Source organism: Lucilia sericata, unplaced genomic scaffold, assembly GCF_015586225.1.
Source record: "Lucilia sericata isolate MDLA Ls3-8-SP2 unplaced genomic scaffold, ASM1558622v1 Contig000695F_arrow, whole genome shotgun sequence".
NCBI classification, from domain to species: Eukaryota; Metazoa; Arthropoda; class Insecta; order Diptera; family Calliphoridae; genus Lucilia; species Lucilia sericata.
The window spans coordinates 9,142-81,230 of NW_023994698.1; the positions used below are offsets into that span (position 1 = coordinate 9,142).

At 33.7% G+C, this 72,089-nt stretch overlaps 1 protein-coding gene and 1 pseudogene across 1 annotated transcript; one reads left to right on the top strand and one right to left on the bottom strand.

The window, feature by feature from the left end:
• The first annotated feature begins 10,444 nt into the window (after positions 1 to 10,444).
• Positions 10,445 to 48,510, top strand: LOC119607436 (protoheme IX farnesyltransferase, mitochondrial). Its single transcript, XM_037961325.1, has 4 exons — positions 10,445 to 10,699; positions 10,753 to 10,987; positions 18,787 to 19,473; positions 48,165 to 48,510. The coding sequence occupies exons 1-4, from the start codon at positions 10,625 to 10,627 to the stop codon at positions 48,416 to 48,418; spliced, it is 1,251 nt and encodes a 416-aa protein (XP_037817253.1). The 5' UTR covers positions 10,445 to 10,624; the 3' UTR covers positions 48,419 to 48,510.
• An 11,541-nt stretch (positions 48,511 to 60,051) lies between these two features.
• LOC119607439 lies at positions 60,052 to 60,586 on the bottom strand (annotated as a pseudogene).
• Positions 60,587 to 72,089: the final 11,503 nt, after the last annotated feature.

Here is a 72,089-nt window from a genome sequence, read left to right on the forward strand (position 1 = left end):
TTGCACATGTCGATGCGCAAGGATTGGTTTGGCAAAATAAGAGATTCAGATGTAAAGGAATTATTTGTCGCAAATAAACAAAAGCTCAATGTTGAAGGAGTTGGCGATATTTCAATTGTTATTGAAGATAAAAATGGTAATAAAGTGAACATCATAATCCATGATGTGTTATACATTCCAGACTTGACAGTAAATCTTCTATCATTAAGTAAAATGATGAAGAGAGGTTTGTCTGTCAAATTTGTTTGGTACAGGGTACTCGAAAAATGGACAATTGCAAAAGATGGGTTAATTGTTGCAACAGCGTACCTTCAAGAGAACGTGTTTAAGTTAAATATTGTAAAACAAATGTGTATGATGGCAACGCAGGGTGATATTAAGTTGTGGCATGCACGCATGGGTCATCTCAACTACAGTGACTTGGCAAAAACAAGAGATTTAGTAAATGGAATGCAATTTCAACAAAAAACAAGTAAGAAAGTATAGTCGGGCGTGACCGACCATATGATACCCTACACCAGTTATGAATATTAAATGTGATTTATTTTTCATAATAAAGCATTTATTTTCAATATTACCTTGTTCCGATACATTTAAGCAATTTATGGATGAAAAACTAATTTTCTGAAAAAGGCTTTATATGGGAAGCTAGGGGAAATATGGACCAAACTCGATAAAGTTTTGTGAATGTATTTATATTTATATAACATTTATTTAATATTTATTTGATTTTGGGCATTCAAGTAATTTTCTGAAGGGGACTTTGCATGGGAGCTAGGTTCAAATGATCTTTATGAAATTTGGCGAGGTCATCAAGACTTGTAAAACTTAGTTGTGCCGCTTTTTATCGATATACAGGTATATTTAACATAATTATGAGCTCAGAATCCCTTTTCGGGGGGTTCTGTTGTATGGGGGCTAGGTGAAATAATGGACCGATTTTAACCATTTTCAATAGGCTTCGTCCTTTGGTGTGTGTGCCAAATTTCATCCAATTATCTTGAAAATTGCGACCTGTACCTTGCGCACAAGGTTTACATGGACAGCCAGCCGGCCAGACGGACGGACATAGCTTAATCGACTCGGAAAACGATTCTAAGCCGATTGGTATACTTTATCAGCACAAACCCAATATACCCTCCCTACTAAAGTGGTGTAGGGTATAAATACTGATAGTTGCATAACATGTCTGAAAGGTAAAATGGCGAAAAACCCGTATCGTGCTTACGAAACTCGCTCTAAGGATTAGCTACAACTCATCCACTCTGACATTTGCGGTCCTATGGAGGAAACTTCAATAGGAGGAGCTAAGTATTTTCTTTCTTTTGTTGACGATTTTTCTCGTAAAGTTTTTATTTATATTTTACAGAACAAAACGTATGTACCAGCATTTTTTGAACAATTTAAGGCCAGAGTAGAGAACGGAATTGGTCGGAAGATAAAATGCTTGCGTACAGATAACGGCACCGAATATTGTAACATTCAACATCAAACGACTGTGCCATACAACCCGGAACAGAACGGCGTTGCTGAGCGAATGAATCGCACCATAGTCGAGTGTGCACGATTCATGTTAATAAATGCTGGTTTGCCAAAGAAATTTTGGGCTGAAGCCGTTACCAATGCCACATATGTCATCAATAGATCCGTTTGTTCTGCTATAAATAAAAACATACCCGAAGAAGTTTGGTCGGGACTGAAACCTGATTTAAGTCACCTACGTGTATTTGGTTCACGTGCTATTGCTCACATACCAGATGAGAAACGTAAAAAGTGGGACCCTAAGTCGCAAGATTTAATATTTGTCGGCTATTGTGAGGATACAAAGGGTTATCGGCTATTGAACCCCAATGGCTGACGAGTAATTAAAAGCCGTGATGTGTCATTTTTTTGAAAATGATTTCCTCCACAACTGTAAAAATCAAAAAAGTGAGCAATTACTAAACGTAGATTTAGGGAGACTAGTTACAACAACGTTACTAATAATCCCAGTGAAGATTATTTTGATGCCGATGATGATGATTTTTCTGATGGTCAACCGGATGATGATGTTTCCCCAGATTACGTACCAGATGATACTCTTGAAGAAAATGTTCCACAATTCACAGAAAATAATGAAGTCCGTCGTTCCGAGCGGCTCCGTAAACCAGTCAATATGACAGACTTTCATACTTATACAGTGCAGGCAAATGTAAGTGATGATCCGATAACAGTACAGGACGCCCTAAATCGAAGTGATGCTAGCCAATAAAGAGAAACGCTGAGCGATCTGTGGATTAAAGCAGGCAAGTCGTGAGTAGATAACTAGACCAGACTTTAAATGAAATTAATTTACAACGCTCAAAGCTTGAACCATGTATCTATTTTCACGTTGCCGAAACCCAAATGTTTTTTATCGCAGTGTATGTTAATTTTCTCAAATAACAACGAATTGAAATCCAAAGTTAAAAGTGAGCTACAGAACCGGTTTTTAATGAAGGATTTGGGGGGGGGGGGGGGGCTAGTAGCTGTGTTGGTATTCGAATTTCAAGAAATCGTGAGAGAGGAGAAATATTTATTGACCAATCTACATATACAGCAGAAATTTTAAGAAAATTTAACATGGCATATTGCAATCCCATATCAACACCCTTCGATGTCAACACAAAGTTAAAAAATCCTTCAATTACTAGAGATTTCAAGAAGCTTGAAAATACACCATACCAAGAGGCAGTTTTGGAAGTTTACTTTTTTTGGTACAGGGTACTCGACCCGATATAGCTTATGCCGTTAATTACCTCAGCAAATTCAACAACAACTTCGACAATTCACATTGGATGGCATTAAAACGAGTTTTTAGTTATCTCAAAGGCACAATCGATTTGGGAGTTAAGTACTCAAACCGTGCTGATTTAAAAATGTTTGGTTTTTGCGATGCCGACAACGCTAGTGATCCAACAGATAGGCGATTTGGCTCAGGCTATGTTTTTCTACAAAAAGGCGCAATAAGTTGGTGTAGTAAACGGCAATCAACTGTGGCCCTATCTACAACCGAAGCCGAGTTTATGGCTATGTCCATAGCCGTCCAAGAGGCAGAATGGTTACGTTAACTCCACAGTAATTTGTGGAATGATACGCAAAACAACAAAATATAGAAAGTCCGAAGAAATGGCTGCTGATTTCCTGACTAAACCTGTAACCAAAGAAAAACACCTAAAATGCGCCAGGATGTTGGGCATTTCCAAAGTTTAGCCAGCTTTTAGTGGAGGTGTTGGAGTGAGAAAATCTGGCATCACAGTTTTTACTTTTTATAATGCATTTTTGTGCAACTCTTATTGTAACTTTTAATACATTCCTTTTATTGGTATCTTCTACTTCCTTTTTTGAACTCTTACTTAAATAAAACTTGTGCTTCATATCTATAAACATATTGTTCCGAAATCAGTGTTTTAATTCAGCATCCCAACACATGCCCGTCCGTCTGTTGAAAGCACGATAGAGTCCGAACAGTATGAGCTAGAGGGTTGAAATTTTCCACAAATATTTTCTATAGGTAAAATATTTCTATAGGTAGCGATGAAAATCGACATAAATAAGTTTCATATGAGCCAAAATCTCCCTACTAAATTTTATTAGGATTGACCCTACCACCCATGTAAAGTCCCCTTCAGAAAAAGGCTATAGTCTTCATTACTGTCTTAAAAATTAGAATACAGCGATAAAATTCGACACACTTAATTTTCATGCGAGTCAAAATCTCTCTACCAAATTTTATATGGATCGGTCAATAATTGACCCCACCCCCTTATAAGGTCCCCTTCAGAAAATGACATTAACCCTCATTACTATGAAATTTTACATATGTAAGTCTCTTACGAGCGAAAACCTCTCTACCAAATTTTATGCGGAGCGGTCCATAAATGAACCTATCGCCCATATAAGGTCCCCTTCAGAAATTGACTTTAACGTTAATTACTGTCTTAAAACTACGAGTATAGCGATGAAATTCGACACACATAAGTTCCATGTGAGCCAAAATCTATCAAATTTTATGTTGATCGGTCAATAATTCACCCTACCTCTCATATAAGGTCCTCCTCAGTAAATCTGATGAGTAATATCACCCTGATGTTTATAGGGCAACATTCCTTTTACGGCATACGGTTTGATGGTCAGTATATAAGATTCGGCACAGCCGAATATTTCAATCTTACTTGTTTTATAATGAGCTTAAAAAATTATGTCTTGAAATCATAGGAAAATATTCAGCTTTGTTTGAAAGAAAATTGTTAAGAAATATGTATATAATCCAGAGACAGTAATTGTTATTATTTTATTTAAAAAAGTTAAAATTAAACATTTTATTTGGTTTGTATTTCATTTCTCAGAAAATACAAATTGCTTTTGATTTGTATTTTGTATATTTTCCGTAAAAATTACTGAGAACTTTTTCAAATAAAAATCAATAATAAACAAGTAAGAGTGCTATATTCGGCTGTGCCGAATCTTATATACCCTTCACCATAGTGTATTTAAAAAATATCAATTTTATAAAATTTTAATTTAAATATTTCATTTTCCCGACTATATCATTATTATCGCAATAGCAAAACATAATGAACAACAACAACGCTAAACGAAATAAAGTTTATTTAAAGCCGCATGGCCACACGTCCACATTTGATCAAAACTTGTTTATGTGTTAGTAATTTATTCCAGCAATCATTGAGGAAGAAGAAGCATAAATTTCATTTTTATTTAGATTTTGCGACGGCATCGTTTTTTTACCGCATGCTGATAAAAAGTGCATGAAAAAATTTTATGCGTTGTGTCAACACTGAAAATTTTTATCATTAATATAAATGTCATTTTTTTATTTTTTGAAATTATTTTCTTATTAATAAAAAATTGTTTTATTGAAAAACATTCGAGATAATATGTCCAAAAACAATTAATTGTTGCATAGCTATTGCACTGGCTCAAATATATAAAAAAAAGAAGCAAAAAGACGTAAAGCGTCTGTGGATGAAAGAGTAGTACAAGAAAAGGAATGTATTTTCGCACAAAAATTTGCTCAATGAGCTCAAATTGAGTTCTCCAAATGATTTTCGAAATTATTTACGCATGGATGGAGATACATACGAGGAAATTTTAAGTTTGGTTGCCCCGAAAATTCAAATTCGAGTATGAAGTTTAGGCGCAGATTTAATCTCCCTAAACAAATCACTGTCATATAAGATGATCTTCAACAATTCCTTAGAGGCAAGTAAAGAAGCCCTCAGGTGCGGGGGCAGTTCATTCGCCAAAACATACAGAATTTGAATAGGTGTCGAAGGGCTGAAACCAAGGCAACGACGTAGATTATTATTCTGTAAGGTCCTAATCCTATTATCAATATACTGAGGAGAATGGGCCGTAACAGAGCGAGCATATTCAATCTTGCCCCTTACAAAGCTCCTATAAAAATTTAAGACCACATCAGGTCTGAGACCTGCTTTCACACTAGTCATTTTTTTCAGAAGATTGACCGCCGACAAAGATTCGCGAGTAACACGGTCATAGTGCTCATTCAATGATAGGGTATTCTTAATTGTCATACCAAGGAACTTAAAGGATTTCACCATTTCAATAGGTGTACCATCAATAGCCAGCTTGACAATTTTCGTGGGAGTAACTCCAAAATACATAGTCTTAGTCTTCGAACTATTAAACGTCAAGTTAAGAGAATTACAATGACTACCAAAAGAGGTAAGTTTACGGCCAAGACACAGGGTATACAGAGGCGTCACGAGCAAAAAACTATTTCCCTCTCTTTCGCACAAAACGAATTCAATAATTTTTTTAGCTGTATTTTATATACCTCTTCTCACCAAACAATTTCAAAATCAAACAAAAGCTGATTTTAGACTTTTTTAAATGTCAAAAGTGACACCTCTGTATACTTTGTGGCCAAGATTCGAAACTGCAGAGTCAAAAAATTCATCATATGAAACAATTAAAAAGTCATCAGCATACTGAAAAACAAATGTGTTAGGGTCCTCAATCGAACAGTGGCCAACACAACATTGTAACCCCTTGATTTCAACAAGGATACACGGAAGATGAAAATTAACATTCTCCATGTATGACTTGAACATTAAGTTAATAATCTTCACAAAAACAGATATTAAAGCTATGGGCCTAAAATTGCGAAAGTCATCCAGTGGTTTGTCCCTTTTGGGTATAGGTACAATCTTGACCTTCCTCCATTCTGGGTGTATATGGCAATTCACAAAGTGTTCATTCAGAACACACAATTTCTGTTGAAAATCAAAAGTATTTTGATTTTCATCAAAACAGTGCGTGTGAGTTTTTTTTCACTAACACAATCAAAAAAAATCGTATGTGTGTAAATTTGTTTAAGAGTTGCCATCACCCTTAATAAACACACAAAAAACAAAATACACAAGGCAGGCAAACCAACAGACATCCAAACATACGAAACGAAATACACTAAAAACAAAAACAAAATACACAACGCAATGAAACCAACAAACATCCAAACATACGAAACTGAATACACTAAGGGCCAATCTTTAGGTGAAAGATTAGCGATTAAATTAAAATTAATCCTCGAAAGATGTATGGAGGTGGTTTAATCTTAAGCAAAAAATGCAAAAGTGTAAACAGCTGATGCAAAAAAATTAATAAAATTTTTATAAATATAAACATTAAAATGTTCCATTTATTGATTAGTATAAATTATGGACACTTCAAAATACATTTTTTTGTTTTTAATTTAAGTTTTCATTAATTTTCATATTAAATTTACCATTGTCTTCTTCTTTTTTATAAAATATGCATTGTTTTGATAACAAACAGTGAAATTTTCTGTTGTTTTGTATGGCAACACTGCGAAGTTTAATCTTGAACTCAAAAACATCAAAGGGGATTAACATAAGATTAAATATATTTTTAGATTAACTAATCTGATTATTAATTGGCATTTGATTACCATCTCAAAAACCCGCTCTAAGAAACAAAAACAACATACACAAGGCAATGAAACACACAGCCATCCAAACACTAAGAAACAAAAACAACATACACAAGGCAATGAAACACACACTGTGTGTCACACAGCCATCCAACGAAATACTCAAAAAACAAAAACAAAATACACGACGCAATGAATAAGCAGTGTTGTTGTTGCTTATTTTTTATGATGGAATTTTTGAAGATTTGGATCCTGAAGATATCTGGGGTCTTCAGAAAACTGATTTTAACAGGCAGACAGACATGGCTTAATCGACTCCGCTATCTATAAGGATTCAGAATATATATACTTTATAGGGTCGGAAAATTATATTTTGGAAATTACAAACGGAATGACAAACGTATATACATATATACCCTTCTCACGAAGGTGAAGGGTATAAAAACACAAATAATTTTTAAACCATAACCACAAATAAAAATCAGGCAATGATTTTTATTTTTTGAAATTAGTTATAAAATTCATTATGCGATATTTACCTTTAAAACACATTAAAAATGATCGGGTTTAAACAGAGATTAATAGAAAATTGGTAAAATTTCTTTACAGAAATTAGATTCGAAAATTAGAAAATTAAAATTCTTTAGGTGATTTTATTCTTTGTTTAGAAAAATAAAAATCATTGATAGATTTATATTTTTTGTTTGAATAAATAAAAATTACTGAGTGAGTATTATTAAAAAAAAAAAAAACAGATAAATAAATTTTTATTGAAACAAAAAAATAATTTTTATGTTCAATTTTTATTATTAAAAATCAAGAAAAAAAATTATTGAAGAAATCGATTAAAAAAGGTCTGGGAAATATTTTGGTACATTCAAAACATTTCTAGGACAATTCTTTCGTACTGATTTTTTTAAACAAAAATTTCATAGATAATAATTATTTTCTGTCTCTGATATAATCACATAAAATCAATTGTGTATTTTTGTAAAGATTATGAATTAAATTTACAATTCATATTCTTTTAATGGCGTAATATGCCACTTTATTTTTTCGTTCTTATTGCGAACTTTGCTTATAAGGAAGGAATTTTACTGGTCCCGCGGAGTTCGTTATAAGCGAGTTTGACTGTAAATACTTAATATAAGAAAGCCATTCATATCTTCCTAAAAAAGTTACTTTTATAAACTTAATTCAGTTATTGTTTAATAAATAACTCTCAAAAAGACAATAAAGACCCGTGATCACTTATATTTTCCATACAAATCGACTTTTATTTAGAAAACTATCTATACCCAGTGTGCTTCGCTACCCTCTCTAACTCTAACTGCTCTAACAGTTTCCCTGATATACGAATTTTTATATTAAATTTATATGGTGTATTTTAAACGAATTTTTGTACTTAAGTCATATGGAGGAGACAGGTCCCCCTAATAAATGTCCGCCCATTTTTCACATAAATGTTCAAATAGATGTTAAAATTCTTTGTACAACATTTAAAGATTCTAGCTAAAATAGTTTCATAGAAAAACGAATTTTTGAATTTAATTTATATGGGAAGTATCACGCCCTTAAAATCTAATCCGCCAATTTATTACCCAAATGTTCACATGGATGTCACAGTAGTTTGTGCAAAATTTTAATTTTAGCTCTAATAGTTTCTCCGATATACGAATTTTTGTGTTCAATCCGTCCCCTTATGAAAGTCCGCAGTTTTCCAGATAAATGAATTTTAGTATTTAATTCATAATGCATCTATATCAATAAAAAATGGTATGTCCAGGACCATCATGTATAAATAGTTAATTTTTTATTGGTTTAAATGCCAACTTTTTACTAATTTCCTGATTGTCTGAAATTGTAAATCTCCATTTTATATACATAATATATTTATAACATTTCCTAACTTTTGTTTAACAATCTTAGTTCTGTTTTCAACGTTTAGAATTATCTATCCAAAATTTTTAAAAATGTGAATCACAATAAAAAGTAAAAAAAAAACATACAATTTTGTACTAAAAATTAAAATTTTTTGAAACCGGTTAACCGAAACATAAAACCTGGATAACCCGGTTAACGGAAAACCAAAAAACCGTTTTTAGGTTAACCGGGTAACCGGTTTATAAACTCCAATTTTGTCCTAAACATTCATGTTGATACTAAAATGTCTCCGAAAGAAATGAGGACTCTAGCTGTAATATTTTCTCAGATATATTTTGTATATGGACCCACTATAGCTAATCTAATTCGTATGTGTTCATATGTATGTCAAAGTTTTGCATACAAAATTTGAGGACTATAGCTCTTGCAGTTTCTGAGATATGCGACTTTCAATACTTATTTTGTATGTGGGCGTGGCACGCCGCCCACTTAAAATATTAAAGTAAAAAGTAGCCTATTGTTCCTTTGAGACATACAGGAAGAGACTGTGAAAAACGGTTCAGCCGTTTAGCTGTCTATAAAGTCCAAACAAACATACAAACACACATTCATTCAAAAGAAGTCCAAACAAACACACATTCATTTATATATATATATGTATATATATATATATATATATATATATATATATATATATATATATATATATATATATATAGATATAAAATTTAAATTTATTGTAAAATCGGGATAACAATAAAAATATGTGATGATTAGAAAATATATGTCAAAGTTTTCCATACAAAATTTGAGGACTGTAGCTCTTGCAGTTTCTGAGATATGCGACTTTTAATACTTATTTTGTATGTGGGCGTGGCACGTCGCCCACTTAAAATATTAAAGTAAAGTAAAAAGTAGCCTATTGTTCCTTTGAGCCATACAGGAAGAGACTGTGAAAATCGGTTCAGCTGTCTATAAAGTCCAAACAAACATACAAACACACATTCATTTTTATATATATAGATATAAAATTTAAATTTATTGTAAAATCGGGATAACAATAAAAATCTGTGATCACTTAAATTTTCCATCAAAATGTATCTATTTATGTATATAAATATCGATATTAAATCTCATTAGGGTGTCCCGAATCTTATGTACGCAGACCTCCTAAGCATGGGAAAAATAAAACTAATGTATTGAAAAGTTTCTTAAAATTTTTAAAAATTACTCAAAATTTCGCAATATTTTATCACTATAAGCTAATTGTGGCTTTTATATTACATTTTGATGAAATAAATAAATAAATAATTTTGCTGGTAAAAATTATAGTTTTAAACACGCCATAAACTTTAATATTACAACAGATTAATAAAATGAAATTATTCCAACCTATATTTTAAACAGTTAACATTTTTTACTGGGGTGCAGAGTGAGTACTCCAGCATTGTGAACATAGGTTAAACATGTCAATTTTCGTTAACATATCTGAGCTAAAACAAATTATAGTAAGGTTATTAGAAAATTAGGCAACATGAGGACACTTTTGCTCTCCACTGTATATCAACTGCAAATACTGTATACAATGGCAGTACTGGTTTCAATGTTTGAGCTAAAAGAAATCTGGCTGCCTGTTTTATATGTCATTAGTTCTTCAAATGTGGCACCACTGTTCCCACGTTATTTACCATCGGAATATAATTAGTGCTACTAAACAATTTTAAATTAAAGAATGATATAATTATTTAATATTTGTTCACTTATATTAATAAAATAATTGAAATTATGTTTAAATTAGTTCTCAACAGATCAACACAAAATGTTTATTTTTTAAACAACATTTATAAGCAGTCAGTGCGCGTAAGAGAATGTTTTGTTTATAATTATGTAAACATTCTAATCAATTCATATAGAACTTTGCAGGTGGTGTTGAAAAAGTTAATAAAGACGTTAGCTCTTATTCCAAAGATACGACAAACTCCAAAAATATTAATGTCACTAAAGATGGAGAAATTAAATCTTCCACAGAGGATGGAGCAACCATAAACAGTCTTGAAGTAACACGACATGTTTGGCAGCCTAGTCCAAGTTTAGAAAAGGGAAAGCTCCTCAGTAATTACAAGAAGTTATCAAAATTCAGATTAACATGTGAGTATATAAGTTAAAAATCCATATTTGCAAGAACTTTTGACTTAATGTCCGAAATTTTAACAAATACATTTATACAACTACATTTGGTCCAAAATCAACATTTTTTATTTCAATCTAAATTTCATGATTGATTTGTAGTTTATTTATCCACTTAGAACCTAAGTATTCTTGAAAACTTTATTCTAATAAATTTTTATATATGGGTCATTTCGTGTCAAGTGATACAAATTTTCAGCTCTATCGGTCCAGAGGGGGTCAAAGTTGGATATTTTGTTCATATAGGGTTTTATTCAAATGAGTTAACTTTTCACGTATTGGTTCTAGCAAAAATTGTCCAAAGGAGTTCAGATAGCTATTCCATAATTGTTTCATTTTTTATATATTTTTTTTTTAGTTTTTTATTTTTTTAAAATGAGCCTTTATTTATTAGTATTACTAATACTTTTAATACTTATTAGCTAATCATCAAGTAAATTTTCAGCTCTATAAAAATACAGTTGTATTGTTTTAAACAAAGTCTACACATTCTTTTCTAAAAACATATTAATTTCTTTCTTTTTTTATATTTGTTGGCATATGGTTTAAGTCTTTTATATAAATTAAATAAGTGCGGAGTTGAGTTATTTGATGATCGCAGTCTAAAGTCATCTGCATTTCTCAGACTATGTATATGGTTGTAGATCACCTACATAATTTTATTGTTCGCACAGATAGGCTGGTGCTTTTTTGTATAAATAATATAGTATTTAACCTTAGTCTTTTGTGCTCAAAAGAAAGCTTATACAATTTCCTTTAACGACTTTATAGTCTCAGAATGGCATGCGAGAGGGATATCTATCAAAAAACTTTTTAACTCAAGAATAAGATATTTTGAATATGTGTCACTTAATTTTCCCCTATTTTTTCCAGTCCTTCGTATACAGTATACAATAATGCTACCAATAAAAACTTATTATTTTGGACAAGAAGAAATTTTAGATCCGATGATTAGAGTTAGTTATTGGCATTGTCACCTTCTGTATGTTACTGTTTGTTGTTTAAATTAGTGAATACTAGAACAAATATTATTAATTTCACATTTTAAGTGATCGCAATATAATATGAATGCTATATCTTGTTTGAAACGACAACGGTCCGAGTTATTGTAATGAAATAATTACTTTCAAAGTTATACGCCCCTAGTCTGTATTTCGATTACGTTTACGCATTCAGTTACGCTACGATCGAAAAAATGTATTCCAACAAAAAACTGAATCGTAAGAAAAAGAAGAAGCAATTCCATTTCGTTTCAATGCTTTACGATTGAGTGTATTCTGCATTACGATCAAAGCTTCGTTTTTTCAAGTTGTTTTTTATGTGGCGGAGAGTCGAATCGAAATACAGACTACCAAAGTTGCCAAAAGGAAAAAATTTCGACTCGAATTGAAATGCAGAATAGGGGTGACAATATCGTATTCTAATGTATCACAAAGAACAAACAATAGCCGATCCCAAACTATGGGACTTTAAATAACAAAATATCCATGGAAAAAGTCCATTTACATATAAATAATATTTCAATTAACAAAAATTTCAAGTTTCATGTTATCATATTAAAAAGTAATTATAAAATATAAACAGATAAATTTTGTTAATATCATTAAACCAAAAACGTATTTAAATAATCTGTATACAAACATTGTTTCGGCGTCAATCCGATATGGTTCAGTGTAAATGCACAAAAAGAATAAAACTTAAAGAATTATTAGTTTTATAAAAGGAGAAGATTTGTCTTCCTTTATTTATATATTACCTTAAGCATGTATGCACAACAAGAAGTGCTCTTTAAGGCTTCTATATGACGAGAGGTAAACAACTACTACTTTCTAAGTATGGAGGCTAACAAAGTTTAAATACAGTTAGCGGTTTACTCGTTGAAATAATAATAGTTTTCCATCAAAGATGTAAACTAAAGTAGTAAATCATTAGGATTTACACTTAGAGGAAAAATACCGCAAATAATCGATTTGTACTTAAACATTGCCGGCCCCCTTGCAACACTTAAGGTGTTGTAACTAAATAAATGACGAGTCATGAAGGACTCTCGTGGACTGTTTTTTCCAAATTAAAATGAGCCATGATCAGACTCCAGTTTTTTCTACTTGGGTCATTATGGACCCGTTTGAGCCATGATGAGACTCTGGTTGAGCCATGATGAGACTCTGGTTGAGCCATTAAGAGACTCTGGTTGAGCCATGATGAGACTCCGGTTGAATCACTTAGGACTCTTGCTATATTAAAAATAATTTAGGAAAAGGTTAGTAAAGTAAATTGATATATAGTGATCATTTAGGAATTCGAAACAACAAGTCTGCCATACAAAGCGATCAATAGTAAAATTATTTAAAAATTCTTCTTTCCATCTTTTACGATTCTATTAATACAGCGTTAGGGATAGACGTAAATCTCGAATTATCTATATTTAAATATTACCTCGTAAAAGGTTATAGTAAGTGTTTGCACGTAGTGCCTTGTCGTAGACGAAATGAAAAATAATGATTTACAAATATTTTAATTAGTAGCGGTTCTATTACAGATTGATAAACTAACTAGTTCCTACATCATTTGGGTTCATTACGATTCCATGTTGGAATGTAGCTATTTTTAGTTGGCCTATATCTTTCCTTCGTAGTAGATGAAATAATACTATTTACAGGACCGGTTAATATCCAACCAAATACTGTATTTTGAGCCAATAATGATCCGAGTACTTTTTTCCTAATTCCGGGTAAAATAAGCTGGGGGTATACATCAGCTCCTAATAATAATACCACGGGTCTGTTCCCGAAGGGATTCGAATCTGCCAAATGATGATTTGGCAATTTGTCGGCATTAACCGAAACCGAAGGCAGATTTCCTGAAATGCTTGGCAAAACAGATGCCGAAGTGTTTAATAAAAATGATGAATCAGTACTAGAACCTATTATCAAATTACAAGTCTTCGTCGAAATGGCCGAAAATTCCTCATTTACGCCCGAAAACTTCGCTGCTTCGGAAATGGTTGGAATTTTGAATCTTTTCCTCAACTTTTCAGAAATAATAGTACATTCTGAAGCAGGGTCAATTAAAGCTCTAACTTGATATCTACAACCATTGTGTATCAAGTCGACAGTTGCTGTACCCAATAGAACAGAATGATTTCGACGAGTATGGAATACTTGTTGTTCAGTAATGGTTCCTGTCGTAGTAGGTCTTCCAGCTGTTGTACCTGACAAAGTGGGCAGATGGTCATTAGGAGTTGGATTAGTGGGTCGTAGAACCACACTAGAATTGTCATCTAATGAAGTAGGAGGTACATTGCTAGTCAGTGTACCCAAAGGAGTAGAATAATTTTGACTAGTATGAAATACTTGTCGTTCAACTATAGTGCCTGACGTAGTCGGTCTTTCTACCAATGCAGTTGACGTGTTAGTAGGTCGTTGGTCATTAGGAGTGTGATTGTATGGTCGTAAAACCAAAGAAGAGTTGTCATCTAATGACTCAGTAAGTGCATTTCTAGAGTTTTGCGAAGCTGAAGAATCCCGATGTAGTGAAGTATGGTGCCGCTTATTACAAATAGAACAACGATGTTCACTTAAACAATCATTAACTTCATGTGAGTTAGCTAGACAATTTATGCAGCAATGAAATTTTTTAACCGTTCTAAATCTCTCAGTAATAGACATTCTATCAAACTGACGGCAAAAACGAAGTAAATGACCCGGTTTTTTACATAAAACACAAGCATTCGTAGGACTTGTATTCAAAACATGTGTCTTTTCCTTGCGTTCAATGCCTTCCTTATCAGTATTGGAACTCTTAAGATCGCGTATGCAATCTAACGTTTGGATTCTTTCGGTCAAAAACATGTCCAAATCTTTCCATAAAGATAAGGCAGTTTTGTCCTTAACACTTTGTTCCCATAGTGTCACTGTCTGAGAGGGCAGTCTTTGTATGCAAGTAAAAACGATAATTGGATCCCAATTTTGAGTGGGAATCTCATATATCGACCTTTTCAAAGAGGAACTAGTCTCTTCTGTTATTGTCTCTAAACCAAACAAACACTTTAACTGATTATTAACTAGCATTCGAGGATTTTCGTATGTATCTTTTAAACTTTTCCACGCTATATCAAACCCAGCATTAGTCAACGGACATTTAGATACAATTTCTCTCGCTTCGTTATCTGTTCTTTTCACTAAATAACATAATCGTTCGATATTACTCAGCCGACTGTTATTAATATATAAAGCAGTGAAAAGATCCCTAAATGTAGGCCATGAGAGATAATCGCCGTTGAAGATGTCCGTATCACATGGCGGAAGAGGTAGATTATGACTAACATTATCAAAATTTGAATCATTGTTTGGATGATGGGAAACTTTAGGCTTAGTCTTTGCTTCCAATTCATCAATCTTAATTTTTATCGACTTTGAACATCGCGCATAAACATTAAGGGTACTCTGGAATTTACTTTCAGCCACTTGAATATCTTCTGGCTCAGCGTCTTCAGAAGGTTCAAGATCGTCTAAACACTTATCGAAAGTAATTTTCACCTTTTCCCAACACATCTTCAATTCACTTTCCAAAACTTCGAAGTAGTACACGTGATGTTCTTCCTCGCGTATATTATTAAAGTTTGCCTCAAATTTTATAACGGCGTCTGAGGCACGAGTGAAACGTTCGAGGGCTGTCAAAGGCATTTTTCACAATTTTAAGATTGGATTTATTTTGGTAAAATACTATAAAAATAGGAAGCAGCTTTCAAAAATCACAAAAAATCGAAATTGTATTGTTACTTTCCAAACAAATTATTAAAAGTCAAATCGACCGACCGTAGGGTAACTAACAATAAATTAGTAAAAGGAGGAAGAAGAAGAATTTTATCTTTCACAACACAATTACTAATATTAAATTTGTGTGAACAAACCTTGCATTAAATGCAGTCACGAATTATTTTGATCACTATTTATTTCACTCAAAAATTAACACCAAAATAATTTTCTTTAAATAGTGAAAAGTTAATTTTTTATTAATTTGCCGAAAAACAAATGCAATTTTTAATTATCAATTATGGCTGTTGTCCAATGTAAACAAACGCAGCCTTGATTATAAAAGTACCGATCACTATCTGTCAACAGGTACTGTATAAAATATAATCGCGCAAGGATGTATTAAATAGGGATTAAAATTAATTCACAATAAATTATTATAAATTATTAATTCCCTTTTTTTGACAATAGACACTTGTTGTTTTCTTTGCTTTTTTCTTTATAAAACACACACACGTATATACATACTATGTATTTATGTATGTTTATATACTTTTTTCCTTTTGACACAATCACTTTAATATCAATTTACTAACCTTATTTAAATTAAGGCTTAAAGAAATCTCCAACAAAATTCCTTGGCAAGGAGTCTTCCTTTCATACGTTGGAGTATGTCCTTCTTAGTGTTTTATCCTCGATTCGAAAAGAGCATGTAATTATTCGGTTCGAAGCGACCAATGTTTCGGCGTCAATCCGATATGGTTCAGTGTAAATGCACAAAAAGAATAAAACACAAAGAATTATTAGTTTTATAAAAGGAGAAGATTTGTCTTCCTTTATTTATATATTACCTTAAGCATGTATGCACAACAAGAAGTGCTCTTTAAGGCTTCTATATGACGAGAGGTAAACAACTACTACTTTCTAAGTATGGAGGCTAACAAAGTTTAAATACAGTTAGCGGTTTACTCGTTGAAATAATAATAGTTTTCCATCAAAGATGTAAACTAAAGTAGTAAATCATTAGGATTTACACTTAGAGGAAAAATACCGCAAATAATCGATTTGTACTTAAACAAACATACTTACTTTTATTATGTAAATTTTGCACCTAATTAACTTCACCATAAATGAGAACTCAATATTAATGTTAATACTTATTGAGACTTTTTTTTAATACAATGAAAGTATTTTAACCGTCTTGTCTATACCCGAGCAAAATTACGTACATCAATACCCAACATACCCTGGTATGTCATACAATTTATATGGCTATTTCATCTTTTTATACATTTCTATATATAATTCAGATTATTATTAAAACTAATTTAATAATATGTCTGTATATATAAATTAAATAGTTTTTTATCATAAACCATTAAATTTTAGCATTTTTTTTAAGTTTTCTTATTGCTTTCCTATTAACAAAAATATCATAGGCAAAAAACCTAAAGAAAAACGCCTTCATAACGTATAATGTACATTATGCAGAATTTTACTTTGTAAAATTTTTACTTCAAGAAGCTATTACTCAGTGACCGGGAAAGATAGTTGAACAAAACTTTTTATATATTATTTATTAAGGTGTATAAAATCGATTAGCATTAAAGAAATTGTTTTTGCTTTCATAAGTAGGGAACTTTTTTGCAAAAAAGATTGCTAAGTCATGGTCAAAAATTAAAATTTTAAAATTTAAACTTAAATATTTTTGTTTATATGAGAATAAAATTATTATAATCAACATAATTTTACTTTACTAAGTCATATGCAATAAAAAAATTATTTCATAAAAATCGGCCCATATTTGTTAATGTTACAGGGTCCACAAATATATCACAATTCAAATTTATGAATAAAGACACAAGACTCTGTATTTGAAACTAAATTTGTTGTTTAGTTAAATTTTTTTCATAAGATACAAGAATATATATAATTCTAATAATAAAACATAAAATTTAAAATGAAACTTAATTTTTGTCCGATAACTGACATATATGTAATTTGTATACGAGGTAAAAATAGAAAATCGGACATAAATCGGTTTAATATAAATATATCTAACAAATTTTTGGAAAATGTATAGAAAACATTACTCTGAAAGCATAGTCCATAGCCGATACGATATATAGATCTCGAGATATATCACTTCAAAAATGAAAAACATACCCGGGTATGTGGTTAAACAAAAAACATATGTACACTTAAACAGTAATGTATTATTCTAATTTACAATAATGAGTTTAAGCACCATGCTTTTACAATAATTTAAGTGTTAAAACTATAAATTAAAATTAATGTAATAATATGCATTTGCTCCCGAAGCTAAAATTTTTAAAGACCAAATTAAAATGCCCTCAAACTCGCTTATAACGAACTTTGTTATAACGAATTCTCGGTTGTTACGAACAATTTTTCAAGTTCCGATATTTTGGTAACTATTTTCATACAAAAAATCATCTCTTATAACGAACTCAGTTATTACGAATCTTTGGATAAAACGAACTACTTTTTTGTAAAGAAATATATTAACATATAACATCAATAGTGTTTTTTTTTTGTAAAGAATATTAAATAAATTATATTTAATTTTCTTTTAATTTCGTAAAATGCCACTTTAATTTCGACATCCATTAAAAAAAAAACTGAAATTAAAGAATGGGCTAACAACCAAAACATATGGGCAATTCCATACGATTGTATGTGACGTTCCTACGCTTTCAGAGTGGTATAGATTTTGTAAAAATAGGAGTACACTTTTGTCATTCTGTTCAATTTAGAGAATACTATATTTGCAAAAGGAATAATATATTTGCATTTGGAACCTTGTTTCCAAAAATATGGATTAAAATATGGCGATATCATACGTGACTAAAAACAGAAGTGTATTTGTTTTAATTTGTTACACCATGGGACATATTTTTCATTCGTAATCGATAATTTTTAAATAAAAAAAAATAAATTTTACAATGAACATTTTTCAATATACCTATTAATTTTACATTTCAGCACTTGTGGTAATAACAGCAATGGGCGGATATGCCATGGCTCCGGCGCCATTTGATCCAGCATCGTTTTTGTTATGTTCTTTAGGTACTGGTCTTGTTTCAGCAGCGGCAAATTCTATTAATCAATACCATGAAGTTCCATTCGATTCGCAAATGTCAAGAACGAAAAGTCGGGTGCTTGTGACAGGACAATTGACACCGTTACATGCGGTAGGATTTGCTGTGGTTTCAGCCGCTTCTGGACTAAGTATGTTGTACTTTGGAGTAAATGGCCTTACAGCAGCCTTAGGACTTGGCAATCTTTTCCTATATACATCAATTTACACCCCAATGAAACGAATGTCAATACTGAACACATGGGTGGGATCTGCTGTCGGTGCTATTCCTCCATTAATGGGTTGGGCAGGTTGTTGTGGTAGTCTGGATGCGGGAGCTTGGATATTAGCTGGTTTGTTATATGCATGGCAGTTCCCTCATTTTAATGCGCTATCTTGGAACTTAAGACCAGACTATTCGCGTGCTGGATACCGTATGATGGCTGTAACAAACCCGGGCTTATGCAGACGAACAGCTTTAAGATATACATTTATTATCGGTGCCCTTTCTTGTATTGCCCCAGTGTTAGATGTAACTAATTATTGGTTTGCTCTGGAAACGTTACCTTTAAATGGATACTTTTGTTATTTAGGTGAGTTTTTCTGTCTAAATTATGTATATATGTTTAATTTCCTAATAAACAAGAAAGATTCCTGTATTCGGCTGTACCGAATATTATATATCCTTCTTCATGATGTGTTAAAATATCTGTCAGTATAAATTTTATTACAAAAAATAAAAAAATACCAGTTAAACGCAAAATTCCCACTTAATCCGGGCTCTACATACTTAATTACATGTTTCTAGCTTTAATATTATAGTAAATTCAAAAAAGGCCTTTTGAAGAACGAAAATGTTCAAAAAGTTCTCTTTTATAAGTTCTCACTTAATCTGGGCTCTACATACTTAATTTCATGTATCTAGGTTTAATATTATAGAAAATTTATAAAGTACCCTTTTGAAGAACAAAAAAGTACCAAATTGTCCCATTTTATAGGTTCTTACTTAATCCGGGCTCTGCATGCTTAATTTCATGTTTCTAGATTCAATTGATAGAAAATTCAAAAAGGAATTTTTGAAGAACGAAAAAGTACCAAAAAGTCTTATTTTTTGCTCCCCCGAATTAATTGCCACTTTAGGTGCCATCGAACCCACTGTGCAACGTAACGTGTTGTTCTTTCTTTGCTTTGTTTTTTTTAAACAAGGAAGTACAATAACAAAATTTCCGTTTGTTTATGTGTGTTGTTGTTGCTTGTTTATTATTTCTGTCTCAACATGCATGAAAAATCGCAATTTTAAATTTTCAGAGGTTGTCTCGGACTCCAAGACAACCGTTATTTATGAACAGATTTTACTGATTTAAATTGGAAACTTCACGAAAGCATATCTGACAGAATTATTAAAGATTTGCATCCCGTAGATACCTGGGGCCTTCAGAAAATTGTTTTTAACAAACATACAGATAGACAGACGGACATAGCTTAATCGACACCCCATCTTTAAGGACACCTTCTCACGAAAATGAAGGGTATAAAAATAATTGCCAAAAGATACAGTTAATCCTTTCGCTACAAGTTTTAATTGGCTGGTTCAAAAAATCTAATTTTTTGAATTTGTGCTACTATTACCGTAGAAACAATAAGCCAGCAAAAAAGACGTGCAAAAAAGTAGTAAATACATGGGTTCAACTGATAATTAACTGGTTCATATTTAGGTGAAACAAGCATGATTTTAACATTAGTATGTACATATATTCGTATTAACAATTTTGTTAAACAAATTTTAAAGTTTTAAGAAAATCTCCATTAAAAGTGAGGAAAGATATGTAGAAAAGTCACTACAAATAACATATTCGAACTACATCAAACTTTGATGAAGAACCCATGAAATTTATATAAGCAAGACGTTGAAAGAATGTGGTTTGGCATCCAAATATCGAATTTTTACTGCTTCTAAAAATAAGATTAGACGTAGTTCAAAGTTGTCAAAATTGAACAACATCCCTCCAATGACACGCTAATGTAAAATTCATAGATTTTTCACCAAAATTGGAAGTATGTTATTTGTGGTGAAAATTCTATTTTTTTTCCTCATCCAAATATCGAATTTTTACTGCTTCTAAAAATGAGATTAGACGTATGTAGTTCAAAGTAGTCAAAATTGCACAACATCCCTCCAATGACACGCTAATGTAAAATTAATAGATTTTTCACCAAAATTGGAAGTACTTCAAGTATGTTATTTGAGGTGAAGATTCTACTTTTTTTTGCTGGGATATGGACAAAATATTTGATGCCTTTTGCGAGAAAATGGTGGGTGATAGAGAAAAACTGGTTTCAGCAGCTAAAAATACATTAATTGTAGTCGAATTGGTTTCATAATCATATATCGAAATCATCGAAATTATTAAAAAAAATTAAATTTGAGAGTCCTTTATTTTTCTATGCATTTTTTTATTTCAGCAACGTCTGTACCGTATCAGCATCTGAATACAAATGACAATGTTTTTTTTATACACCAAAAACATTACCTGAACATTAATTTGTATCCATATGGATCAGTGGTGCTCAAACACATACTCCCATAGACCACCATAGTTTTATTTGTGTTGGAAAAGCAGCAGAGATCAGAATTCGTTTCAAAATAAAATGACTACAAACAATAGAGTATATGCTAACTGTCAAGTATTTAGTATGCATTTTGACAGCCAGCGTATATCAAAGTCTATATATAAAAAACTATCAACTGTTCTCTATCATTCTCTTCTCAGCTTTCTCAAAATTTTGTTGTTGTATTTCTGTGTGTTTTTTAAAAAAGTTGCGCACAGACCTTGCTTTGACAAGTGCTGATCAGCAACTGATTTGATTTTGTTTTTCAAGTTGAGAGCAAACCAACTGATATTGCTCATAAGAGGAAGAAGAAATAAACTAGTGTATGTGTATCAACTTAGCGTCAGCAGAATTTTCTTACCCTATCACGCGTGCTATGAAATCTCAATATTGAACTCCTCTGATATGGATACATGCAATTTTTAAAGAATTCCTACGATTTTCTGAATTTTTAAAATTAACAACTTTTAATGGAAAGGATTAAAAAGAAAATACTAAACCCTCCACCATTATCAGTGGTGATAGAAAGTATATCGTCACCTGAAACGCAAACGGCCCTAACTAACCAAAAATTCAAAATCGATTTTATTGTTGATTATAATGTATTGCATCAAAACATATGTATTGCATCAAAACATATGTCCACACAAAAAATTGGACTCCTCCGACCAAAATTAGCGATTTCATTGACATATGAATTTTCTCCGTTATTGCATCCATAATTACTGGGGCACTAGACGTATATTTAGCAGTCAAATCTGCATTTTCGTTGCCAGGGATGCCAATGTGGCTTGGGAGCCAATAAATTTTTACCTTATTCTCGTTTCCTATAAGTAACTCGCGTATTTTGATGGTAATGTTCCATTTGTTGTTGAAAGTGCTTAAAATAGCTTTCATCACCGACAGGCTGTCAGTGGAAATAATACATTTCATTTTTTCAGCTAAGACGAGACGGATCGCCTGGTATATGGCACAAGCTTCCGCCATAAAAACAGATGAGTAGTCTTGAAGAGTTTTTAAGATGAGGTTCCTACCGTCTTCGCCTACAACGGCATATGCCGGAAGGGTGTCTTGCTATTTGGTGCCATCGGTATGTAAAAAGTGCCATCCTTTGGATTTTAGTTTATCTTTCTGTTCTGCTGAGGAAGGTAATATCGGAAGTTTCACTCTTTTTGAGTTTGGACAGAGAAAGATCAATACTGGAGTAATTGAATATCCAAGGCGCCTTCTTAATAACTTTTTTTGACATTTTATGTTGCAAGTTTAACTCTTCTGTCAGAGCAAAGGACTTTGCAATCGCTGAAATTATTCTCTTTGGCTTTTTACTATTAATAATAGAGGTGATGTCCTTGTCAATGACAGAATTGGTACTGTTTAGAAGTTTTGGTAAATACCTTGCTTTGACCTCATAAATTCTGTCTTCTATACTGGGGAGACTCGTTTCAGCAAGCATATTGCTAATCGGCGTGGTTCTGAAGGCATATACACATGCCCGGACAGCACGGTGGTAAGTTGGTTTTATTATATTTAAACTAGTTTTGCAGGAATTGCCGTAAAGAATGAGACCGTAGTCTATTTTTGATAAAACGAGAGTTTTAGTTAAGTATGACAAAGTGTTGATATGCACGAAGCTCTTATGTGATAAATAGCGAATAATGTTTACCCTAGGCAACAGAGAGTTTTTAAGTTGAAGCAGGTGTTCTTTCCAACTGTAGTTGTGTGAAGAAATATAACGCCTAAGGCTTTTAGCTTATTTACATTTTGTATATTCGTACCATCAGGTTGTATTGAGTAGTTATTAGAATCACAATTGTGCTTACGGCATATATGAAATTTCTTTGTTTTATCTAAAGAGATTTTTGCCCCGGAATATTTGGTCCAGTTGTTTATTTTTTGGAGGAGGCCTGTTAAAATATCAGTTGTCTCACTATTGTCATTCTTCTTACAAAAAATATATAAATCATAAAGACAATGATCTAAAATCTGGTGAACATACATAATTTTACTGATTTCGTTAAAAGCAATCTGAAATAGGACTACCGACAGCGGTGATCCTTGTGGTATACCGTTACTTAGAGGAAATGATTTTGATAAAGTTCCATTAACTCTGACTTTAAACCGTCTATTTGCCAAGAAAGATTTTATAAAGTTGAATATTTTAGGACCAATCGGCCAAGACTTTAAAACGTTTAAAATAACATGTGACCCAATTCTATGAAATGTTTTTTCAAAATCAATTGAAAGAGCAGTGACATGGTTTTTTGCAGAAAGGGCATTGGTGATGTAGTAGTCCATATGCAGCAGTGCATCATCGCACCCCTTATTGGCTTTAAAAGCAACTTGCTCCTTAGCGATTAGTTTTTTTGTTTCCATAAACCAAGACATTCTTGCAGCAATAAAGGAACCAACCGTTGCAGGATTTTTATTTTTTGGTATGGGAACTACTACTGCCAGCTTCCAGGTGTGTGGCAATACGCCACTGTTAAAAATAGTGTTGTAGGCTTCTAGTAGTTTTAATTTCGATGTATGCTTAAGGTGTTTAATCATTTGATATGAAATGCGATCTAAGCCTGGCGTAGTGCCCTTTACTTTACTTAGGCAGTTGTTTAGTTCTGACAAACAAATTGGAACTTCATGCTGACTGGCAATCCTATATTGTGTGCTATTTATGACTATTAAGTTGACTGAGTTCTTGGCCGAGTTAAATAAAGGTGGAAAGTTTTCATCTGAACTATACTTGGCCCATTCCTCACCCAAATGGTTAGCGATTTTGTTTGGATCAGGGATTGACTCATGCTGTGTGTTAATGGTCTTGATAACGTTAGTAGATGATTCTCGTGTAATTCTGTTGATTTTATTCCAAACTGTTGAGATGGGCGTGTCCCTATTTATATCCTCAGTGAAACGTTTAAAGCTTACAATTTTTGCTTTCCTTAATTAAATAAAACCGCGTTTTGCTTTTTATATGCAATTAAATTCTCTTGATGAGGAGCGGATTTAAACTTTTGCCATGCCTTCATCTTAAGGTGCCTATAATCAGCAAGAGCATCATTCCACCATGGGACTGGCGACCTAGCTGGTCTATAATTATATGTGAGTTGTGGTATGTGACAATTGGCGGCAGAAAGAATGCATTTAGTCACTGTTGCGGCAAATTGGTTGCTGGATTGTGTTATTTGACGAGATGCGATCTCTTTATCTGCAGAATTTGAGAAGTTGTACCAGTCAGCTTTATGTAGTAAAAATTTCTTAGCTTTGACAGGCCTGAAGATTTCTTCTGACAATTTTAGAATTAATTTAATAGGGAAGTGATCGCTGCCATGTAAGTCATTAAGTACATCCCAGGATGCAAAGGGGAGCGAGCAAAGCGAGAGATCAATATGGGAGTAAGTATTATGGGTGGAGAAGTGGGTTGGGCTACCATCATTAAATTCCATTAAGATCCCTCTATTGTTATTATTTGTCGAGCCCCAGATCGTGTTCCAGCTGCTAAAGTCGCCAAAAATCAGCAATGGCGTGGTAATAGATGATATGATGTTGGAGATTTCATTTATAGAGATATGCTGGCATGGTGGTATATAAAATGAGAGCACTGTTAACGTTTAACTTAGATTGACTTCTATTGCAACTACTTGGTATACTGAGGTTATGTTGATTTGTCTATGAGGTATGCACAGTGGTATAGGAAAAAAAAAAGAGGGAAATAATTCGGTAACTTCTAAACGGTTAATCCGATTTTAATGAAATTTGGTATGCACAAAGAGGAGGTGTTGTCGAGTTTAGGTTTTGAATTTGGACCTTATAGGCCAACCAGGGGCCCGGCGGGGGGTCCTCAAATTAGGACACCTCGGCTATGTTAAATTTTTAAAACGATCCTATTTCTTCATTTGAGTTCCGATTTAAAAATTAAAATTTTAAAATTTTTACCGTTCTTACTTTAGTTTTTTGATAATAGCGGGTCCAAATATTCCCGATTTTCGCCATTTCTTTTTTTATTCGCTTAACAACAAGTTTATATATCAAGCAGTGAAAGAATTATGTAAAAATCATGACTGAGTCCAAAGTTATAGGCATTTTAATTTAAAAAATTAAAAAAAGGCGATTTTTTGCCATTTTTTTGGGAAAAAAGTATCTTTTTCTTTTTAAGTTATCTAAAAAGTTTCTAAGAAGATGTATATAGAATTTATACTTTTTGAAAAGTTTTATATGACCCAATATGTTCTTAATCATTTTGTAACGGGTTTCGATAACCCCGCCCCTGGTATGGATATAATAGGCAAAAAACCAAAAAATCCCATTTTTGGGATTTTTTAAAACTTTTTTGGGAATTCCGGGATTTCTAATAAGAAAATTCGAACTTTTTATTTAATTTTAGATTTTGAGTAAAAAAATCTACCTAACTGTAAAATTTCATCAAAAAATATTCATAAATAAAATTTTTATTGCAATTTGAAAAATTTGTATCTTCGCAAAAACTGAATAAAAAACATTTTTTAATTTTTTTAAAAAAAGTATTCCGCGAATTTTTTAATTTTCAAAAATTATATACAGTTTTGAAAAATAGACAAAATTACCTTTCCATTGATATATAACATGCCTACCTAATGTTTTTTAAGTGACAAATTAATTAGGGAAAACTCAACATCTTTTAGAAAATTTACCTAGCACTATTATTTTCATCCATAACGTTAACTCTTAAATTTGTTACATATATTAAAAAATTTTCAGGTATTATTTTTTAAACTGTAATGATTTTTACCCCTATAGGTCACTTTAATAGGTAGCTTATTAAAGTGACCTATTGAGGAAAAATTCATTACATAAGGATACGTTAGACATATTAGGTAGAATATCATAACCCTTTAAAAAATAATTTAATTTAAGTACCTGTAATTAATATATAAGTCAGGTTTATATCTGTTTGTAATTATTTGTAATTTTCTAACCATGGCGATCGTACTAAAAAAAAATGATTTGTGCTCCATTTTATTTGAACACTCTTCAGCTCCTTTTCAAGATAAAGTGAACTTCTTATTGAAATATATTGAAACTGCACATAAAAATAAAGTGGATAAAACTGATATATGTAAAATTGAAAATTTTATAAAATCAGTTGATATAAAACTGAAGAGTGTTCGGTATTCCATTGCTAAATTTCGATCGAAATTTTCTGATTGGCTGGATGAATGTGTAGAAGTTGCTATTTGCGTATCAACTGTTGGTGCTCCCTGTAAGCAGTATGAGGATTTGAGCTCAAAATCTAAGAGGAAAAGGTTATCAACTTCACTAGAAACCTTATCTAACGAAGAAGTTTCGGACACTTTTAAAGCAATGTTAAGAAAAGAAAAACAGCCTTTGGATGCCATAGTAGGTAGGTAGGTAGGTTGATAGGAGGATGTATACTACATCAAATCCGAAGAAATACACCTAGGCCACTATCGGGCCTGTTGTGCGCTCCAATTCAAGAAAAAAAAAAAAAAAAAAAAAAAAAAAAAATTGTTCACTGAATGTATTATTTTTCCATGTTCAGAAACTCAGTTTCCTGGACGTAATTCCTAAGAATCTTCCAATCGGTGTTGGTTAAGAATGTTATTTCTGGAATAACATCACTTCCAAGATACTTGGATCTAACTTCGACGAATGCCTGACAATGGCAAAGAAAGTGCTCCAGAGTTTCACTGTCCTCTCCACATGCTCTACATTCGTCTGAATTCGCACGTCCAATTTTGTATAGATGTGCTCGTAATCCTGTGTGTCCACTGAGAATACGTACCATCATACTAACCTCAGACTTGCTCATTTTGAGAAGATTTCTCGTCTTGCTCTCATCAGGGTCACCCCATAGAATCTTTGTGGTTCTACCCACCGTTTCATTATTCCAAGAGGCCTTATGGGATTCTCTCATCCATATTTTTAATTCAGCTTTTGTTGCGTCGAATGGTTTTGCGTTTGTCAGGTTAACTACATCGAGCTCCCTTCCCTTTAAAGCTATTACATTCGCCCTTTCGTTGCCGGCTACTCCCGAGTGGCCTGGTACCCATATGATGTGAACCTTACCTCTGGGAGAGTATTCAGTTAAAGCTTTCTTACAATCCAATACGGTCTTAGATTTAATTCTATCACCTGATATCGCACAAATTGCCTTCTGGCTGTCGGTAAATATATTAAGCCCTGTGGGCGCCATATTTATTCTAATCCAATTTACACATTCCGTTATTGCTCGTACTTCTGCCTGGAAGCTTGTGTTATGATTAGGTAAACGGTGGTATATTTCTGTTTCTGGGTCTTCAATATAGAACCCCAGACCCACTTTGTCCCCTAATTTAGAGCCATCCGTGTAGCAACGGATTCCTACTGGTATTTGCTCTAATGTTCCGCTTGACCAAGACATTCTATCTGGGATTAGCGTTTCAAAGTTTCCGACATATTCAGTGTCTGGTATGCGATCAGGCACGTCCGATGAATGTGTATAACCTTCCAATGTGTCCAGTATACATTGATGACGTGTCCTATAACCGTTTTTGGCCAGTTCGCCTAAAGTAAAGAGCCGTTCGGCTGTAAGCGCCGCCTCATATCTTATATATGTTTCAATGGGTGGAATATCTAGCAACGTTTCCAGAGCCTTGGTTGAAGTAGTACACATGGCACCACTTATACCCAAGCAGCATGTACGCTGAACTCCCTGTAGTAGTTTGATATTACACTTTTTGTCCAAAGCAGTCCACCAGATTATTGAAGCATAAGCTAGAATTGGTCTAATTACACTTTTATAAAGCCAATTTGTCATAGTAGGACTAAGACCCCATTTCATGCCTATGGTTCTCCTACATATCGCCCAGCACCGATGTGCCTTGTTGATCCTATCCTCTATGTGGTGTCTCCATTTTAATTTCCGGTCAAGTATTACACCTAAGTACTTAACTTTGTCTGTCACCGGTATCTTCTTGCCCAAGAAGCAAGGTTCAGTATATGTAGAAATTTTTGTCTTTCTTGTGAAAAGACAGATTTCCGTCTTCGCCGGGTTAACATTGAGGCCTCTCGGTTGAGCCCAGCTCAAGGCCGTATTCAGAGCCTCCTCAGCTCTTCTACACAAGTAATTTGGATCCTTTCCCTTTAAAAGTATTACGACATCGTCTGCATAGCAGACAGGTCTAAGTCCTTTCTCGGTTAGGGTCCTTAGGAGGCTATTAATCGTGGTGACCCAGAGTAAAGGTGACAAAATGCCACCCTGTGGTATACCGCGAAATACCTTTTTCCTGATAGTTATATCGTACATCTCGCAGCTTATCCATCTGTTCCTTAGCATGTAGTTGATCCAGTTACGGAGCACCCGGTCAACATAAAACTGGTCTAGGGATTGGATAAGGGTATCAGTGTGCACGTTATTGAAAGCGCCTTCGATGTCAATGCATACTGCCAGTGTATACAGTTTGCTATCGAAAGATTCACTTATGTAGTGGACAACTTCATTTAAAGCGGTCTCCACCGATCGTCCCTTTACATAAGCATGCTGCTTATATTTAAGGTCATTGTATGGTATGCTGCTTTTAACCATGCTATCGACTATCCGTTCCAAGGTTTTAAGTAGGAAGGACGTAAGACTTATCGGTCGATAGGACTTAGGTGTCGCATAGCTAGGTTTCCCTGGTTTGGGTATAAATATTACCCTTGCATCCTGCCATTTAACTGGGGTATATGCCAATTTTAAGCATGCAGTGAATATCTGTGACAGATGTACGGAAACCAGTCCCGCCTCCATCTGCAAAAGTGCCGGGAAAATTCCATCCGGCCCTGCAGCTTTATAGGGAGCAAAGCTCTTGATTGCCCCTTTAACCATGTCAGTTGTAATAACTATTTCCGTGTTACCCTCCCCTTCCTCCAATATCGGTTCATCTATGTTATTCGATATACCGGGTGGGAAATGAGAATCCATTAGGAGTTTCATTGTCTCCTCCATATCCTCAAGCCTCCTGCCCGTGTCATCGATCATAGATTCCGGTTGGACATGAGTTTTGGATAGGAATTTTTTTATCTTCGATACCTCATTTACTCTATCTACCTGTTCACAGAAAAGTTTCCAGGAGTCTCGTTTGGCTCTTCGAACGATTTTCTTATATTCACCAAGTTTATTACGATACTCATCCCAGTATACTGCGGTCTTTTTACGCCGTGCCCGGTTAAATAGTTTGCGAAGAGTCTTCCCAAGGTTCCGGATCTCCCCAGTTACCCAGGGTTTTTCCTGGGCAGATCTCCGCTCTCGCAGAGGGCAGCTGTCCTCGAACGATTCAACCAGGGCACTTGTGAACGTTTCCACTTTGGCATCTATATCCTCTTTATTTCGACATTGAAAAGTGTCCTGACCTAAACGGTTCTTTAGTAAGGCCCCGAACATTGTCCAATTAGTTTTAGACTTATTCCAAAACTTTATCGGCTTTGGTGGTGGCCTTAGTATTTTGAATCTTATGTACCGATGATCAGAAAAGGAGTGCTCGTCCGAAACTCTCCAATCCTGAATTTCGTTTATAAGCTCTTCTGAACATATAGTTATATCTAATACTTCTTCTCTGATTCTATTGACGAAGGTAGCTTTATTACCTAAGTTCAATGTTATCAAGTCTTTAGTATTAAAGAAATCCATGAGGGCTTGTCCCCTGCGATTGGTGTTTGTACTACCCCAAGCTACATGATGCGAGTTGGCATCACAACCTATTACAATTTTCTTATTTTTCCTTTGTGCCTCTTCAACCAGTTTCATCAGATCCGACGTTGGTGGTAGGGTCGGAGAATCGAAAGGCAGGTAAATAGATGCAAGGTATATGTTGCCTCGACCTTGCTTCAGCACCGTTGCATCCGATGTTGATAATCCTGTTGAGAGGAGAAAACATAAGTTCTTGTGACATAAGATACATGTTCTCGGGCGAGATCCTGTATCAGCGTAGAAAAGTTGGAAATTAACGTGATTTAATCCAGAAACCTTGTTGCGAATCGTCCAAGGTTCCTGGATTAAAGCTATATGTATTTTACCTGTGTTGATTTTAGCCATCAGAGCGTTGGTAGCTGTCTCGCTCCGATGGAGGTTTATTTGGATAACCTCAATCATGGTCATCCATTTAACTGTCTTCCAGCGAGTTGGTGGTCACCTCCTCGCTCTTTGGATTTGACTCCTCCGGATAGCCTGAAGTGGCTATTAATGCAGTGAGTACTGTTGATGGCACTGCGGTGTCCTTATCAGGCATAGGAATAGCAGTATTTTTAATAGACACATTCCCAATTCTGGAGAGCATTGCTGTTCTGTCTTCTGGCGGGTGAGTGATTTCCTCCTCGCTTTTAGGATTTGACTCCTCAACATTGCTAGTACTTGCTAATGATGCTTTGGGTACTGTCTTAGGTGTTTTAGTGTCCTTGTCGGGGCCGGTTTTGACAGCCCTTTCAATCGGCGCCTTCCCAATTTTGGAAAGGGCAACTACACTTTCTTCTGGCGAGTTAATGGTAAATTCCTCGATTTTAGGATTTGACTCCTCAACGTTATCAGTAGTGGATACTGTGGTCTTAGGTTTTTTAGTGTCCTTTTCGAGGCTTGTTGTAACAGCCCTTCCAATCGGCACCTTCCCAATTTTGAATATGACAGATTTAGAGGCGAAGTAAGCCCTACCTTTATTCTTGGCAAGACTAGCCATGGATTTCTGGTCGATACCTATTACAAATAAAGTTCCCTCAGGTTCTTCTTTCCTGTAAAAGACATCCCATTTTTCCACGGCCAGCTCAGCATTTTGACCTCCAAGAATTTCCAGTATACGTTCATTAGCCAGTTTACTGCCCCATCCTTTTATGTAGACAGTGGACTTTAGGAGCACCGGAAGCTCGCTCTTCTTTGCCAGTCCCAGCCTAGCGCCGTCCCAGGGAGGAGGGATACTTTCCACCAAGTTCTTTAGGGTGCTAACACATTGGTGAGATGCCAACCTCATCAACATCACGCCCATGCTGAACTCGCAGCTCTCGCTCTCTATTGGTTGTTTGCCCTTTGAAGCTATTGCATGGTCCACTATCTTATTGTTGACCAGGTCTTCTATTTTACTCTGTTGGTCTATTGGAATTTTGCCTGTCGAATTACCGGCATCGTAAACTGCATAGCAGAGATCGTCCCGGTGCCTACTTCTGGCAACTTTGGCGTAAGATGGCGGCTCTTTACCTTTTCCTCCGTCTAGCTTCTCCTTCCTCGTTTTTCGGGGCTTCTTTTGAGATTCCCTTACCTTCGAGGTTGATTTCGCCGACGTGTTCATCTTCGGAATATCTGGCTTGGCGTTGTCACCCTTACTCGCAGGATTCTCACTTGAGATTCCTTTGAGTGAAGTATGGCTTGGCTTCGACTGTGTATTAGAAGACGGGGAGCTCTTTTTCTTCTTAGGCTTATTCTCAGTTGTCAACTCCTCGGGTGACCTGATCCTTTTTGCCTCAGATCTTGTGAGAGAGTCCGATTCCTTTGGAGTGTCGTGGGATTGACTAACTATGATTTCCTGAAGCATCTTTTTCAACTTCCTCCTCTGTGCTCCAGAAAGTCTTTTCTTAGTAATAGGTAGTTTAGCTATGCTATCACTCACCTCTTTCACCATTTGCTCTACTTCATCCTTTTTGGGATTTGCTATAATGGTATTATTATTATTATCATCTGAGGATTCAGAGTCGGAACCCTCACCTATATTTAAAGGCTGAGGTAGCTTAGAGCTCTCTCCGAGTACATCCTTCTCTTTCACCCCTATATTTTTGCCAGCGGCATGCTGTACACTTGACGCATTGTCCGCCACGGAGGCCAAGGTACCCACCTCCGTAGTAGTATTCTGCTCACGATTGCAGGATGACGACGACACGTGACTCGCGAGTAGATCAACACTTGCCGCCGGTACTGGGTTATTTAGGCCCTGCACCGTAACTTTTATCTTTTTATTTTTATTTTCCATATTTGTTTTTTTTTTTTTTTTTTTTCCAGTTTTTTGGTCCGCGGGGAATATAATATTCCCAGGTGGTGGACAATCTGCCCTCCCTCAGCTTAAGTGAAATTAAAGCTGGGAGAGGACAGATGGTCCATCACCACCCCCTATCCGCCACCCGGGGACGCGCTCGGTAGGAAAAATCTGGAAAACTCCCCCGAGTTGGATGCCATAAAAATTGCAAATATTCTTCCAACCGCATCACCAAGACGACTGAAAAGAATTGTAAAGAGTATACCCACACCATCATCTGATACAACGTTCACTGAGGAAGAAGCTATTGCGCTTATGTTGCAGCTGGGATTAAGTCGTGATAACTACATAACGTTAAGAAAGGCGCTATCTGAAAAAGGAGTGGATGTTTTACCATCATATGACAAAATAAATGAAAAGAAGAAAAACATTATACCACCTCCTATTGAAATAACTGATCGGAAGGCTGTTATTGGACTCGGCGCTCTACTCGAAAATACTGCTTTAAGGATTGCTTCTGACTTTTCTTCAGACCAACTAAAAAAAATAAATTCTTGTGATCTTCAACTCATTTGTAAGTGGGGATGTGATGGATTATCAGCACTCTCGGAATATAAACAAATCAACACAAGTGAATCATCTTCCGAGTATAAAAGTGTATTTATGGCATCGCTAGTTCCATTAAGAATTCGAAAGTATGCTGACAGCGATTCTCCATCAACCAGTTTCGATGATATTTGGAAGAATTCGACTCCAGGATCCAAAGCTTTTTGTAGGCCAATAAGCTTTGAGTATATAAAGGAATCCAAAACAACAACGCAAGATTTGATAAATCGTATTGAAGCAGAAATTAAAAACTTGGAACCTATAACAATCGAAATAGAAAATTATTCGTTTAACATGTCCTATGATTTAAAACTTACAATGATTGATGGGAAAGTTGGAAATGCCATTACAGGAACATCATCTACTTGGTACTGCTACATATGTGGTGATAAAAAATCAGAATTTTCGAATATTTCCAAGCAAAGATCAATAAATGAGGAAACATTACAATTTGGAATATCCCCCCTACATGCTCGCATACGATTTCTGGAACATTTTCTACATTTAGCATATGATTTAAAGTACAGAAGCATACCGGAAAATGCAAACAAAAGTGCAAATAACAATAAGGAGTTAATGGAAATGAGAGCCAGTGAGAAACGAAGAATTCAAGAGGAATTTAAAAAGCGGATGGGATTAAATATTGATAAACCACTCACAGGATATGGAAGCACAAACGATGGTAATACCGCTAGACGTTTTTTTAAACATTTTGAAACTACTTCCGAAATAACCGGAATTAGTATGGATTTACTGCAAAAGGTCAATATTATTCTAATGGCGATAAATAGCAAGCATAAAGTGAACGCAACAAAATTTGGAGAGTATTCTACAAAAGTTTCTAAATTACTTTTGGAATTATATCCCTGGAAAGAAATGACACCTACAGTTCACAAGATATTATGTCATGGAAAGGTCATCATAGAACATAATATTCTGCCTTTAGGAGAGCTTACAGAAGAACCCCAAGAATCGAGGAATAGAGACTTTAAGCATATTCATCAGTTTAGCTCAAGGAAGTGTTCTAGGCAGTCTCAAAATGAAGATATTTTTAATAATCTGATTCTATCTTCTGATCCTGTTTTATCTACTATAAGGAAACGTTGGATTTGCTACAAAACGTTAGCATTTGAAAATATTCATGAATTTAAAGATTTACTTTATCTTTTAGATATGGACTACTGTGATACCGATTATTTTACAAAATTATATTAATTTATAAAAAAAAAATAAATAAAGACTATTTTTATATAAAATAAATACTTGTTAATTTTTTTTAGGGATAAAGAATAAAAGATTAATCGTAAAAAGTGGCTGTAAAAATTCATAAAAATTTAGGTAGTAAAACATGCCTAACAAATGTATGGATGAAAATAATAGTACTAGGTAAATTCTCTAAAAGATGTTGAGTTTTCCCTAATTAATTTGTCACTTAAAAAACATTAGGTAGGCATGTTATATATCAATGGAAAGGTAATTTTGTCTATTTTTCAAAACTGTATATAATTTTTGAAAATTAAAAAATTCGCGGAATACTTTTTTAAAAAAAATTAAAAAATGTTTTTTATTCAGTTTTTGCGAAGATACAAATTTTTCAAATTGCAATAAAAATTTTATTTATGAATATTTTTTGATGAAATTTTACAGTTAGGTAGATTTTTTTACTCAAAATCCAAAATTAAATAAAAATTTCGAATTTTCTTATTAGAAATCCCGGAATTCCCAAAAAAGTTTATTAGTGTTTGAGTTATTGATGAAATAGGGGAAATAAATGTGTTATTAGAATTCAATGCATTATTTTCGTTCTAAAGTTTTTATTTGAGGAATCAGCTGTTTCTGTTTTATTACATTTGTTATCATTGTTTTCTGTTATCATTGTTTTCTTTAGATTTGCATTTTTCTTTTTGATTTTCAACTTTCTTCGTTGTTATAGGTTTAGGTTTTGATGTTTTTGGTGTGTCTAGGAGTTCGTTAACTTTAGTGTTACTTAGTGGAGTGGTGATGTCTAAAATTTGATCTTTTTGCTTATTCTCGTTATTCTTCGCCTCTTTTCGCTTTTTAGGTGTTTCGTATGTGATATTTGCATATGTATTGTCGCTAGCTGTTATTATTGGATTGCTTTCTCTATATTTTCTACGTTCTTCGCCAATGCTACAGTAATTTATTGTTTTGATTTTTAAGATTTCTTTCATCTGGAGATACCTAGGGCAGTTTTTGTCCGAAGATGAATGTTTTCCAGAGCAATTTGTGCAAAAAGTACGCTGACACTTTTCCTTATCGTGGGGGGGTAGACTACATTCAGGACAAGTAGCGTCACCACGGCAACGCTTTTGTGTGTGTCCTAAACGTTGACAGTTAAGGCATCGTATGGGATTCGGAAAGTAATAATCTACTTTGTATTTGTACCAAGCAACATCAACTGATTGCGGTAAACGATATAAATCGAAGGTTATGATCATTTTTCCACTTGGAATGCGAGATTTACCGTCTTCACTGGGTTTAGTGAATTTGTAAACTTCTGTCACTCCTTGATCTTTCATCTCTTCAACAATTTGTTTTTCAGGCACATGCATTAAGAATGGCGCGTATATGACACCCTTTACTGAGTTAAGTGTGTCATGAAGTTTGCATGAAACAGGGCAGAGGTTTGAGAGAGTTTTTGCTCTTACAAACTTATCTGCAATACGCGAATTACGGGCAAGAATCAGTAGATTACCATCCCTTAAAAGGAAAATAGAGGTGTACTCCGTGCTAATATCTTCCACACCTTTTTTAATGGCAAAGGGACTTAACTTTGCAAGTTGTTTGGTTGAGTCTGTTGATGAGATTAAGACGTAATTTCGCTGGTTTTTATTGTTAATGTGAGGTGTTGGTAAATCTGGGAATTCATTTTGCTTTTGTTTTTTTGTAGGGTTGTTTATATAATCCCCGAGAGGATAAAATTTATTGTTAGAATATTTGTCCGGTGGGCCCGGCGCCTTATTATCGTTTTTAATAGAACAACCAATAAATAAATAAATAAAGAAATGTAACTTTGTTATTAATGCAAAAACAAATAAAAAGAACGCGAATAAAAAAGAAAACCAAGAATAAAGTCGTTAACCGTTACTTGGCAGACATATACTACCACATTTTGCACTTGTATAAGTGTAAGAGTGAAAAAACAAGAAATGAGAAATAGTTGTTCTCTCATCTTCACAACAAGGCATGCGTGGAAAACTGAAAGTTAGAAATAATATTAATCAAAAACAAAACTAATATTTTTTTATACCCTCCACCACCATCAGTGGTGATAGAGGGTATATATAACTTTGTCATTCCGTGTGTAACACCAAGAAATATTCATCTGAGACCCAACAAAGTATATATATTCCTTATCAAATTCTGAGTCGATTTAGCTATGTCCGTCTGTCCGTCTGTCTGTGTAAAACACGCTCACGATAAAACGAATCAATAGAGTTTAACCAAATTCACCCAAAATGTTCTTCATTTTCCTAAGTTGTTTGGTATTGAAAATGGGCAAAATCGGTTCACACCGGGAAAAGTTATGAATCAAAATTTAAAACACCCTCGAAAAAATAAGCATTTTTTACACATTCTGATGTAATTTTCTCGAAAACTATGCAAGACAATTCCATGAAAATCACCATACGTTCGTTTCTATACAAGAGCTTGATATCTGCTGAAAATTGCCAGAATCGGTCCACAATTTTATATACCTCCCATACAAAAGTACATATTCCCGGAAAATGGGTTTTTTGTTAATAACTTCCGTTACAATGTCCATATCTTCACAAAATTTTACAAATTAAAATCTTATGTCAATAGAATTCTTTCAGAGAAAAAATTTTCTGGATCGGTCCATAATTGGACATAGCACAGTGGTATAGGAAAAAAAAAAGAGGGAAATAATTCGGTAACTTCTAAACGGTTAATCCGATTTGGTATGCACAAAGAGGAGGTGTTGTCAAGTTTAGGTTTTGAATTTGGACCTTATAGGCCAACCAGGGGCCCGGCGGGGGGTCCTCAAATTAGGACACCTCGGCTATGTTAAATTTTTAAAACGATCCTATTTCTTCATTTGAGTTCCGATTTAAAAAAAATTTCGTATATAGAATCTCCTCATCGAGCACTATAAAAAATGTCGTCGTAGCAGTAAATTATCTCTTATAGTTTAGGAGATATTCGCATTTGAATATTAAAATTTTAAAATTTTTACCGTCCTTACTTTAGTTTTTTTGATAATAGCAGGTCCAAATATTTCCGATTTTCGCCATTTTTTTTATTTGCTTAACAACAAGTTTATATACCAAGCAGTGAAAGAATTATGTAAAAATCATGACTGAGTCCAAAGTTATAGGCATTTAAATTTAAAAAATTAAAAAAAGGCGATTTTTTGTCATTTTTTTGGGAAAAAAGTATCTTTTTCTTTTTAAGTTATCTAAAAAGTTTCTAAGAAGATGTATATAGAATTTATACTTTTTGGAAAGCTGACTTTACATAAAATACGATAAATGAAACAAAACCTAAAAATTTTTGATACCGAGGGGACCAGGTCCATCCAAAAAAACCCTATTTTTTATGGAAAATTAAATTTTGAGCAAAAATTCTCAAATCGCATAGTCGATATCAAATTATAGTGACCTGTTTTATATGACCCAATAAGTTCTTAATCATTTTGTAACGGGTTTCGATAACCCCGCCCCTGGTATGGATATAATAGGCAAAAAACCAAAAAATCCCATTTTTGGGATTTTTTAAAACTTTTTTGGGAATTCCGGGATTTCTAATAAGAAAATTTGAAATTTTTATTTAATTTTGGATTTTGAGTAAAAAAATCTACCTAACTGTAAAATTTCATCAAAAAATATTCATAAATAAAATTTTTATTGCAATTTGAAAAATTTGTATCTTCGCAAAAACTGAATAAAAAACATTTTTTAATTTTTTTTTTAAAAAGTATTCCGCGAATTTTTTAATTTTCAAAAATTATATACAGTTTTGAAAAATAGACAAAATTACCTTTCCATTGATATATAACATGCCTACCTAATGTTTTTTAAGTGACAAATTAATTAGGGAAAACTCAACATCTTTTAGAAAATTTACCTAGCACTATTATTTTCATCCATATATGTAACAAATTTAAGAGTTAACCTTATGGATGAAAATAATCGAGCACAACATTTTTTATAGTGCTCGATGAGGAGATTCTATATACGAAATTTTTTTTAAATCGGAACTCAAATGAAGAAATAGGATCGTTTTAAAAATTTAACATAGCCGAGGTGTCCTAATTTGATGACCCCCCGCCGGGCCCCTGGTTGGCCTATAAGGTCCAAATTCAAAACCTAAACTCGACAACACCTCCTCTTTGTGCACACCAAATTTCATTAAAATCGGATTAACCGTTTAGAAGTTACCGAATTATTTCCCTCTTTTTTTTTTCCTATACCACTGTGCATAGCTCCCATACAAGGTCCCCTTCCGAAAATCACTTAAACGCGCATAACTCATTACTAATTTAAGATATCCTTATAAAATTTGGTACTAGTATCACTCATATGCATAGAAATATTACTTTGAAAGTTTTTTCCGATCGGTCCAAAATTGGTCATAGCTCCCATACAAGGCCCCCTTCCGAAAATCACTTAAACGCGCATAACTCATTACTAACTTAAGATATCCATATGAAATTTGGTACAAGTATTACTCATATGCACAGAAATGTTACTGTGAAATATACATATTTCCGACCGGTCCATAATTGGTCATAGCTCCCATACAAGGTCCCCTCCCGAAAATCACTTAAACGCACATAACTCATTACCAGATTAAAATATGCATATAAAATTTGGTACAAGTATTGCACACATATACAGAAATATTACTGTGAAAGTTTTTTTGGGATCGGTCCATAATTGGTCATAGCTCCCATACAAGGTCCCCTCCCGAAAATCACTTAAAAGCGCATAACACATTACTTAATTAAGATATCCATATCAAATTTGGTACAAGTATTGCTTATATGCACAGAAGTATTACTGAGAAATAATATCGGTCCATAACTGGTCATAGCTCCCATACAAGGTCCCCTCCCGAAAATCACTTAAACGCACATAACTCATTACTAAATTAAGATATCCATGTAAAGTTTGGCAGAAGTATTGCTCATATACAGAGAAATATTACTGTGAAATTGTTTTCCTATCGGTCCATAATTGATCATAGCTGCTATACAAGGCCCCTTTCAGAAAAACATTTAAAGGCACATAACTTATTACCAAATAATTATATAAATAAATACTATTTTTGTACATAAATACTATTTTTGTAATGCAAAATACACATGAATATTATTTCAAAATTTTTTCACGATCGGTCCATCCTTGGTCATAGATCCCATACAAGGTTCCCTCCCGAAAATCACTTAAACGCACATAACTCATTACCAAATCTTGATATCCATACATTTAGCAAAAATATTGCTCTTATATACATAAATTACACTATAAAATTGTTTTACGATCGGTCCATATTTGGTCATAGCTCTCATATTAGGTCCCCTCCAGAAAATCACTTAAATGCACAATATTCATTACCAAATAATGATATAGATACAGAATTTTGAAATTTTGTGTTTATATACATAATTGGTCGTAGTTCCCATACAAGGTCCTTTTACGAAAATCTCTTAAACGCACATTACTCATTACCAAATAAAGCTATTGATACAAAATTTGTGTAGAACAAAATTATATATATGTATTTTGAAAATCCATAAATCTTTCACACACATGCATACATGCAAATACTAAATATCGCTAAAGCATATCTTATGGCGCTATAAAAATATAAAAGAAAATGGCGTTTGTAATGTACAATAAATCTTGGAATTGTAATAGATTTAAGCTGTTTAAATCTTTGGATTTTTCTATTTAAGACATGAGAAATCTTATTTCTACAAATATTTGACCAATTAGAAAAGTTATAATATAAAAGTAGCTGGTGGAGGGTATTTAAGATTCGGCTCAGCCGAATATAGCACTCTAACTTGTTTAGTTTAAAAGTAACAAATATTTTGTTGGGTTTATTTGCACATATTTATTTTAAATATTGAAATAGAAATATGAGCTTTTCAACTATATTTTTAATGAAATATATACCTATTTAGGGTAAAGATTTAACATAATTACATGTGTATTTTGGTAAATTATTGTAATTTGCTACTTAAGTTGTAAGAAAAAACATTTAAAAAGTTTATAATTCCAAAAACTACTTAATATGTAGTGTAGATTCTAAAAAAATACAACAATAATTACAATTATCCATCCCTGCGTTAATATATTTTCGTTCATTTTCATTGCAAAGCAAGAAACGAGCGACAACACAACCTTCTTCAATGACAGCTCATATGAGACTGAGTTGTGTTTTCTATGCGTGTTAGTAGTAAATTTTGTAACGGCCAAAATACACTGTGTATAGGCAGTGTTGTCAACTATTTTATACTAAAACGCGCCGTCCATTCACTCAAAACGCACTAAAAAGCGCTAAAATTATATTTTTACACAGCCTTAAAAAATATAGTATTTAGCTAAAATTAGTTTATTAAAAAAATTACTCCTTAATTGGAATTTTGATTCGGGAACGAAATTTAAAAAATTAAGGTTAATACAAATATGTTGGATTTTCCTATTCAATGACTAATTGCTATCATCGATCAAGATTTCAATAACTAAAGAGATTTTTTGAAATTCCCCATAATAAATTTTAATTTAACTCTTCATTTCCAAAAATACCAAGAGCCAAAACTTTGTGAAAAAAACTGAAGTAATCGTCAAGTAATTGTTTCCTTCTCAGTGAAGTTATAAAAAAATAATGCTAAATTTTTGTGAATCAAACTTTGTGCGATCAAAATTATTTTTGTATTATTCACATTAAAATATCAATAGTTTTTACGAAATGCAATTTTAATTTTAAGTTCAAGTTAACCTAACTAAAATTAAGTTAATTTACAACTTTTTCCTTTTTTGACGTGAAAAACTTCCCTTGTTGTGAATTTTTATAGAATTTTCTGATCAATAAAAAGCTTTTACGATCAAAATCAACTGTTGTGGAATTTCACGAAATCAATTTTCCCTTCGAAGGGAATGAAAATTTAAGAAGAAACAAATTTCAATTCTTTTGGCGAAAAAGGTGAATATTTTTTATTTTAGTTTTAAAGTTTTAAAATACTCATCACACTATAAGATCTTTGAATTACTCATAATATGGAAAGTTTAGAAAAAGGAACTTTAATAAATTTGTACGGCAGAGTACTGTCTAAAATTATCCCGTTTTATCTTTATTGTTAAACTAGAATAATTTTATGATATTAAAAAGATTTTTAATTTCTTGAAAAAAGCGCTAATTTAGCGCCTTTTTCCAAAAAAGCGCTAAGAGGAAAAAATGCGACTTTTGGATTGTTAAAAGGCGCTAAATCTAGCGCCAAAAGCTCTAAATTGGCAACGCTGTGTATAGGAGTTGCCGATCGTGGCTCTAGACTCTAGAGTCTAGACTATTACGATTATGAATTAATTCGAATTGAGAGATAGTCGATGACTGTAATTTTTATTATTTTTATGAAATACAAGAAAAAACTAATAAAAACTCATTAATGGTTTCCAAGAAAATGGAAAAAACCCAAAAAGGAACATTTCAGGTACTGCGCAAAAATATTCGAATTTTTTCTAAGAACTTTTTTTAGAATCCTTGAACACGTGTTTTATTGCCCATTAATTAACCCATTAAGCAGGTAGTGGTTATATGGAATATTTAACATTATATTTTTTGGAAAATTGCATAATTATGTTGTAAATTCATCCTGTATAAGCGCTTAAAATGTTCAAAGAAAAGCAGTTGATCAATTCAAATTAAAGAATTAATTTATATCTGTATATTCAAGGCCGATCAATTAAATACATATAGGAAATGTTTGATAGATTCCCATCGACAATATATTTTGTCATTACACGCATGGAACAAAGAATTCCATGGAGTATTTACCAGTCGTCCAAAACTGCTGTCAATACAGGACGACAGAGAAATACTGAAAGAACCTTCTCCTATCAGCTCCAAAAATTAACAAAGAACTCAGGACAGTCCTGTGAATAAAAATTAGTGTCGAAATTGTGCGCAAAGTGGAAACTGCTCATATCGAAGTTAATCGATGTTAAGTGTCTTGACTCCGCAACTAAACTTATAAATAAACTTTATAAAAGTGAAAAATATGTAATCGCATCTGTAGATGTGATTAAGATGTAGTTTGTAAAGTATAACATCAATTATTTTTTGCTGGGATTCACCACAAATAACATATTTGAAGTACTTTCAATTAAGGTGAAACCTATGAATTTTACATTAGCGTGTCATTGAAGGGATGTTATTAAATTTTCACAACTATGAACTACATCTAATTTTATTTTTAGAAGCAGTAAAAATTCGATATTTGGATGTCAAAAATAAAGCACATTCTTTAAATGACATCCCAGTAAAAAATAATTGATGTCACACTTTAAAAACAACATCTTAATCACATCTAAAAATGGGATTACATATTTTTCGCTTTTATAAACCAAATGTTTCATAACAAATTAAACCCAGTTAAAAGTGAGGAATGAGATGTAGAAAAGTCACTACAAATAACATATTTGAAGTACATACATCAAATTTACATAAGCGTGAATGAATGTAGTTTACTTTTGACATCCAAATATCGGTTTTTACTGCTTATAAAAATAAAATTATATGTAGTTCAAAGTTGTCAAAAATGAACAACATCCCTCCAATGACAAGCTAATGTAAAATTCATAGATTTTTCACTGGTTTTTGAATCACTTCGGGTTACTAGTTGTGATGAAAATACTAGATCTTTTACCACACTTTTTTGCTGAGTTAGGTTAAATTGGCCAATAACACTCATTTAAACTAAGATAATAACTAACGTAACTGATTATTGAAAAACACAAAATATAGATTATACTACGTTTAAATAAAGAATGTAGATTATATTTATCAGAAAACCCGAACTAAGTATAATAATTGTGTTTATAAATATTTTTATATTACACCATGAGACAATCTTATTCCGAAGATTGTATGTTGTCATCAAAAAAAACACAATTCGCGCAATACTGCGCAAAAATATTCGAATTTTTTCTAAGAACTTTTTTTAGAATCCTTGAACACGTGTTTTATTGCCCATTAATTAACCCATTAAGCAGGTAGTGGTTATATGGAATATTTAACATTATATTTTTTGGAAAATTGCATAATTATGTTGTAAATTCATCCTGTATAAGCGCTTAAAATGTTCAAAGAAAAGCAGTTGATCAATTCAAATTAAAGAATTAATTTATATCTGTATATTCAAGGCCGATCAATTAAATACATATAGGAAATGTTTGATAGATTCCCATCGACAATATATTTTGTCATTACACGCATGGAACAAAGAATTCCATGGAGTATTTACCAGTCGTCCAAAACTGCTGTCAATACAGGACGACAGAGAAATACTGAAAGAACCTTCTCCTATCAGCTCCAAAAATTAACAAAGAACTCAGGACAGTCCTGTGAATAAAAATTAGTGTCGAAATTGTGCGCAAAGTGGAAACTGCTCATATCGAAGTTAATCGATGTTAAGTGTCTTGACTCCGCAACTAAACTTATAAATAAACTTTATAAAAGTGAAAAATATGTAATCGCATCTGTAGATGTGATTAAGATGTAGTTTGTAAAGTATAACATCAATTATTTTTTGCTGGGATTCACCACAAATAACATATTTGAAGTACTTTCAATTTAGGTGAAACCTATGAATTTTACATTAGCGTGTCATTGAAGGGATGTTATTAAATTTTCACAACTATGAACTACATCTAATTTTATTTTTAGAAGCAGTAAAAATTCGATATTTGGATGTCAAAAATAAAGCACATTCTTTAAATGACATCCCAGTAAAAAATAATTGATGTCACACTTTAAAAACAACATCTTAATCACATCTAAAAATGGGATTACATATTTTTCGCTTTTATAAACCAAATGTTTCATAACAAATTAAACCCAGTTAAAAGTGAGGAATGAGATGTAGAAAAGTCACTACAAATAACATATTTGAAGTACATACATCAAATTTACATAAGCGTGAATGAATGTAGTTTACTTTTGACATCCAAATATCGGTTTTTACTGCTTATAAAAATAAAATTATATGTAGTTCAAAGTTGTCAAAAATGAACAACATCCCTCCAATGACAAGCTAATGTAAAATTCATAGATTTTTCACTGGTTTTTGAATCACTTCGGGTTACTAGTTGTGATGAAAATACTAGATCTTTTACCACACTTTTTTGCTGAGTTAGGTTAAATTGGCCAATAACACTCATTTAAACTAAGATAATAACTAACGTAACTGATTATTGAAAAACACAAAATATAGATTATACTACGTTTAAATAAAGAATGTAGATTATATTTATCAGAAAACCCGAACTAAGTATAATAATTGTGTTTATAAATATTTTTATATTACACCATGAGACAATCTTATTCCGAAGATTGTATGTTGTCATCAAAAAAAACACAATTCGGGTTTAAAATATACAATATTTATTAAAACACACTAGTAGGTTTTTATCTTTTTTCAATTGAAATTGCACGTCCGGTACTAAAAAGTCTGGACAATGTTCTTTACAATATGAAAGTCAGAATGCTACTTAACTTCTACACAGCAATGTCGCTGCTTTTATACCATTTTCAAGCATGGTTGTTGTAATGGTATTCAGAATAATAATATCAATGCACAGAGTTGTTTTAAAATAGTATACAAAATAATCATAGTGTTGTATGTGGAAATAAACGTTAAGTTCAAATATCAATATGTTTTCATACAGAGGTGCACTTCGATCAATGCGTTAAATTCTAATATGATATGTCCTCATACAGAGGTGCATTTTAAGCATTACGTTAAATTCAAATATGGATATAAATTAATACAGAGTCGTGTTCAAACAATAATGTATACTGAATTGTATTTTAAATTAAACGTTAGATTCAAAAATAGTTTTAAATAATAAAATAATGATTAAATATAATAATAAAATAATGATTAATAAATGTGTACTGCTACAGACTCCCCCTCTGATGCCGATAACGTCCCGGTGAGGCAGCAGCTAGATTCTTGGTGGGCGTCCTCTTCGTCTATTCATCTGTACTGGCGTTATGGCTTCATCTGATGCGTGATAAGTATCCAATGGTATAGTTATGTCGTCTCCATGAGTAATTATAGATGTAGTTGCTCCTATTCTGTCCATTACGATGTAAGGACTATCTATTTTTGGCACGTATTTGTAGTTGCTAAACCCATAGTTTGCAGCCAAAACTTTGGAATCAATTTCCAGTGGGTGTGAAACATGTTGGTGATCCTCTGTACCCTCCCCCTGGAGCAAAACTGTCCCAAGAGCGTTACAACTGGGAATGTGGGACATCAGAAGTTTGTCTAAGTCCTCGTGTTTCTTGTCTGTCAGCCCTATATCATCGGAATCTTTTAAAAGGCGGATATCCAATGAGTATAAGGGCAAAAAGACTTCAGCCAAGTATGCATCTTGTTCGGATTTCCTGACTTTAATTGGGGGACCAAATAGTGAAGATATCTCACTTGGAGTTCTCTCTCCAACAGGTATTGCATCCCGAAATATACTCTGGATAGAGTGTGGCGAATAATCATTCGAACATTTGGGTGTGTTAGATAAGGGTGAAATTCTTTTCCTATCTTCAACAAAACTGATGAACTTTGAAACTTCGTTCATGGCTTTGCTGCATGGGGAACACTCATCACTGTTGAGGTCCATGCTAAAAACTCCAACTTCAAGAGGATTAGTGAAGAAAAATCTGGTTTTGGGTTCATCCTCAAAGTACCAGCATCTTTGCGCCATATTTAAGACTATTCCAGCCTGTTCTAAAAAGTCCGCTCCAAGCAAGGTTTTGTTTTTGTCGGTGTTTGGAAGATAGACGAGTCGGATTTTCCTAACTCTACCACCAATTACCACGTCACAAATGGTGTGCATTACCTTTCCCGTGGTGCTGGAACCGTTGGCTAACGTAACCTCAGCACGAACGTCCTGAAACACACAACCGTTTTTAGTTAAGATCTTTTTCAGGTTGAGGCTGGCTATGCTCGTTTTTGCTCCAGAGTCGAAAACTGCTTCCCCTTTCAACCCAAATATTTCAATATGAGTTGTTGGCAATGCGTGACCAATAATGGTAGATGACAACGAGTTAAATGCCAAGTATTGAGGGCTTTCTTTGGGGTGGTTACTACACGTGGGGCAGTTTGCACGATACACTCCCGATGCACCACACCCATAACAGGAAAACGTTGGCTTTCTTAATAAAGTGGTGTGTGGCTGACGAACTTGTCTTTGTTGCTGCTCATCTACTTCTTGCATGGCTTGTTGTTCATATGTTTGTTGCTTGGCTTGTTGTTCATCACGTTTATTTTTCTTAAAGCAATGTTCAATACTGTGGCCCTTTAGGCGGCAAAACCCACAGCGGTTGCTAGGGACATTTTCCTGCTTAATGTCTGCATTGGTTGTTGTTGGCCGAGATTCTGCCACGAACATTTCCGCCTCTCTGCTTGCAGAAATAAGTTCGCTAAATGTTCTTATGGTTTCGCGGCGAACACGGTCCCGGATTGTAATATTAAGAAGACCATAAACCATATTCAGCTGCACTTCCTCGGATATAGGCACTTTGAGTTGTGACAACAGTAGCCTCTTTTTACAAATGAAGCTGTCTGTTGGCTCCTTTTTCTGCTGTTTCAACTCGAATATATCGGTGAAAATACGCCAGTCTGGAATTGGTGGCGAAAATGTGGTACGGATGAGAGCCTTCGCATCCTCAAAGTTGACTACGGTGTCCTTGACACCAATCCACCATGTAGCTGCATAATCTTCAAGCAGTAGGGGCATTCCTCGTACTGCATCATTATCAGAAATTTTCTCAATGTCCTTGTAGACGCTGATGGCTGCCAAAAATTCCTCCACAGCAGCGGGATCTCTCTGCCCTTTATAGCGCGCTGAGCATTGGGTAAAGGAACCGCCTCTGCTGTTACCACCCATAGCCGCTAAAATCTGCTGGAACTGTTCAGCTGAAAAAGTTGCCATGTTGTCGTCGCTGGCTTCGTTTATTACGAAAACCACTTCGCTGCCAATTTGAGATTCTCTGCCGGCTTCGTTTTCACCGAAAACCGCTTCTCTGTTGCTAACCGTCTCGACGTCAGCTGTTATGTTACTAGCTTCGTTTTCTACGAAAACTAGTTTGCAGTCACTTCCAGCTACTGTAGATGACGCTGCGTTGGTGCTATCGGCCACGGCGTTGGCCTTCTTCTTTTCTTCCTCGGCTAAAGTCTTCGAGGCCACTAAGTTGGGCGCCAATGAGACAATCTTATTCCGAAGATTGTATGTTGTCATCAAAAAAAACACAATTCGGGTTTAAAATATACAATATTTATTAAAACACACTAGTAGGTTTTTATCTTTTTTCAATTGAAATTGCACGTCCGGTACTAAAAAGTCTGGACAATGTTCTTTACAATATGAAAGTCAGAATGCTACTTAACTTCTACACAGCAATGTCGCTGCTTTTATACCATTTTCAAGCATGGTTGTTGTAATGGTATTCAGAATAATAATATCAATGCACAGAGTTGTTTTAAAATAGTATACAAAATAATCATAGTGTTGTATGTGGAAATAAACGTTAAGTTCAAATATCAATATGTTTTCATACAGAGGTGCACTTCGATCAATGCGTTAAATTCTAATATGATATGTCCTCATACAGAGGTGCATTTTAAGCATTACGTTAAATTCAAATATGGATATAAATTAATACAGAGTCGTGTTCAAACAATAATGTATACTGAATTGTATTTTAAATTAAACGTTAGATTCAAAAATAGTTTTAAATAATAAAATAATGATTAAATATAATAATAAAATAATGATTAATAAATGTGTACTGCTACAACCATCATTTATTTATATAAATATTTTTTATCATTACAGCTTACAAATTTTATCAAAAATCAGATAGTGGAACATCTCGCAAACTTTTCCGTTTTTCTTTGATCCATTTGCCCCTACTAATGCTATTATTTTTATTAAATAAAAAGCAGTGGTTCCTGATGGAGAAATCGGATAAAAATTCACAAGGTGATGCGAGTTCAATAGAAAGTACAAAGGAAACCATAGTGGAACAAAGTGTTAAAAGCGGTTTAAAACTTAAAAGTTTAAGCAAATTTTTACCTTTAGAATCGTAGAAATACGAAATTGTGTTCGGCACGAATAGGTTTAACAATAAGATTCGTATGTAAATAAAATACGATTATGTTGCAAGACAAAACAAAAAAAATTTGTTTATTTTAATTTGCTAAGAACCAACAATTATTGTAAATTTTAACAGAAATATGAGATGTTAAAGGTGCTTTTACATTGTCCTACAAAATAAAATGACATTTCAAAAAATAATTAAAATAAAAAAGTTATAATGCGTTCGTTAATTCACAAATTTTTCTTATTTTATCCTTAGATTATTTTTTTAATATTAATTGATTTTTATATCTTTTTATTTTTCGTTTTCTAAAATTTAGTGATGCACAAATTAATTGCATTTACAAAGACATCATATTATGAAATTCGTATGGAGCAAAATTACTTACAAATTTATAACAGATAGATTTTTACCAAAATGTTCATACTACCAACAGATAGAGTTTTTCATAAAAATATAAAATTTTATTTGTATTAAATATCAATAAATATTATATATAATGTAAAAGGAGCCAAATTGAAAAAGAAAACCCAATATGATGTTCTGTTTTTAGCAAGAAAACTTGTTTTGTAACAGAAAATTATCCACAATAAACGAGTTTAAAGCAATTTTTAGAAAATATAGAGATAGACAAATTTCAAAATGTTATAAACTTACGAATAATATTTTTATATTTTTTAAAACTTATATCATAGATGCGGCTTTGGTTACTGGTTTGCAATAAAAATACCATATTCATGAATTCTCGTTATATTTTTCTAATTGGATAATTTTTTGCAATGTGATTCAATTCTCAATTTATATTTCTTTTAACAATATTAAATGGATATCCAATGTCATCTAGAATAATGTGAAAGCACCTTAAGTGTCATAAAATAGTTCATTTGTTCCTTACTGTATATTTTTTTAAATTAAGAATGGCAAATTTTAAAATTAAGTTCAATTAAAAAAAACACTAATTTTATTAATTAGTAAACAATATTATATGTATATCTAATATAAATAAATTTCCATCTAGTCATTTTATTAATTTTAAACACAATTTAAAAGTATGTAAACTGTTTGATATTAAACTGTAACCATGATGTTATAAGTAAGGTGAGAGAGTTTAGGCAACAAACACAACAAATACAATATTTTTTGTCGTCTAGAGTTGGGTTTTGTCAAAATGAACTTTCTAAATTTGAAAAATAATAGACGGCGCTGCGAATTATGGCCCCAGGTAAAATGGCCCCAAAATATAAAACGAAATATGGCCCCAACAAAGATAAAGGAAACAGAAACACGTTGTTTTTTTATATTTTTTTGGGGTATTGCAACATTTTTACATTTGGGGTGATACTGCATTTTGCAAAAAAAATAAAAATGACCCCAATGTTGTGAAATGAAGAAATAACCCAAAAGCAAAGCCATTTTTCCTTTGGGGCTAATTTTCATTTTTAAATTTTGTAAAATACGTGAATATTAAAAAATTAAAAAGGGACCTAAAAAACCATATAATAATTAGGGGTCATCTTTCATTATTACTATTTATTAATATTTTATAAAAATTCAGAACATTATCGCGCGATATTTTATACATAAAATACAACAAATATTATTACATAAAATATTTTTTTTATTAAATCGCGCGATTTTACAAAAAATGTTTTAAGAATGTTCAAAATTAACAAACATTTTATGAAAATACAACAAATATTTTAAATATGAAATTTTATAAATATATTAGCATATATTTGAGGTGGGGTGTCATAATGTCCATTGACGTTATGACACACCAAAAAGTTTCATAGTGTACATGGACGTTATGACAATTTTTAAAAGTGTTATAATGTCCATTGCCCTTTTTAAAACAGAACTGTATTTGAATATTTGTAAAGAATTTAAGAAAGGGACACTCTTACCCCCAAAAGAATTTATCCTAAATTTGGTGTATGTTGCATTTTGGACTCCATTTAAAAAGTGTTCTGGATAGCCGGCCTTCGGCCGGGCGCAGGGGTATTTCGAATACCGGCTTCGCTAAATTAAGCCTTCTTTTGATAAATGGACTCTTTGAAATCCATGGACTTTATGTTACATTGCTCATATGCATTGTGGCACTTTTGAAATTGTTATAACGTCTATGGACACTAGACTCAATTTAGTGAGTCATAACGCCCATGGAAAATATGACACCGAACTTTATGACACGCCACCCATATTTGAATTAAAATTAAATGGGGTGAAATTTCATTTACGTTTTTGGGGTAATTGTTCATTACGAAAAATTAGCCCAATATTTGGGGCCACTTTTCATTTCAACCTTGGGGAGATTTTTCATTAATTTTGGGGTGATTTTTCTTAAAAAATGTTAGGGTTATACTTCATAATGAATTTTGACCCCAACATTGGGGCAATTTTTCGCAGCGCCTAATAGACATTGAAAACTAATAGTTTTTAGGTATTTCACAATATTACATATTAAACCGCAGGTACATTTAACGCTTAATGCCTCTTCATCTGAATATAATATAAACTTGAAAACTTTTTATGAACATAAAAATAAATAAATTTATTTTAACACAACCCATACACTTTTTAAATAAACAAATCAAAATCAGCTGCCTTGACGACTTCACCTTACTTAGTGCATCCTGACTGTAAAAATCTTTCTGTTCGCTTATACAATATTTTTAATATTCATATGTACATATGTATATAGGCAATTTCATGTCAAGTGACCCAACTCAAAAAATCGATTTTGACGAAAATTGCACCAAGGTTAGTACAATTGGATAGTAGGCCAGACACAAATTTTCAGATCTATCGGTCAAGAACTGCCGGACTTGGAGAGGGTCAAAATTGGACATTTTGTCATACAGGGTTTTATTCAAATGAGTGTAACTTTTCATCTACTGGTCCTAGCAAAAATTGTTCAAAGGAGTTCAGATAGTTATTTCTTCATTGTTTCCAAAAAATTAAAATTAATTTTTATTTTTTTAAATTAATTTTTTTTTTTAAATGGACCCTTTTTTGTTTTTTGCTTAATAGAAAGCTTATACAATTTCCTTGAAGTGCTTTATTGTCCCATAATGGGATGCGAGTGGGATGTCTATTAAAAAATATTTTTTTTTTCAAGAATAAATTTTTTTTCAATATTTGAGTAAAAAAAAAAATACTACAAAGACGTCCATTTTGAAAAAATAGGGGAAAATTATAAATATGAATAAAATGTGAAAGTGTGAATATTTGTTAATTGACACATTAAAGCCCTTTTATACACGCATAGCTGAGAGCACGCCAAATCTGTTTTTTAAGAAGGTACGTCAAAGTTAATAATAAATATCGAATTCGGGAAACCTATGAGCCAAAGATACATATATACATATATTTAAATTTCTACAAATGCTCTTATTGCCCAAAACGTAAACTCTTGCGGATACATTCAGTTTCATTGAGTTTAGATTATGTTACAAACTGTCTATTGTCACATATTTAAATTTCCAACTATGAAAATCTGGAGAGATTATGAAAATTTACATATTATGTATTAATAAATAAAACAACAAAATATAATTTAACGACTTGAAATCCAGACGAGTACATAATTAGTACGGGAACATAGTTAAATTACACTTCCTATATTTATTGTTCAGATAAGATGTTTTATGTACCGAAATAAATAAAATAATTATTTCATAATAAAAATCCGTAATATTAAAATGTAAATATGTAATTGAATAATAAAAAAATTAATGCATACAAAATCTGGTATTTTTATTTACTTATGTAAGTAATAATAATTGTGGACACACATCGTTTTACATAATTTAAGTTGATTTTTAACAATATGGGCAATAACGACGAATTCCTTGAAGCACCACAATATGTTAATCAAAATGATAATGTTGGGACCTCCTCTTCAGGAATACTTTCATACTCATCAAAAGTGCAAATACCACAACTGCAAGGATACTCTTCGAATAACATTGAATCACGCTTTATTTGTTTAGAGGCATTTTTTTTACTTTATAAATAGTATACCACATCAAGAAAATTCTAACAGTATCATTTCTAGTTTGGCAAAAATGCTAAACAATGTAAAGAACCATGTACATTTCATTCAAAAAACTATTTATATCGGCCGATAATCCAATTTATAACCGATACCAGAGCTGATGTTTCTTTGGTAAGTTCTAATTTATTTAAAAAAGTAAAACTTAAGAAGTCATCACCCATGCTGTATGATGCTACGGCTATTGTTATGGTTGCTTTTTTATGACAAAACTAGGTATGTTTTGAAAAGTTGAAATGTGACACGGTGTTTTTTTTTCCGGCTCCTCGTCGTATTTTCGTGAATTCTTATCACTATCAAAACATACACAACCACCAACATAAAATTCTTCGTGTAAAAAAAAAAAAAATAATAAAAAAGTTATGAATTATGATACCTGCGATCTTTTAATTTCATTACGTCCTAATGTCCCTATGTCTAATGACCTGAGCCTCCCACCCCTTCTGCTATTCAAATAATACACAGCCATTGTATTGCCTACGGCTCTAGTTTGTATAGCAATACCCAAAATAACTTATATATGGTAATTTTTACGTTAGTCCAAGTTCATTTTGTCAATACAGTCTCTGAACCTACCCATAGCACCCTACATATACAACATCTTGCATCAACTAATTAAAAATTTACTCTAACATGATACTTGATTCAAGATCAGAAAGAAAAAAAATATTTGTGTTCAAAGCAATTGTAAACAAAGGAATAATATATATACATACTTATAAGTATTTTTATTTTTATGTATACATATATTGTCTTTTCACTTAATTATATATGTATTTATTTTGTTTCAATTATATATATTCATGTTAAATTTTTATTCAATACTGATTTAAAAACTAAAAAAAAATAACAACAAAATAATATTTACTTCTTCTTCTTATCAAAAAAAAAATAAATAAAAATAAAACATTATAAGTTGATGACATTAGATAGAGAAGTATAACTCAAAACAGAGATCAAATAAAAGTAAAAAAAAAAAAATTGACAGAACTCTTATACTTAAGTATTTTGTTTTTGAATATTCTTTGTTTTGGTTATACTATTCTTTACAATTAATTTCAGTATTTCTCTTTTATGTTACATTTTTTTATTAAATATTATAAACAATTTTTATATGTATATCTATTTACATATATATAGACATATGTATAATATAATTATTTAATTTTTTCTCTATTTCTTATATTTTTTTACATTTTTTTTAATAGTTATAATTATTCATTTCTTATATTCTAACAAAAAAATCTTTAATTCTTTTTTTATATATACTTCTTTTTTTTTGCGTCTTTTTCTTTTACTCCCTTTTTGTTGTTTCAATTATTTGATATTGTTGGCACAGTAACGATCCTAATTCCTTATCACCAATTACACAAACTTCTGTATTTTTCTGGACTTTTATTTTAATATTAGAATTGTTGTCTTACTTTTTTTTCTTTATTTTTTTATTTTAATGCATTTTTCTTATTTTTCAGTACATATTTTTTTTATTTCTTTTTTTTTATTATTTTGGTTTTCTTTTTTTTTTGTTCTTACTTTTATTTAAGTTACTTAAGTATTTTTTTCTTTTATTTAAGATTTGTTTTAATTATGTTTTAGTTAAGTTGAATTTTCATTAAATTTGGTATAATTATTTCTTTTTCATTACTTAAGGGTTTATTTTATAAAGATTTTGTTTATTCTCAGTTTTTATTTTCTTTTACAAACATATATATATAAGTATACTTCGTTTTTAATCCTTGTTCACCAATAAGTTTCATAAATTTTTTCTTTAAATAAATTAATCACAATTATGTAATTCCTTTTCTTTCGTGATCTCAAAATCAACCTCCTCCTTCTTCAAAAGCAAAAAAACCCGAAGTCGTCAAAAAAAACGTGTCTTCTCAAAAAAAAAAAAAAATCTTATTCTCTCTCCCTTTCCCCAAAAAAACTTTTATGAACAATCATTAACAGGGTTGAAATGGGATCGTAGTAAGGACTGTTAGAGATGGTAGATTATCAATATTCGTTACCGTAACAGGCTCGCAACCGTCGATACCGATTTGAGGTATGGAACGAGTGCGTAATAGAAACTTAAACAAAAAAAAAATCAAACAAAATTTCTGTATCAGATTCGAATATATAAGACACTAAAATACTATGTAATGGTATCCTTGTCAGACGTGTGGCATCGACCCACTTAGCCGGGCGAATTATGTTCAAACTGTAAATATATCTTGTCCATGAAAGACGCCTTTACATTTTCCGTCCATTCCCACCAGCTCATATAAAGAGTTTCCAAGTACTTTTGAAACAATACATTTGATATGTGTGGGTGCAATTTTGGAGTTGTAACTCTGGAGCTTATTGCTTAGTTTAAAATTTCTCCGATATACATACTGCCCTTCTTTGCATTTCACCTCCCCAGCCCTTGTGTTGTAATTTCGAGCTGAGCGTTTTTTTTTTCCAAATTCCTAAAAACTTTATCTCTGATTAGCTGTAATTTATCAGAAGTTATATTCAAAGTCAGATCAACATCTTTCACACATCCAATTTCACGTAAAACCTCATATGCCGACGCATGTTGCACCATATTCACTCCGAAAACAGCATAGTAAGGAGACATCTCTATCGAACTGTGAGTAGTACTCCTAAGTGCAAATGCAACATCGCTCAATTTCTGATCCCAATTACGCTGATCAGTTCCTACAAATGATCTAATCATTTGCAGAACAGATCTGTTAACTCGTTCTGCCGCATTAGACTGCGGAGCATATAGAGCAGTTCATGCTTTATACCGTATTTGTTAACAAATTCACGGAATAACTCCGAAACGAATTGCCTTCCATTGTCAGAATGAATACATTCCGGCACTCCGAACACATGAAAGACTCGGGTTTCTAAAAATTTCACAACATTTACTGCTGTTGCTGCACGCATTGGCTCGAGAAAAACAAATTTGCTGAAATGATCAAGACAGACTAATATAACAGTGTTTCCATTTGATGATCGTGGATAAGGGCCCATAAAATCGATGTACATCCTTTGAAAAGGTCTCTCCGTAATTATTTGCTTGCCCATTAGTGGTCTTTTAAAAGCATTAGTCGTTTTATTAGCGTGGTAGATATCACATGACTTTACAATTTTCTGGACATCAGACACTATACTGGGCCAATAATAACGTTTTCTTAGCCTTGATAAGGTTTTATGTATACCTCCATGACCTGATGATGGAGAGAAATGTGCAGCATACACTAATTCACCCTGCAGTTCTTGTGGAACCAAAAGTTTCCAAGCCTTGTCCTCATCCAATGCATCTCCACTTGCAAACGCTGTTCTTTTATAAATATAATTATCTGAAACACATAAATCTGGAGTTTTAACCTTCTCTTCCAATATATTATTTCTAAGTTTGCTATACTCAACTGAATCAAAATGTGGACTATTTAGATCAATATCAAGCAAACGATGATTTTTAACTATCTCTTCCATGTAAGCACGCGAAAGGGTATCCGGCACAACATTCTATACTCGCACAATCCCGAATAAATCTGCGGTACCACCCACACATACCTAGAAAACGTCTCAATTGTTTCGGTGTTTTTGGAATGGGGAAATTTCTAACTGCTTCTACATTTGAGTCATCAGTTCTAATACACCCATTACCGACGACAAAGCCTAAATACCTGACCTCTTTATGACAAAACTTACTTTTTTCAACATTGATCGTAAGACCAGCGCTACGTAAATTTTGAGCCACTTTAACTAGAAGGTCCATGTGTTCGTCAAAACTGGCAGAAACCACTAGAAGATCGTCGAGATAAACAAACACATTATTTCGCAACGCAGCTGGGATTGCCTTATCCATTAAGCGACACATTATCTGGGCGGCATTACACAGCCCGAAGGGCATGACCGTAAACTGATATAACGGCCGCCCAGGGACTGTGAAAGCTGTCTTTTCTCTCGACTTTCTTTCTAGTGGAATCTGCCAGAATGCATCATTCAAGTCAATGACAGATATATATTTAGTGTCCTGTAATCTGCTTATAATACCCTCAATATGAGGAAGCGGATATGCATCCTTAATTGTTCGCATATTCACCTTGCGGGCATCTAGACAAAGACTGACTTTCGCCTCCTTTCTCACCAAGGTAACCGGTGAACTCCAACTGCTGTTGCTTTCCTCAATAACACCGAGACTTATCATCCGATCCAGTTCCTTATATAATAGCTCTTGAATAACTGGTGATACCGGATAATGTCTCTGTTTAATCGGAATATCTCCGTTGGTCATTTCGATAAAATGTTCTTCTAAAGAAGTTCTACCTAGTCCTAACACACTAAAAGATGGAAACATGGACTTAACTCTCGCAAGTTGTTCTTCTTGAAGACAATTAAGTTTATGTTATTTATCATCATCTTCGATAGTTTCTGTGACCATTTCAGATATACAAGGCCTTACTTCTCCAGCAACTGGCAACCCAAACACTTTCCAGAAGTCTATCACAAAGTAAAACTCTTGTTGTAAATCTGGTACCACAAGAAAATCTATATCCTTGGTAATTCCATTCCACACTACTGGTAACGTTGCTATCCCCATAACTGGGACTTTACCGCCACTAGCAGTTTTCACACTTTCATACTTCAAATTTACAACTGGATATTCCTTCAAAAATTTATGTGCATTTTTACCAATGCAACACGCTCCCGCTCCCGAATCCAATAACGCCGTGACCTCCTTTCCAGCAACTAAAGTTTTAGCAAAATAACGATCCTGAACCTTTACCACTGTCTCTATTGCCAATTTCTTTGCCCTTTTTATTTTTAAAATTCTATTCCTCAACTTTACAATCTTCTTATACTTTCCACTTAATGATCCAATTTCCTTTCTAAAAATTCTAGCTCTTGCTATCTCATATTCAACTTTTCTCTGGTGTAACGACTTAAATGGCAACTGTAATTGAGTGCTATGATTACACTCAGCTTTCACTCTTTTCAAAATTGCTATTGGTTCATTTCCGGGTTTTCTGAGTTCTGGCGAGAGCTCCCGGTTAGCTCTGCCACTTTTACATTTAAAGAGTCGGCTTTATAAACGCATAAAGAATCATCCTTACCACAAGCAAAACATTTCATATGATGAAATGTTGATTTACACATGTTCTCAGATTCAATTGTTTCTTTGTTCTTTCTATAAAAATCTACCGGCATTCCGCAATTTAAATGAAAAGGAGACATGCAAAAATTTCTAGCAACAGTACCATTACGCACTTGATTCCCTGAATATGATCCATTCGGAGCAACAGGATCATATGATCCTATCGCTTGTGTTTTTTTACGATCATTACCGCTAATACCCCTTTGAAACATATTCCTACTATTTGGCCCAAATGCTTCCAAATCAACTGAACTGTCACTATCTACCCTAACTAATTCATTAATGTTTCTCGGCCTTTGCCTAACTTCCCTAATCAATTTCTCGGCTTGCTTACACTCTCTCTTGAGATCAGCTATGGTATCTATAGACGCAGAAAATATTAAACTCGCAATATTACTACGTAAGTTTCCCCTAATTATTTACACTAGTTCATCCTCGGGTATTTTCTTACGTAACCTGAATGTTAAGTTATGAATTTCAGTGTAAAACTCTTCGAATCCCTGTCCTGGTTGTCATTTCTCACGTATTATTTCGTAATCTGTGTCTGCCGATTTAAAGTGATTCAAAAACTCTTTTTTAAGTCCAAAATATCCAAAATCAACATCCTCTGCGTTATCTTCCAAAACTTGCCAGTACCATTTCGCAGCAATGCCTGTAACTAAACAATGAAAATCGCTAAACAATTGGTAGAACGGAATATTATATTGTTCTCTCATCTTTTCAATACGAAATATAAAACATTCCACTGTCATATCTCGTCCACTACCATCGAATTTTACATGCCACTTATCAAGGTCAATTGTGTTTCTTGATTCTATTTCCTTTTGTTTGTAAGAGACACTTGGACGTGGATTGCGATCTATATTGTCGGAATCATTTCTTTTACTTGTGAGTTCGAATGCTACAGTGGTAGACATTCGTTTGTACGCAACATATTTTTTTCGTTTATTGAAAGAATGAAGAGGTTTTGTAATTATATTTTTTTACTATTCTATTTATTTTTTTTCATAGTTCAAATTTAAAAATAAAAAATTAAAAAAAAAAATTCACTTTTCTAATATTTTTTTATAAAATACTATAAATATGACTAGACATTCATTTGTACGCATGTTAAAAAAAACTAACAAATTCATTACAAAATTAAGAAAAAAAATTAAAATTAGTATTTGGTATGGCCACCTTTATTTAATATGACTGAATACATCCTGTTTGACATCGAGTCCACCAAATTTTGAATGGTTTGTATACGATTATCCTGCCAACATTCCTTTATGGTATATCTTAACTCATTCACAGATGTAAATTGCCTTCCTTTTTCATAAACCTTAGATGCAAGAATGCCCCATAGGTTTTCCATTGGATTGCAATCAGGACTGCAAGCCGGCCATCTCATTACCTCTATATTTTTTTCAGAAAACCTGTGCCTAGATACATGTATTGCGGCATTATCCTGCTGAAATACATAATCCTTATCAGTATATTCATCCAACTGTGTTAACAGGACGTCTTCTAACAGTTCTGTGTACATTTCAGAATTCAAATGGGAAGCTTGAAATCGTAGGAGAAAGCTCCCCACACCATAAGACTTCCTCCACCAATATTCCTCTTCGATCTAACAACATTGCGTTGGTTTAAATCGTGCCAATAACAGCTGTAGCAGTCAGGACCGTCCAGGTTAAACTGTTTTCATCAGAAAAAATTATTTGTTTCCACTCCTCCTTCCAAGACATGTGGCCTTTTGCAAACTCCAGACGACGTTCCTTATGCAGTGAAGATAGGCGAGGCTTTGACTTGAGTTTTGACCATTTTATGGAAGGAGTCGCATTTAAAACTCGTGCTATCGTTCGAGTGTTACTGGTAGTTGCAGCTTTTCCTTAATTTCCCTACAGGAATGGTGATTTTTTAAAGCTTCATGTCGTATTTTACCTCTTTGGCGCAACGATAGTTTGGTATTTCCTTTAGTTTTATATTTTATTCCATATTTCTAGCCTTTTTTGAGGTAATTCCTGATTACACCCTCGGAACGATTTATAATACGAGCAATTTCCCGGTTGGAATAACCTTTTTTTTTCAACGTATCAATTAAATTCTTCTCCGTTTCATTTAAACGTTTTGCTGAGCCCATTTCTTATAAAAATGTCAATAGAAATTAATTTTTCTGTACTAATTAAATTTAATACAATTTATTTCGCCTTATTTTTGATAAAAATGCCCTCGAATAAACTTTGGCACTGACAATTTAATCTTATTTGTTACTGCGCACAAACGATTGTCTTACTGAATTATGTTGGTTTTTTAAAGCGACAAGTGTTTTTTTCTTTTAGAAACAGTTACAAGCCTAACGGCACCCATTCTGATTTACTCTCTCTTTAGTGTATATAAACAGCATGAATTTGAAAAAAAAATTGTTGTATAAGAAATGCCAAAAGAATATTTATAAAAAATGATATGCGTACAAACGATTGTCTATCACTGTATAACTAGGTGGTTGTGGAAGTTCCAATCCTTGTCTGTTCGCCACGTTGTTTTCTATTGTTTGATTCTTATCATTCACTACTTCTTTATCCGGGGTTGAACTTAGTCCTGGTCCAGCTATAGAGCTGGCATTTGTAGAACACTCTACTTCTGACACACGATGACTAAGTGAGGCGACTTCTCCTCTCATTTGTTTAATTTCATTCATACAATTATTCATCATTTGAGTTTGTTGAAATATCATTGCCATGAGTTGACTAAGTTACTCTCACTGACGGCACAGTTTCAAGCTCCCTAGACCTTCCGAAAATAAGATTAGCACACCTATTGAAATAATCCGTTGGTACAAAATCTACTGGACGCTCAATACCTGTATCTATTTGTGTTAAAATAGAACCGACAACTTGGCTTTCTATTGCCCGATTCACACTACGAGTAATTCGCCTATTATCAGGAAATAACTACTTACTGGGAATATCTGTCTCTTTATCCATTCACTCTACATGTAGTACAATACACTAAATATAACTATTCCCACTAACCGCCAAAAACCGTTAAAAAATGATATATTTAATAAAAAATATATAAAAAATAATATGTTGTTGATGCTTTAAGGTGTTGTATCGTAAGTTAAATTCGCTAAACCGTAGTTCAGAAAACGTATAAACCCCCTGTCTAAGTAATATATAAAACCAATACTTCATGCGATCCCTAAAAACAAGAGATGGTCAAGGCTACTAGTTTTAACCCCCCCTTTTATAGTTTAGAGTAAGACTCACTCTATTAAAGGCTCACCCTTACGTAGAGGACATCCTAGTCTACAACAAAAGAAGTCCCAAAAAAAAAACAAAAATCTAATTGCTAATGATCACTTAAAAAGACCATTGTAAGCCACACTTACAGGATTTCACTAGCCCCCTTTTCAAGTCCTAAATAAAATAAAGAGATCTCACGTACTTTAAGCTAAAAGTAAGGTATCCTTCGTTGGGCGCCATATGTCATGGTTGCTTTTTTATGACAAAACTAGGTATGTTTTGAAAAGTTGAAATGTGACACGGTGGTTTTTTTTTTCTTTTTCCGGCTACTCGTCGTAATGTCGTGAATTCTTATCACTATCAAAACATATACAACCACAAACATAAAATTCTTCGTGTCAAAAAAAAAAAATAATAATAAAAAAATTATGAATCTTTTTTTTACGATCTTTTAATTTCATTACGTCCTAATGTCCCTATGTCTAATGACCTGAGCCTCCCACCCCTTCTGCTATTCAAATAATACACAGCCATCGTATTGCCTATGGCTCTAGTTTGTATAGCAATACCCAAAATAACTTATATATGGTCATTTTTACGTTAGTCCAACTTCATTTTGTCAATACAGTCTCTGAACCTACCCATAGCACCCTACATATACAACACCTTGCATCAACTAATTAAAAATTTACTCTAACATGATATTTGATTCAAGATCAGAAAGAAAAAAATATTTGTGTTCAAAGAAATTGTAAACAAAGGAATAATATATATACATACGTATAAGTATTCTCCTCTGCTGCGGGTAGTCACCTTGAGTCTTCGGGCACGGTGCAGATGCTTAAGCATCCTAGGCAACATAACCGTACCTTCTAGCGTCTGTTCCCTATGTTAAGGGCGGCTGGAAGGTACAATCTGGTTCTGTCAGTCTGAATGTTTTTGGTCGTAACAAAATCCAGGGTGCGTCTGACTCATATTGAGCGGCATCCTGGTCTGCGTCTGACTCCAGAGGAGCGGCAGTGTCTTTTTTCACACCTGTGGTAGAGGTATAAACTACCAACACGCCACGCCAGCCACGACTAAGACAGAACCAAACCAGAGCAGGCATGTGACCACATCTAAACATGTGCCCCATGCCAGCACTGGACCGAACACGATCACCGTCTCGGAGAATCTCAACGTACAACCATCTTCATCAAAGAAGGCCACGTCGGGACCAAAGAGAGGTGATGACCAATGCGGCATGACAAAGTCTGCTAGCACAACACCCAAGGGACTGTCTGCATCTTCCTCTTCTCGAGGTACGGCGACGGTCACCAAAGGTCCAGCAAGCAGGCCTAGTATAAAGCGGCAAAGGTCAGGTGAAACGCAGGTGTCTGAGGGTAAGCGGTTGAAACCATCAACTAGCTTAACATCAGCACCTGAGCTACAAGTAGCCATCATAGACCGTAGTCATCCCGATGGGAAAATTACTACGGACAGATGGCTACTTCTGGAGGAGAAGATCTTGCGGGCACTAGTTGACGAACTCGCACGCAGTGAGGATGACTCCTTTACTGCGTTCGATGGCGCCAAATGGTCAAAGGGTGTCAAAATCATCGGATGCGGTAATGAGAAAGCCCTAGGCTTTCTCAAAAACTGCATCCGAGGAGTTGGCGAACCCTGGCCCAACGCGAAGATTGAAATCGTCCCACTGGACCAAGTACCTTTTCGTACGACGATGAGAGTGTGGGTTCCTCCTCCTATTCTGGAGGACAAATCCATACTAACACTAATCAAGCGTCAGAATAAGGAACTTGGTACTGATGACTGGACGATAGAACGAGGACGCACGAGGGACAATGGAGAAGGTAAGGATCTCTGGATCAAAATTGGTTCAGAATCCCTCCGACTCCTTCGTTCCTCTCAAGGCGTCATAAAGTACGGGCTCAACCAACTTCGGTTGATCTTGCCCGCAGAGAAACGCAGTGATGAGTCCAAGCGGCCTGAGGGTGGTACAGATTAATCTGCACCACTCCGAAGCAGCAACGGACGACTTGCTGCGCTTTATGGAGAAGGAAGTTATCCACGTCGCCTTAATCCAAGAACCCTGGCTTGCAGCCAGTAAAGTTCGAGGCGTCCGGTCACGAAACTATGTGCTCCTCTCTCCAATCCCTGAAGGTAAAATAAGGAGCTGTATTTTGGTCAGGAAAGACATTAAAGTTTTCCTTCTATCTAATTACAGTTCTGGTGATTTAACGGTAGTTGCATTAGAGCGACAGGTGCTACCAACTCTAATTATATCATCTGCGTACCTACCGTACGACGAAGACAATCCGCCCTCACGTGCCGTACGCACACTAATAGAATGGTGTGATACAAGGGGCCATGATCTTGTCATATGATGTGATGCTAATGCCCATCATACTCTGTGGGGGAGCTCGGATATAAATGACAGGGGTGAGTGTTTACTTCAATACCTTCTAACTACTAACCTTAGTGTTTGCAATAGGGGTAATAGACCAACGTTTTTCAATAGGATCAGGGAACAGGTCATTGATATTACTTTGGTAGGGAACACTGACTCAGTCAGAATTCTTGATTGGAGAGTATCACTCGAGTGCTCATTCTCTGATCATCACAGAATAATCTTTACGATACAGCTTACGATGGCTAGGGAAAACCCCTTTAGAAATCCTAGGAAAACCGACTGGGTCAAATTCGGTAATCTGATTGATACCATACCACCTCCGGAAACGGATGGACTGCATGGTACGCAGGACTTGGACGACTCAGAAGATTATCTATCCAGGACTTTAAGGGAAGCCTACTATGCTTCATGTAGGATGCGGCAGGTACCTAGGAAATTCCGGCAACCATGGTGGAATCCTAAACTAATGCAGCTAAGGAAAGAATGTAGGAAACTATTTAATAAAGCGAAGAGGGATCAGAACCCGTTAAGCTGGGACGACTATCGTCAAAGCTTCAATACTTTCAAGAGGGAAATTAGAAGGGCTAAGAAGGAATCCTGGAAGCGTTTCTGTGAGGAGCTGGAGAGTACCACGGAGGCATCACGTCTACGTAAGGTGCTATCCAAAGACCCCGGTACGCCTGGATTCCTGATGAAACCGGATGGTAACTTTACTGAAAGTAGCACCGACACTCTGGAACTACTTATGGGAACCATAGAGAAGGCACTTGACATAAAGGAATATGTTATGGTATCTTTCTTGGACGTTGAGGGTGCGTTTAACAACGTGAACATATCCGCAATAGTCGATGCACTGGGTGACCTAGGTGTCGATCAGCGGATAAAAAACTGGACAGAAAACATGCTTAAGAGTAGGGCCATTAACTCTAATATCGGTATTGGCAAGACAAGGAAAGTCGTGACAAGGGGCACACCACAAGGTGGTGTTATCTCTCCACTCCTGTGGAATCTTGTCGTGAATAAAATCCTTTTCAGACTCAGTAGGATGGGCTTCAAAGTAGTCGTATATGCTTCCCTTATTCAAGGGAAGTTTCTTCCCACAATAAGTGAACTCATGGAATCAGCCCTCGGCGTTCTACTATCATGGGCCAAGGAAAACGGTCTGGGTGTCAACCCGGCCAAAACTGAACTGGTTCTTTTCACCAGGAGGTACAAAATTCCAGAATTCAGACCTCCGCGTTTGGATGGTACCATTTTGAACAGCTCAAGCGAAGCCAAATATCTTGGCGTAATCCTAGACTCTAAACTCACGTGGAAACGTAATGCTGAGAGTCGAATGAAGAAGGCATTATGTGCCTTCTATATATGTAAGAAAACCTTTGGGAAAAGATGGGGTCTTAAACCATACATTGTGCACTGGATGTATCTACACTGAATTTTAATAGGTCATTCAAGACCAAAATACCGACAAGGGATGATTGGGCCGCGAATACTGTCCTAAGGGATGACGTGATCTCAATCTACACAGATGGCTCAAAGACAGAAAGAGGCACGGGATCGGGAATCTTCTCCGATAAACTAAATCTTCTACTGTCTCTTCGACTACCTGACACCTGCACGGTCCTTCAGGCAGAGATATATGCCATCTATACTGCCGCGAGAAGAATCCGGGAACTAAATCTCGAAAATTCGACTATACATATATACTTGGACAGCCTTGCATCAATCAAGGCTCTTAACTCCAATGTTATTAAGTCGGAATAAGCCTTACAAGACTACTCCATCTGGGTAGAGCTCTTTTTCATGATCTAGACTGTCTCAGAGATGCGTCACTGATAAACATGATCGGTTTTATTAAAAGCACCGGCTGGATTACATGGAGACCGAACGAACCAAGTAGTCAACGAAATTAGGGAGGGTAACCATTCTCTCATCGCTAGGGAATGGTAATTCTAAGGGTATCACAGTGGGCCATAAGGCCTCCGAGTGAACTCGCTTGCTAGCGAGCAACCCACGTAACCTAACCTAACGTATAAGTATTTTTATTTTTATGTATACATATATTGTCTTTTTACTTAATTATATATGTATTTATTTTGTTTCAATTATATATATTCATGTTAAATGTTTATGCAATACTGATTTAAAAACTAAAAAAAAATAACAACAAAATAATATTTACTTCTTCTTCTTCTTATCAAAAAAAATAAAAATAAAACATTATAAATTGATGACATTAGATAGAGAAGTATAACTCAAAACAGAGATAAAATAAAAGTAAAAAAAAAAATTGACAGAACTCTTATATTCTTTGTTTTGGTTATACTATTCTTTACAATTAATTTCACTATTTCTCTTTTATGTTACATTTTTTTTTATTAAATATTATAAACAATTTTTATATGTATATCTATTTACATATATATAGACATATGTATAATATAATTATTTAATTTTTTCTCTATTTCTTATATTTTTTTTACATTTTTTTAATAGTTATAATTATTCATTTCTTATATTCTAACAAAAAAAACTTTAATTCTTTTTTTATATATACTTCTTCTTTTTTTTGCGTCTTTTTCTTTTACTCCCTTTTTGTTGTTTCAATTATTTGATATTGTTGGCACAGTAACGATCCTAATTCCTTATCACCAATTACACGAACTTCTGTATTTTTCTGGACTTTTATTTTAATATTAGAATTGTTGTCTTATTTTTATACCCTCCACCACCATCAGTGGTGATAGAGGGTATATAAGTTTGTCGTTTCGTGTGTAACACCAAGAAATATTCATCTAAGACCAAACAAAGTATATATATTCTGGGTCCTTATGAAATTCTGAGTCGATTTAGCTATGTCCGTCTGTCCGTCTGTCTGTCTGTCTGTGTAAAACACGCTCACGTTAAAACTAAGCAAATTCATCCAAAATATTTATTATTATCCTAAGCAGTTTGGTATTGAAAATCAGCAAAATCGGTTCACAACGTAAAAAGTTATGAGTAAAAATTTCAGACTACCTCGAAAAAAATTACGTTTTTTTCATAATTCTTTTGAAGTTTTCTCAGAAACTACCAAAGATATTTCGATGAATTTTGTCACACATTATTTTTTCAGGGCAGTGATCAATTATGTTTAAAATCTTTACAATCGATCCAATATTTCCTATAGCCCCCATACAAAGGTATATATTCCCGGAAATTAGTTTTTCGTTAATAACTCCCTCAAATATATCGCTATCCATACAATATTTTGTACATGCAAATATAATATAAACAGAAATCATACTTTCAACGCAGAACTCAGTCGGTCCACAATTGGTCATAGCTCCCATATAAGGTCCTCTTCCGAAAATCACCTAAGCGCACATATTTCATTGATGAATAAAGTTATTGTGATAAAATTCGAGTTAAATATGTTTTGTGTACATAAAAATCATTCTACCAAATTTTTTAACGCATCGGTCCATTATTGGTCATAGCTCCCATATAAGGCCCACTTCCGAAAATCATTTAAAAGCACATATTTCATTGTCAAATAAAGATATCTTGATAAAATTCGACACAAATATGTTTAGTCTATATATGAATCACTCTACGAAATTTTTTCCGGATAGGCTCATAATTGGTCATAGCTCCCATATAAAGTCCACTTCGGAAAAACACTTAAACTCATATATTTCATTGAATTATAAAGCTATCGAGATAAAATTCGACACAAATATGTTTTGTATACATACAAATCATTCTACAAATCTTTTTACGGATCGGTCCATTATTGGTCATAGCTCCCATATAAGGCCCATTTCCGAAAATCACTTATAAACACATATTTCATTGTCAAATAAAGCTATCCTGATAAAATTCGACATAAATATGTTTTGTCTTTATATGAGTCACTCTACGAAATTTTTTCCGGATAATCCCATAATTGGTCTTAGCTCCCATATAAGGTCCACTTCCAAAAATCACTTAAACGCATATATTTCATTGAATTATAAAGCTATCGGGATAAAATTCGACACAAATATGTTTTGTGTACATATAAATCATTCTAGCACTTTTTTCCCGGATTGGTCCATTAGTGGTCATAGCTCCCATATAAGGTACACTTCCGAAAATAACTTATAAACACATATTTCATTGTCAAATAAAGTTATGTTGATAAAATTCGACACAAATATGTTTTGTCTTTCTATGAATCACCCTACGAAATTTTTTCCGGATAGGCTTCCATATAAAGTCCACTTACAAAAATCACTTAAACGCATATATTTCTTTGAATAAAAAAGCTATCGTACTTTAGACTTAAATATGTTTTGTGAGCATATAAATCATTCTAACAAATTTTTTCCGGATTGGTCCATATATGTTAATAGCTCCTATATAAGGTCCACTTCAAAAAAATCACTTAAACACACATATTTTATTATCAAATAAAGATATCTTGATAAAATTCGACACAAATATGTTTTGTGTAAGATCATAGCTCCTATACATATAAAGTCCACTTCCGAAAATCACCTAAACGCACATATTTCATTAATTAATAAATCTATTGTAGTAAAATTCGACTTGAATTTTTTTGGCATATAAATCATTATACGAAATTTTTTCCTTATCGGTCGATAATTGGTCACACCTCCCATATAAGGAACATTTCCGAAAATTACTCAAATGCACATTGACAATCAAAGTTATCAAGATAAAATTCGACATAAATGTGTATTTTGTATATATAAATCATTCTACGGAATTTTTTTCCCGGATCGGTCCATAGGTTGTCTTAGCTCCATATAAGGTATACTTCTGAAAATCACTTAATACCAATTAATTCGTAATTAAATGATTATATCCGGATAAAATTCAAAACGAGTAAGTTCTGTGTACAGATAAATCATTATATTGAAATGTTTTCAAACTGGCCTATTAATACACATTTTTCTCGACGTAATTAAAATTAGTTAGTACCCTCAATACGGAAAAAAAATTGCCAAGGTATCTAAAAATTAGATAGTTAAATGGGTTTTAATAAAAAGTAGCTTGCTGGTAGAGCGTATTTAAGATTCGGCATAGCCGAATATAGCACTCTAACTTGTTTTTCTTTATTTTTTTATTTTAATGCATTTTTCTTATTTTTCAGTACACATTTTTTTTTTATTATTTTGGTTTCTTTTTTTTTTTTTGTTCTTACTTTTATTTAAGTTACTTAAGTATTTTTTCTTTTATTTAAGTTTTGTTTTAATTATGTTTTAGTTAAGTTGTATTTTCATTAATTTTGGTATAATTATTTCTTTTTCATTACTTAAGGGTTTATTTTATAAAGATTTTGTTTTGTTTATTCTCAGTTTTTATTTTCTTTTACAAACATACTATATATATATATATATATATATATATATATATATATATATATATATATATATATATATATATATATATATATATAAGTATATATTCATATACTTCGTTTTTAATCCTTGTTCACCAATAAGTTTCATAAATTTTTTCTTTAAATAAATTAATCACAATTATGTAATTCCTTTTCTTTCGTGATCTCAAAATCAACCTCCTCCTTCTTCAAAAGCAAAAAAACCCGAAGTCGTAAAAAAAAACGTTTCTTTAAAAAAATCTTATTCTCTCTCCCTTTCCCCAAGAAAACTTTTATGAACAATCATTAACAGGGTTGAAATGGGATCGTAGTAAGGACTGTTAGAGATGGTAATGTTTTTTTTTTTTTTTTTTTTTTTTTTTGACAAAGTTGCAAAAGTAAAATTGCAAGTTCACAGGTTGTTAGACGTTTTCGACGTTTTACTGACATCGCTGTAAGATTTGACAACACACAGTGGATAAAATATGACATTTTCATATCAAAAATCAATAACTTCCTTGTTTCTATATATATATTTTTTAAAATCTAGACATGTATTTACAAGACTTTTTCCCGTCATATTAATGAGTTTCATAATATTCGTGCTTAGGCTGTTAAAACCAAGTTTTTATAATTTTATTCAATGGATAAGATCTTTTAGGTAGGTAGGTCGATAGGAGGATGTATACTACATCATATCCGAAGAAATACACCTAGGCCACTATCGGGCCTGTTGTGCGCTCCTTATCATGAAAAAAAAAACTGAATGAATTATTTTTCAGTGTTCAGAAACTCAGTTTCCTGAACGTAATTCCTAAGAATCTTCCAATCAGTGTTAGTCAGGAATGTTATTTCCGGAATAACATCACTTCCAAGATACTTGGATCTAATTTCGACGAATGCCTGGCAGTGGCAAAGAGAGTGCTCCAGAGTTTCACTGTCCTCTCCACATGCTCTACATACGTCTGAATCCGCACGTCCAATTATTTTGCATAGATGTGCTCGTAGTCCTGTGTGTCCACTCAGAATACGTACCATCATACTAACTTCAGACTTGCTCATTTTGAGGAGATTTTTCCTCTTGCTCTCATCAGGGTCACCCCATAGGATCTTCGTGGATCTACCCACTGTTTCATTATTCCAAGAGGCCTTACGGGATTCTCTCACCCATATTTTTAGTTCAGCTTTTGTTGCGTCGAATGGTTTTGCGTTTGTCAGGTTAACTGCCTCGAGCTCCCTTCCCTTTAAAGCTATTACATTCGCCCTTTCGTTACCGACTACTCCCGAGTGGGCTGGTACCCATATGATGTGAACCTTACCTCTGGGAGAGTATTCAGTTAAAGCTTTCTTACAATCCAATACGGTCTTAGATTTAGTTCTATCTGATATCGCCCTAATTGCCTTCTGGCTGTCGGTAAATATATTAAGCGCTGTGGGCGCCATATTTATTCTAATCCAATTTACGCATTCCGTTATTGCTCGTACTTCTGCCTGGAAGCTTGTGTTATGATTTGGTAAACGGTGGTATATTTCTGTTTCTGGGTCTTCAATATAGAACCCCAGGCCCACTTTGTCCCCTAATTTAGAGCCATCCGTGTAGCAACGGATTCCTAATGGTATTTGCTCTAATGTTCCGCTTGACCAAGACATTCTATCTGGGATCAGCGTTTCAAAGTTTCCGACATATTCTGTGTCTGGTATACGATCAGGCACGTCCGATGATTGTGTATAACCTTCCAATGTGTCCACTATATATTGATGACGTGTCCTATAACCGCTTTTGGCCAGTTCGCCTAAAGTAAAGAGCCGTTCGGCTGTAAGCGCCACCTCATATCTTAAATATGTTTCAATGGGTGGAATATCTAGCAACGTTTCCAGAGCCTTGGTTGAAGTAGTATTGCATTTGATATTGCACTTTTTGTCTAAAGCAGTCCACCAGATTATTGAAACATAAGCTGGAATTGCTCTAATTACACTTTCATAAAGGCAATTTGTCATAGTAGGACTAAGACCCCATTACATGCCTATAGTTTTCCTACATATCGCCCAGCACCGATGTGCCTTGTTGATCCTATCCTCTATGTGGTGTCTCCATTTTAATTTCCGGTCGAGGATTACACTAAGTACTTAACTTTGTCTGTCACTGGTATCTTCTTGCCCAGGAAGCAAGGTTCAGTGTACGTAGAAATTTTTGTCTTTCTTGTGAAAAGACAGATTTCCGTTTTTGCCGGGTTAACATTGAGGCCTCTCGGTTGAGCCCAGCTCAAGGCCGTATTCAGAGCCTCCTCAGCTCTTCTACACAAGTAATTTGGATCCTTCATCATGCCATTTAATGGGGGTATATTTGAATTTCAAGCATGCAGTGAATATCTGAGACAGATGTACGGAAACCAGTCCCGCCTCCATCTGTAAGAGTGCCGGGAAAATGCCATCCGGCCCTGCAGCTTTATAGGGAGCGAAGCTCTTGATTGCCCCTTTACCCATATCAGATGTAATTACAATTTCCGTGTTAGCCTCCCCTTCCTCCAATATCGGTTCATCTATGTTATTCGATATACCGGGTGGAAAATGAGAGTCCATTAGGAGTTTCATTGTCTCCTCCATATCCTCCAGCCTCCTGCCCGTATCATCGATCATAGATTCTGGTTGGACATTAGTTTTGGATAGGATTTTTTTATCATCGATACGTCATTTACGCTGTCTACCTGTTCACAGAAAAGTTTCCAGGAGTCTCGTTTGGCTTTATATACAGCTGTCCTCGAATGATTCAACCAAGGCACTTGTGAGCATTTCTACTTTGGCGCCTATGTCCTCTTTATTTCGACATTGAAAAGTATTCTGACATAAACGGTTCTTTAGTAAGGAACCGAACATTGTCCAATTAGTTTTAGACTTATTGCGAAACTTTATCGGCTTTGGTAGCGGCCGTAGTATTTTGAATCTTATGTACCGATGGTCAGAAAAGGAGTGCTCGTCCGAAATTCTCCAATCCTGAATTTCGTTTATAAGCTCTTCTGAACATATAGTTATATCTAATACTTCTTCTCTGATTCTTTTGCCGAAGGTAGCTTTATTACCTAAGTTCGATGTGATCAAGTCTTTAGTATTAGGGAAATCCATAAGGGCTTGTCTCCTGCGATTGGTGTTTGTACTACCCCAAGCTACATGGTGGGAGTTGGCATCACAACCTATTACAATTTTCTTATTTTGCCTTTGTGCCTCTTCGACCAGTTTCATCAGCTCCGACGTTGGTGGTAGTGTCGGAGAATCGAAAGGCAGGTAAACAGATGCAAGGTATATGTTGCCACGACCTTGCTTCAGTACCGTTGCATCTGATGTGGATAATCCTGTTGAGAGGAGAAAACATAAATTCTTGTGACATAAGATACATGTTCTCGGCCGAGACCCTGTATCAGCGTTGTTGGAAATTTACGTAATTTAATCCTGAAACCTTGTTGCGAATC

Bases quoted from the DNA above. Each gene is read 5' to 3' on its own strand.
- LOC119607436 (XM_037961325.1), top strand. From the start codon at position 10,625: ATGTTTAAATTAGTTCTCAACAGATCAACACAAAATGTTTATTTTTTA. The intron at 10,988-18,786 runs GTGAGTATATAA...TTTACATTTCAG, and splicing joins ATCAAAATTCAGATTAACAT to CACTTGTGGTAATAACAGCA. The intron at 19,474-48,164 runs GTGAGTTTTTCT...TTATCATTACAG, and splicing joins TGGATACTTTTGTTATTTAG to CTTACAAATTTTATCAAAAA.